The 60948-nt window shown below is 42.9% G+C and overlaps 1 protein-coding gene across 1 annotated transcript; it reads right to left on the minus strand.

Annotated features, from left to right (window-relative positions):
- Positions 1 to 11712: 11712 nt before the first annotated feature.
- Positions 11713 to 53014, minus strand: kansl1l (KAT8 regulatory NSL complex subunit 1-like; the record flags this gene model as incomplete). Its single annotated transcript, XM_084179660.1, is given in 14 exon segments — positions 11713 to 11976; positions 16203 to 16371; positions 16550 to 16723; positions 16919 to 17040; positions 17439 to 17539; positions 18863 to 18866; positions 18868 to 19034; positions 20275 to 20424; positions 22454 to 22604; positions 24536 to 24713; positions 28600 to 28721; positions 30290 to 30466; positions 36545 to 36686; positions 52002 to 53014. Coding segments are annotated over 14 exon segments (2934 nt in total).
- Positions 53015 to 60948: the final 7934 nt, after the last annotated feature.

The following is a 60948-nucleotide window of genomic DNA, read 5'->3' on the forward strand; positions in this document are numbered from 1 at the left end:
GGTTAAGTATCTTACATTTTACATTTTAGTCATTTAGCAGACGCTCTTATCCAGAGCGACTTACAGTTTTTTAGTGAGTGCATACATTTTCATACTGGCCCCCCGTGGGCCTACCTCCCACACTAAAGGTCAGCTTCCTTTGTAAAACCTAGTATGTATTGATCAGGGCATTAAATTATATCACTATCTGATTGTAGGTGATTTAAAGCTGTGCCAGTCCAGCCGTTCTGGGCACATAGCCCCTGGCTATCAAACTCACCTCTAACTAGGCAGCAGAACTACCTCTCTGATGTTGTTGACAGGTTTTATAAGGCCAAGCCTGCGTCCCTCATGGCACGTTATTCCCTAGTAAAGTCTTAGAAAAAAAAGTGCTGTCTAGAACCTAAAGTGGTTCTTCAGCTGTCCCCATAGGATAACCCTTTGAAGAACCCTTTTTGGTTCCAGGTAGAACCCTTTTGGGTTCCAGGTAGAATCCTTTTGGGTTCCATTTAAAACTCTTTGCACAGATGGTTCTACATAGAACCCAAAAGAGTTCAACCCGGAACCAAAAAGTGTTCTCCTATACTCCAGAGTCGATATTCATTATTCATGTAATAATAAGGAATTTACCTTGACCACGGCCCCAAATTGGGGAAAACAAACATTATTTCCCATTGACCCCCATTGTAAAAGAGCCAACTTCGTCATCAGTTTTTAATTATACAGAAATTACAACACATGCCGAAAAGCTGTAACCAGGTCAAAAATCCTGACCTCACGTATGGAAATGGAGCCTGCAAGAAAAGCCGTGGCTTCAGGCTATTCGGCGTGGGAGAGTGGGAAATGTGGGCACCCGGTGACCAAGTAGGCTACCCGTAGCTATGTTTGTGGAAAACATTTCATCACAGGTAAGACATTTAACTTGTTTAGTACAATCTGTTTGTAACGCCACTCACTATTTGAAGATGTGTAGTCCCTTTGTTTGTGTTGTTGGTCATGGCTAGATTAATGTTCCGGTCGGTAGCTAGCTAGCACTCACTCATTCACATGGCTGCTAGCACCGTCATGAAAAGGGGCATGAGGGAAGTCCTACATTATTACATTTTTCCAAAGGAGTGAGAACGCTTGGTAGCAGGCAATGTTGAAAAGTAATCTTTAGACATGTTGTACTTATATTAAATATAGTTTTGTAATTTACTAATTACGTTTGAAAAAGGTCAAGTTTTTGCTGTGAGCCAATGGGGTAACGTAGGTAACCACAGATTGTTTTCCCCACAGGTGGGCGGGGCCGCGACATTCTATCTAATACCAACTGGGACTATGAGATAGCTGAAGAACCCTTTTGGAACCCTTTTTAATAAGAGTGTATAGTGCACTACTTTGGACCAGGGTCCTGGTCCAAAGTAATGCACTAAATAGGGAATAGGGTGCCATTTGGGATGCATCCTAAATTGTTGTTGTGAGTCTCTCTAAAACACACTCTCTTGACAAACAAACAACAACCAACCGAGGTCTCCTTGCTTCAACAGCTGAGGAAAACAATGACAACATGGATCTCAATATCAAGGCAAACTGAAGGTCCCAGAGACTTTAGCTCTCAGCAGATGAGTCCTGTTCCAATAATTGATGCATAGAACCTCTTGGGGTGACCAAAACAACTGCTGCCTGCCTGCAGCCACAGAGTTAGGCAGTGTCCCAAATGGCATCCTATTCCTTATATAATGCGCTACCTATGGGCCCTGGTCAAAAGTAGTGCACTATATAGGGAATAGGGTACCATTTGGGACGGGCCCACTGAGTTAGTTGGCACTAGCAGGGTGGATGGGTGGATAGTGCCAGACTGGCAACTCGGCCCACAGGGCAGGACAGGGAGGGAGCTGTCTGGGCAGCTTAGCCTAATGAGTGTCAGCTGAGAAGGGCTGTGACTTCGGGTGGTGGTGGGGGTGGTCCAGACTGGTCACACTACACACACCCCTCCTACACCCAGGGAAGACACAACCCATCTCTTCAGACCGAGCAGAGCACTACTGGAGCTGTGAGTAAACCAGAACCTTGGAACCAAGAGCCCAGCGGAACTATAGACCTGTGGCTACTGAATGATGGTGCTACTAGTCTAGTGATGTGGTGGCCCTCCTTCTCCCTGCAGTAGGGCCTCTCCGTCCACTATTCTAGAGGTGAGTTTTAAGACTTACCTTCGCGAAATAAGGCCTGGAACACAGCCTAGAAGGCACACGCACGGGCCATCACACACATCAAGTTACGTCAGAATTTGGCCAGAGTAAGTTGGGAGTACTAGCCTTTGGTTGCTGCTCACACACACAGTGGGAGTGTGGATTATGGCTGGCTGCAGCAGCACTCGGACAGACAGACAGACCAGGTTATGTAAAACTGCTGCTGCCCCACTATCTGACATAACCTGCTAGCATTACCTCAACTCAAAACCCAGAACCACTGCTGCATCTCAAATGGCACCCTATTCGCTATTTAGTGCACTACTTATGACCAGGGCTAATAAGGAATAAACTGTAATTTGGGACGAACCCCTGGTCAAAAGTAATGCACTATATAGGAAATAGGCATTTGGCACACACCAAAATCTTGAGTGCGCTAGATAGCTAGCTAGTTAGCATTTATGTTAATGATCTCTATCTGTCACTAGAGATTAGGCATTACCTAACCTAACACCAGACTGGCTTTATCCCCTCAACTCAACACTGGCGTGTGTCTGTTTTCTATAAACAATGGACTACACAACGGTTTTCATTCAACTCCCTTGTCTTTTCCAGGCAACTCAGTGCTGAAGTGGTACTGAACGTTTTATCTCAGGAACACAGCAGACGAAAGGGTGATCAATATTTAAATAGAAAGACCTCTTCAATGTTAATGAAACAGAAGTCTATCTGTGGTCAACTGAAGCTCTCTCAGGGGCCTACTTTGTGTGTGTGTCTGACTGCTTGTTAATGCACAGCCCTTCTATATTGATTACTTACACACTGACTGATTCATTGATTCTAAAGTATATAGCAACCAAACACACTGCACAGTTAAAGACCACTATTCACTCTTCATTTATCTCTCTTGATAGGTCAACTTTTATATTTCTAATGGATTGATTTATATAAACTACTACCCTACTACATTTGTTTGTAGTCGATATGTGCATTTGCCATGGTAAATGTAAATTTACATACCTTCAATGATAGTGTTTTTTGAGCCGGTGTTACAGCAGAACTGTTTCATATGGAGAATGACTTGCATAGAAATGCTCATCTACACAATTCCTTTCCATTTCATTTGCATGGCCATTGTGTATTACTCTTTGAGTGTAGTGGACAACTCTAATACATACACATCTCTGTGTATAAACAACTTTTCATCCCTAAACCTAAATGCACACCAGCTCCTACAGTAAGGTTGTGGCACCCTATTCAATGCACTACTATTGACCAGGGCCCATAGGGAATAGGGTGCCATGTGGGACTCAGCCTAAGTGTGTAATCTAGTGGGGACCTTCAGTTTGTCCTCCTACTGAACACAGCACAAATGCACACACACACTAAGCCAGAAGTTACCTGCTTTTAACAGCCAGCCAATACAGAGAACAGGGAGGTATTTGTGTTGAGCCAATGCTACTGCACCTCCTAGCTAGCCCCGCCTCCCATATCAAGGCTCCCGTTTTCTCTGCTCCTAAAACTCTCACCAAAACACACACGCACACACACACACACACACACACACACACACACACACACACACACACACACACACACTGGGAGCAGTGGCTAGCTCCTCTGCAGCACTTGCTAGACATTTGAAAGAGCTGGAACTGGCATTCACCTGTGGACTTACATTGCAACCACATTGCACATAGCCTTTGCATATCATATTTGACTATGTAAACCAAATAACAGACATTACAGTAATATATCCAAAGCAGGTGCCTGGTGACCTGGTTCACTAAGTACATAGTCGTTAGGGGGTATGCACAGGTATGCACAGGTAGGCCCACACGCACGTAGGCACGCATGCACACACACTTGTTCTGGTGACGTGTCAGGACATTTTGGTCCTGATAAGGTAGGAAACATGTTCACACACACACACACACAAACAATTTATATAAACCAGAAGTGTGCAACTTGCTGCTTCAGTCACAGTTACATTTCTCCACATGTATCAAAGGATGAGTAAATACTTTGATGTCTTGCCATGGCCAGTAGAGAGATGTCCACACAGACCAGGGACAGACAGGCTCAGATCAGATAACAGATGTCTATCAGTCAGTAGAGAGGAATCCAGCAGGAAGACTATAACATCTAGAGTCTTCAAGAGTTCTCATGCCAGTGATAGGACCTCACAAGAAGAAAGCCTGACTGACCACCAACCATCACTCCCCAGAGATGAGACAGAAACTGAGAGAGACAGAGACGGAGAGAGAGAGAGGGAGAGGGAGAGGGAGCGAGAAGGCCCCTGAGAAACTCCATTCTCATCCTGAATGCATCAATATAGCTTTAATATCATGTATATTTGATTAGACTGGAGAGCATCTACACTCTTAGAAAAAAGGGTTCTTCTGTCCCCATAGGAGAACCCTTTTTGGTTCCAGGTAGAAACCTTTTTGTTTCCATGTAGAACCCTCTGTAGAAAGCATTCTACATGGAACCCAAAAGGGTTATTCAAATGGTTCTCCTTTGGGGACAGCCGAAGAACCCTTTAAGGTTCTAGATAGTACCTTTTTTTCTTAGAGTTTATGTTCCACTCAATATCTGTTTAACATTGGACTGAAGTCTCTCAATGTTTTACCTTCACTCTGATGCCTTGTTGTCATATACAGTACACAGTTTCCCCTAGGAGTTTTTTCAGCAGTGGTGGCAGAGTAAAAAATAAAGTTACATCAGTGGCGGTGCGCGGCTGCAAAATGCATATAGGGGAAACACTGCAGTACAGCCCTCTAAAATGGACGATGGCCGCTTCAGCATCTAAAGAGCCCCTCAGTATTAGTCAGCAGTGCTCAAATGCTCTCTCAATAAAAGCTTTTGAGCTGAATACAAAGGACACCACTCCCAGTAGCTGTGGCAGAGGCAGTGGAAGCACACTCATTACTAGCCTGGATGCCAGTCTGTTTCTGCTCTCTTGCCAACTCCTTGTTTCTCATTGTCACGCCTCAATTCCATGAGGAGTTCGCAAGAGAGCATAAACAGACTGGTATCCACGCTTACTCATTAGACCTCTGCACATAACTACTGTATTGTAAAGGCTAAGGGGAAAAAACTATTCATCATCATAAGTCACAATATTCATCCTCTCTCTGTTGTCAAGGGGGATTCATCCGAACAATGTTTTTCTACAAGTTATTGTGTGCAATCCTATTGTAACATAATGATAATAACATACATGAATTAAAAGGTGTCTTTGAGATTAGACTGATCCATAGTGAATACCTCCATCGAGAAAAATAACATGCATATCAAACACAAAGCTCCTACATATACAGTAGGGTAGGTTATTGTTGAATTGCCATGGGAATTAACCAAGACAATCTTATGACTCAGTATCTTGTGTGTGTGTGTGTGTGTGAGTTCTGAGAGTGAGAGAAAGACAAGCAGACAGACAAACAGAGAGAGGAGGGGGGCAGTGGGGCACCAATCTCGCCTAAGCCTTGAGAACCATCCCTTCTATTGCTTCCACAGTCATTCCATTAGGCTACACTGTGTTCGCACCGTCAATAATAATATATCATCTATAGCAGGGATGGGCAACTGGCAGCCTCATGCGGCCTGTGTACCCCCTTTTGAAGGCCCTCTGATCATTTTCTTTTTTTTATGTCACCTAACATTTTTTGGATTTCTAAATTAGTTTAGCAGCCAGCTATCTAAAGGTATCATGGGCGAATTACCGGTGGGCCCCCATTGATTTTGTTAGACAATCTCACTCCGATATCATTTAAAAACTGCAAACATTTCTCTCTGCCCCATGACAAAATGTGTAGAATGGCAGCAAACTTGCGTTAAAACGTTTATTTTTATTTTTGTTTTGTATTATTTGTTCTACACCTCATGGCAAAATGTGTAGAATTGCACGAAATTAACTCTAAAAGGTAAAAAAAAGATCTCTCTGCTGGGTGGTTCTAATGATGTGGGTGTGCGGCCCGTCATGAAGTTCACATTTTTTGTGGCCCCCACCCCCATTAAAGTTGCCCATCCCTGATCTATTGCCTACCTGCTAAGCTCTCCTATAGCTCTCTTAGTCTAAAACGATCCAACAACAACAATCATAGATATTGAAGATGATATCTGTCTAAATCAAACAAGAGTTGCTTTGTCTTAAATCATCATTGAACAATTGCAACAAGTAAAACAATCGCATAGTCTATCATTAAAAACATCTGCGGTACAGGGAGAGAAGGTTTTGATAGCTTACACAATCGGTCGTGAGTAAACCGGGACTGCCGATGTTTCAGCACCATACGTGCTGGACCTAATGAAAGCAGCGCGTCAAATTCACCGGCGTACAGACTGGCTGGGGGAGACTGACCGACCGTTCTCCCTGCGGCGCCGACTATGTGTTCAGCCATAATCATAAATATGCTATAACAGCATTCGAATTATATCAATAATGTTTTTATTTCATGTGGGCCACCAAGATACGATGATTGTTTCAATGGGCTATAGCCGCCAACAAACTACCAATAAACCATTCTAGGTGATCCATCATGGGCAAGTCCCATCTTCAAATTTAACCTTTTTAATCAAACAAAATAAAATGAGGTAGGTCGCATTTGAAGTGTCCACAAAATATGTATTGCTGCCCGGCACTCTTCAGCAGTTCCGACACAGTGGCAATGAACAATGCGTCCATTCACTGAATCGATTCAATTGGGTAGCTCACATTTTTTATATTCATGCACTGATGCACACAATTAGAAAACTTAATAAAACCAACATGGTGATATGAATGAATAAAATAGTGGAAGATACAGGCAAAAACTCCTGACCATGTTCCACTTACATTATGGTTTTCATCTATATATATATACACAAATATGTCATCATACCTGTTCGGTGCAGTGGCTTTGCAGTAGAACTCGTTCTCGGAGCACAGTGAGTGGCAATGGAATCCTGGGCCCACTTCACCCCTCCCGCTACTCCGTGACTACCGTAAGTATTTCAAGAGGGGCGCTACAAAATTCAATACAGTCTATACCGGTCTATTATATACACTGCAAGTCTGCCTAGTATAACTCATAGGCTATTCACGATGTAGCAAAATGTGTTACAGTGAACCATGGAGTAACATCGTAACATAACGTTTCCATTTCTAATAAAAGCAAATTAATGACTATGACACTTGGTTAGGCTGTATTAATGGATATAGGGTGACATTCAAAATAGCACTGAACACTAGCCTATCAGTTCTTTAGGTAGGCTACCATTTTGCACACAGCATATAGTCATCCAGTCCATGCCTACAATGCACTGAGGGCAGATAGACTTATGTGAAGGACAGTGAGCAGGATGACTGCTGGCACCCTATTCCCTTTATAGTGCACTGCTTTTGACCAGGACCCATACACAATGTTCCCTCTAATTTTTTTGTTCCCACTAATGGCCATCGGGCTAGTATTTAGTATTTTTTGTATTTTATTAGGATCCCCATTAGCGCTTGCTGAAGCAGCAGCTACTCTTCCTGGGGTCCACACAAAACATAAAACATGACAAGATACAGAACATCAATAGACAAGAACCGCTCAAGGCTGTACAGGAAATAGAGTGCCATTAGGGATGCAACTATGGTGTTAGTTATTATGACTCACTGAAACACATTGGAGCCGACAGGCTTTTCTCATCATGACAGATCAATACCCCAACCCTGTTACAGGTCAACCCTCATAAACAACAACATAGCCACACAGTGAAAGGGTAGTCAGGGTCACCTACTACTACATACAGTAGTTAGTAACCTGGGCTTCGTCCCAAATGGCACCCCATTTCCTATATAGTGCACTACTTTTGACCAGACACCTATAGTGCAAATAGGGTGCCACTTCGGATGCAGCCCTAGTCCACCAGGCTGGTTAGGTCATGTTATTGATGTTGTTTTCTCCTTGTCATACCCAGTAGGCCTATTGTGGCAACACTTTAAACCGTTCTACATCTTATAATAAACTGCAAAACAGATACTACTTCACAGTGACTAAACAGACCCTTTCCTTGGCCTTGCCTATTGCTGTTATGTGATGGGTGCATAGCCAAGGGAACTAGGGATGCTAAGGGTGCTGCAGCACCCCCTGAAAAATTAGAACAATAATTTAAAAAAAGATACACTACCAGTCAAAAGTTTGGACACACCTACTCATTCAAGGGTTTTTCTTTATTTTAAAAATTTTTTACATTGTAGAATAATAGTGAAGACATCAAAACTATGAAATAACAAATATGGAATCATGTAGTAACCAAAAAAGTGTTAAACAAATCAAAATATATTTTATATTTGAGATTCTTCAAATAGCCACCCTTTGCCTTGATGACAGCTTTGCACACTCTTGGCATTCTCTCAACCAGCTTCATGAGGTAGTCACCTGGAATGCATTTCAATTAACAGGTGTGCCTTCTTAAAAGTTAATTTGTGGAATTTATTTCCTTATTAATGCGTTTGAGCCAATCAGTTGTGTTGTGACAAGGTAGGGGTGGTATACAGAAGATAGCCCTATTTGGTAAAAGACCAAGTCCATATTATGGCAAGAACAGCTCAAACAAGCAAAGAGAAACGACAGTCCATCATTACTTTAAGACATGAAGGTCAGTCAATATGGAACATTTAAAGAACTTTGAAAGTTTCTTCAAGTGCAGTCGCAAAAACCATCAAGCCCTATGATGAAACTGGCTCTCATGAGGACCGCCACAGGAATGGAAGATCCAGAGTTACCTCTGCTGCAGAGGATAAGTTCATTAGAGTTACCAGCCTCAGAAATTGCAGCCCAAATAAATACTTCAGAGTTCAAGTCACAGACACATCTCAAAATCAACTGTTCAGAGGGGACAGTGTGAACCAGGCCTTCATTGTCAAATTGCTGCAAAGAAACAACTACTAAAGGACACCAATAAGAAGAAGAGACCTGCTTGGGCCAAGAAACACGAGCAATGGACATTAGACCAGTGGCAATGTGTCCTTTGGTCTGGAGTCCAAATTTGAGATTTTTGGTTCCAACCGCCGTGTCTTTGAGAGACGCGGTGTGGGTGAACGGATGATCTCTGCATGTGTAGTTCCACCGTAAAGCATGGAGGAGGTGGTGTTATGGTGTGGGGGTGCTTTGCTGGTGACACTGATTTATTTCGAATTCAAGGCACACTTAACCAGCATGGCCACCACAGCATTCTGCAGCGATACGCCATTCCATCTGGTTTGGGCTTAGTGGGACTATCATTTCTAACAGGACAATGACCCAACACACCTCCAGGCTGTGTAAGGGCTATTTCACCAAGAAGGAGAGTGATGGAGTGCTGCATCAGATGACCTGGCCTCCACAATCCCCCGACCTCAACCCAATTGAGATGGTTTGGGATGAGTCGGACGGCAGAGTGAAGGAAAAGCAGCCAACAAGTGCTCAAAATATGTGGGAACTCCTTCAAGACTGTTGGAAAAGCATTCCAGGTGAAGCTGGTGAGAGAATGACAAGAATGTGAAAAGCTGTCATCAAGGCAAAGGGTGGCTTTTTGAAAAATCTCAAATATAAAAACACTTTTTTGGTTACTACATGATTCCATGTGTTATTTCATAGTTTTGATGTCTTCACTATTATTCTACAATGTAGAAAATAGTACAAATAAAGAAAAGAGTAGGTGTGTCCAAACGTTTGACTGGTATTGTATATAAAAAAAGTAAAATAAACATATTGGAGAAAAAACATTCCAAAAATGTATATCACTGGGCCTTTACTACTCCTGTATTAGCAGACCAATATAGCCATCTGTAGCACAGGCAACACAAATAATCAAACAGCTCTTACACAAAACGTGCATTGTCATCATTTCCACAAATGCAGTGTTATTTCAACCTTATATGTACAAAATAATCATAAAAATGGAAAATCACATTTTTAACTGCACTGCCCCTTTAAGCACACTTCAAGGAAGGTATAAGGGCAATGGCTCCTCTCGATTTCAAGTCTGGTATAATGAAGGAGGGGAAAAGGAATCTCAGATACAACCCTCCCCTCTCCTCGTCCGTTGTTCTCCAATCCTGCCTCAGTTGGAGCTTATAACATTGAGCACTACTTGCCTGCAATTAGCCTTCCAAATGGCACCCTATTCCCTACATAGTGCACTACTTTTGACCAGCGCCATATGGGCCCTGGTCGAAAGTAGCGCTCTAGAGAATAGGGTGACATTTGGGACGCACCCCCTGATGATGCTACTGAAGGATAAAATGGTATAGTCACAAACTACTTTTAAGGCCTCTAGCTAAACAGTTTTGTGTCCCACTAAATTATTGTGTTTATCAAAGACAATAGTGCCACACTTTGTTGAGCATGGGTAAAACAGTCATTACACAGTAACTGTTTTGATGGCTCAATACAGTAAAAGACACCTTAACGAACCTCTGCCAGCACAGAAGTTCACCTGCTATGTAGAATCATCGGGACATGAACAGAAACTGGCGTCCGATGTTCTGTGGTCAGTTGCGATAAGACAACCCCCCGCTGCTTTTAACCGTTTTTCAGCAGTCTGTTTTGTCCTTAATAATGTGATAACAATAGCCAAACAACAGTGGCCTGAATGATTTTAATGTCATCAACAGAGATGACACCGCTGTCAAGCTGAGACAAGCAGTACACCAACAAAACAACTTAAACTGTTTGGTCTGTATAAAAATCGTATTTAAAAAATTATCTGCTAACCAAGAAATAAACTGGTGAAAATCTAAAAATATGTACGTACACATATATTTATATATATATATATTTTAAGACTGCATTTTCAGACACATCTTGAAACATAAAATAAATATCAGGCAACAACTATTTACATACTGTGGTACATTGTCAGCCAAGGTTACGATCGATTGTGCACTAGTACACAGATCTTCAATATGAATGCAGGTCAGGGTAACTTTTAAAAATGTTAAATGTGTATATGTTGAATATCCAACACAATCCCAACCAATACCTTAAAATACAGCATAGAAACTGAAAGCATTAAAACTAATCACAATGTTTTAAATAAAAAAAACACTCCTCCAAAACATTTGAACCCAAATAAAACATCACTGTGTTTAGGAAATATAGCGTGTAATTAAATATAATGTGTACGTTAAAATGAGGTACACATTATGTGTGACATCTACTCCAGGGAGTTCAGGCCTCCTCTTGTATCTTTGTCCCTTTGGGTCCCCTAAACTCCTGAAGCGATCTGGAGAGGAGAGACAACACAGGTACTTAAAACAGTGTGGAACACTCTTGCCATATTTAACCATTAATAAACCATTAATCAATGGATGAGTGGGTGCAGTTACAGGTAGTTGGTCTCATAAACTTCTATTGTTTCATAACAAATCCAGCCCAGCCATACATACAGTACAACAATACCGTAAAAAAAAAATATATATATATACTTGTATAAAGCACTAATTAAATATTTCAAATCTATATATTAATATTAACAATAAAAAGTGAAACATTATGAACTGTCTTGTATGTCAGTGGCTGTGTTGTACCTGTGCCATGGTAAAGCCAAGTCATTTCAGGTGACTGCTGTCTGCTGTTAGGGTGCTGTTCTCATAGTATCCAGCAGGTGGTGCCGTTGTACTGGACAGGGACAGGGCTGAAGACAGGGCTGAGGATGGGGGTGACTGGACAGAGCTGCTGCTGTCATCTGTGCTGCTAGTGGAATCTGCTTTCTCTCTCTCCTCCCAGCGAGGCTCCTCCTGCTCCTCTTCATGACACCTTAGAGCCTCATCCTCACACAGCGGGAACACACGACTGTCCCACGGGAGTCGAGGCTGCAGACAAAGGGAGGTAGGAGGAGGGAGTAATGACGGCTACATTAGATATGAGGATATTACATTTATCACTTTAATATGTGGGTAACGTTCAGCAAAAATGACATTGAGATAGTATAATACTCACTGCGCATCTTTATCTTCTCCTATGATAAAGGATTCAATTTAAAACGCTATTCAAAGAACAATAACGCAAGCTGAAGGACGTATGACAAGTACAGAAACAGCCATTAACAGGCTCCCAAGTGAGGTGTGGATGGTCCCTGTGACTTTCACACCCACATCCTGCGCCCCAGGGAGCCTGCAGCCTGTACACTGAATGTGCGACTAAAAGTGGGCACTCTCCCTATCTCCTGACAACCACCAAGCTGACAGACACCACTCCCAGTCTATCATGACCAGACTGACTTCATAAAGCTGCATTACATTTACATTAAAAGACGCTCTTATCCAGAGCGACTTACAAATTGGTGCATTCAACTTAGGATAGCCAGTGGCACCACGGAGGTCAAATAAATATACCTGTTCTGCCACCATAGAACCAGTTAAACAGTCTCTCTCTTTCTGTAGGAGTCATGCATTAGGAACAATATTCAAATAATTTTTCTGCCAATACTAAGATCTGAAACAAAGTCATTTGGTTAAATTCAGCATTTTTGAATGGTAAAAGTAAAGAGATGTAAATGTACCTGTTAGGGATATTAACGGTTAACCGTTGATCAGTTAGCTGCCAAAAATACATTTGACCGATCATGCTTATCGGTTTATAACAGGTTAATTAGCATAATTTAGTGGGTGTGTATTTTTGTTAGTCCGTCATGTATCTTGTTTATCACACACGTCCTGCATACAGAGCTTAGTTTAAGCAGAATATCACCTGTCGGGCAGCGAGGTTGGTTGATGCTTGAAGTGAAACCTGTAGGCTAATATAAGCCCAGCCATTGCACAACAATTCTTATTACAATTCCAGTGAAAACAGAGTTGGCTAGTCTATTGAACAGAGGAGGATCCCAGCTTTCTATTGATCCCATTTTAAAATCAGCATTTCTCTCCTGTTCTATTGGTTTCGATATCAACTTTATTTAGCTGTCCACAAGCTTAAAGCACAATCCTAGTCATAACACAATCCTAGTCAACACTCCTTGACACCTAGCATCATAACATGTTATGACACATACATAACCATGTCATAATGTTATAACAGCTGACATAACTTGTCATAATATGGTCATAACACTGTCATGACACATATATTTAGACATATACTGAACAGAAATATAAACGCAACATGTAAAGTGTTGGTCCCATGTTCCATGAGCTGAAATAAAAGATCCCAGAAATGTTCCATACACACAAAAAGCTTATTTCTCTCAAATTTTGTGCACATCCCTGTTAGTGAGTATTTCTCCTTTGCCAAGGTAATCCATCCACCTGACATGTGTGGCATATCAAAAAGCTGATTAAACAGCATGATCATTACACATGTGTACCTTGTGTTAGGGACAATAAAAGGCCACTCTAAAATGTGTATATGTACAGTGGCTTGCGGAAGTATTCACCCCCTTGGCATTTTTACTATTTATTGCCTTACAACACCATGCCACATATGTCTCAAGTTTTGAGGGAGCATGCAAATGGCATGCTGACTGCAGGAATGTCCACCAGAGAATTGATGTAGTTTTAGAGAATTTGGCAGTAGTCCAAACTGACTCACAACCGCAGACCACGTGTAACGGCGCCAGCCCAGGCCCTCCACATCAGGCTTCTTCACCTGCGGGATCGTCTGAGACCAGCCACCCAGACAGCTGATGAAACTGAGGGTTTGCACAACCGAAGAATTTCTGCACAAACTATCAGAAACCATCTCAGGGAAGCTTATCTGCGTGCTCGTCGTCCTCACCAGGGTCTTGACCTGACTGCAGTTCTGCGTTGTAACCGACTTCAGTGGGCAAATGCTCACCTTTGAAGTGTGCTCTTCACGGATGAATCCATGTTTCAACTGTACCGGGCAGATGGCAGACCGCGTGTATGGTGTCGTGTGGGCGAGTGGTTTGCTGATGTCAACATTGTGAACAGAATTCCCAATGGTGGCGGTGGGGTTATGGTATGGGCAGGCATATGCTACGGACAACGAACACAACTGCATTTTATCAATGGCAATTTGAATGCACAGAGATACCGTGATGAGATCCTCAAGGCCCATTGTTGTGCCATTCATCCGCCGCCATCGTTTCAGAATGATAATACACAGCCCCATGTTGCAAGGATCTTTACACAATTCCGGGAATCTGAAAATGTCCCAGTTCTTCCATGGCCTGAATACTCACCAGACATTGAGCATGTTTGGGATCTGTACATAATTCCTGGAAAGAGTCTAACAAATGTTTCATCTAAATTACACTATAGTGTCTGGAAATAAGATGACAATGCTAAGGTAGTCTAATGTTTAGTAAGAAACAACTTTGCCAGCATTATGATATCGTCAAATGAACTTTAGAACAGATGGCAATGTTGTCATTAGCTAGCAAAGTTAGTCATAAATAGCTAGCAACGCTAACGTTAGCGAGCTAAAATCTGGTGACCTCCCCTCAATCTTAGCTAACTAGCTAACGTTACACTGCATCTAAAGTCAATCTGGCAACATCAAAATGATGACAAAAGTTTTTCCTACTAATTATTTGCTTCTTTTTGAAATGCATTGTATTTCCAAGCCACTGTAATGCACTTTTGAAGAAATCTTCATCAGCGCTCATTGGCAATGCATTGAGAAGAATGCTCAGTTGGTCCTCAGTACAAAACAAACGTTCAAAACAATATGACGAAACATGCAACCCATGAATACACATGCATAGTATTTTCTCTAGGCTACGTTATTTTGCTGTTTGGAACTAATGTAACCGATTGTTAACTGGTTAATGGGGGTCAGTTAGTTCACCAAAATTTGCATCCATAGTGCCTGTGCTGCTGAGCTTTCTCCTGTTAAGACTTCAGTCCAATCAGAAACCACTCCAATCAGCCATGTCTAATCACCCACAGTGCATCTGTGTAGGCTCAAGAGCTCCTCAACCAGCCTACTACCCACAAACCCTCCTATTGCAGATATACACAGCCGATATCTGATAGGCTTTTTATTTCAGGGACGTTTCATGGTCACAACTAATGGGTGCTGTACTAAAGCCTCTTACATGATATGCCCAATATTCATATCTCACCTAATCAGAAACGGTTGTTCAGTCTCAGTGAGTCATGCTTGTAAGTAAAAGCTTTAACTAATTCAGCTTGATTATTAACATACTTGTGTATAACAGAAAATAGCATAGTTTATGCTAGCAACTCTGCATTAAAGTTAATAGGTTATTGATTGGAATGTTCCTACCAGCAGGGCAGGGTTTCTGTTAGCCGGTAATAGCTGGCCTTTGGCCCAAAAATAAATAGCAAAGCCAATAAATAAAATTGGCACTGGACAATTATCAGGGAGAAAAAAATACTAATCCCATTGCGAAATAATGCTTTTTAGCCTAAGGCACAATCCTAGTCATATTAGCAACCCATAGTTGTTGCATCCTTAAATTTCCCCTGTTTCTAATTGTAGGCCTATTATGAAGCTAACATTTGCGAGAAGACTAAGGCCTTGTGCGCATTGCTGCGCTTATAATGTGAATAAATAGGCCTAATAGTTTAGCAACATTTTAAGCTAAACGTTCTGATCCGTTGCATCACTCATTGCTTTTTTTTTCTGTAGGCTATTTCTTTCTCAACAAGCTGACCAATAGAAGAGGTCAACGTTTCTACTATGGGAGATAGTAGATTGACATAGGCTAGTGATGTTGCAGTTTGTTACTTTTTGGCTGAGGAAAAGTAAATGTGGACAAAGTGCACATCAGAATTCGATAAGAAGGACGCACTTCATTGCATCCTCTACTTGCATGTTCTGTTAAGATGAATTACCATAACCTAAAAGTGATTTCTGTCATTATGAGCACCGTGGGTGGACGCCCGAATCAGGTTATGCACCCAATGCATATGGGTCCAGTAAACTTCTCAAATGTCAGGTAAATTAAAATGTTGCTGGTGAAATTTCCAGCACCACATTTTCATAATGAAAACCCTGCAGCAGGGTTAAGAACTGGTAGTACCAAGACGTCATACTCAGAATGTAACAAAGAGGTGAACCAGGATCCAGACTTCAGGCTGGTAAGGACTAGACAGTGAATGTCCTTTCTTACCACCCACTCCTCTATGGCTCTGTCTGTGTCCGTGTCCAGATGACTGCAGCTCCAGTCCACGTGAGTGCTCATGTCACCTCTGGTGTCCCTTCTGGTGTCCCTTCTGGTGTCACCCCTGACAGCGCAGTCCCATTCAGAAACACCTGCTCCATCGTTCCTACTGCCAGACCTACAGAGACAGGTGATATTAAATAGAAACTACTGCATCGGAACAAGAGTATGCCGCACTTCATCCTCTAAGGAAAAAACAGACACTGTGTATTGTATTGAGATACATTGAGATTATAAGCTTTATTGCAGGTTCAATCAGGAGCAGAAAGTTGAAGTGTGAGGTGCCCAGTGCCCACCTGGTGGTGCGTCTGTAGCATCTGCTCTTATCCCAGGAGGTCCAGCAGAGTTTCTCTCTCTTTTCGCACCCCAGATGCCTCTGGGAAAAGGTCTCGTCACACAGCAGCTCCTCTTCCTCCTCCTCTTCCTGTCTCTCTCTCTCCTCCAGGGGTGCGTTATCAACCACTCTCCAGCTGTAGGGTCGGAGGGAGGAGCAGCTCAACGTGTAAGGTGAAGAACTAACACACAAATCAAAGGACATCAAAGAACAGACTATTTTCTGGAAAGGTTTGATCATTCAAACTCAAAATAGTGTTAAGCAAAAACAGGAGGCTGTAGTTTTTGTTGAGAAGTAACTCAAGCCAAAGAACAAGCACCAGAAGTCATACCTTGGTGTTATAATGTCTTTGTACTGGAGTTTCTCCACCTTGGTAGTGGCAGCCAGGGCCATGGGGATGACGATGTTGTCAATGTTGTAAACACTCTCTCCCTGACGTCTGCGGATTGGGCCCTGAGAACAAAATAACATAAACAAAACTGTCACATAGCTCTCTAATACATCAACAAGCACACCGTTCATTATAAACTTCTCAACTCAGAATGCAATGTATTACAAGTCAATTGACAAGTTGCTTACTACTCAAGCTATAAATCCAGGTAGCAAGGCAGTATTGGAGCTATAATGCACACAGGTAACCAGGCAGTATTGGAGCTATAATGCACACAGGTAACCAGGCAGTATTGGAGCTATAATGCACACAGGTAACCAGGCAGTATTGGAGCTATAATGCATACAGGTAACCAGGCAGTATTGGAGCTATAATGCACACAGGTAACCAGGCAGTATTGGAGCTATAATGCACACAGGTAACCAGGCAGTATTGGAGCTACAGTGTGTGTGTGTGCTACCTGTTTATGTGTGTGTGAGGTCTGGGGTGTAACGGCATCCTCCAGGCTCTCCTCTGGACTGTTCTCAGGGTCTGACAGCTGAGACAAGAGGTCCTCTTCATCTAGAGACCAACAACACATTACTGTTAACACCATGGGTCGCTCTGTAACAGGCTACATAGCATATGTGTAATGACTACATAACTACACTAGCAGGCTACATGCATGTAATAACCAGTTGGATATGATCAGGACAACATAGAAAATCAAGGAAATCATGACTTAGCTAGGGGATAGGTCAGTTTCTATTAGAATTTAATGGAGAATAAATGTCAGAGAAGCAGGAATTCCTGATTAATCAAGAAAAATCCTATCCCAGGGATCACCCCTTCAAATTAGTGGATTCAGCTATTTCAGCCACACCCGTTGCTGAGAGGTATATACAAATTGGGACCAAGCCATGCAATTTCCATAGACAAACATTGACAGTAGAATGGCCTTACTGAAGAGCTCAGTGACTTTCAACGTGGCACCGTCATAGGATGCCACATTTCCAACAAGTCAGTTTGTCAAATTTCTGCCCTGCTAGAACTTCCCCGGTCAACTGTAAGTGCTGTTATTGTGAAGTGGAAACATCAAGGAGCAACAACGGCTCAGCCACGAAGTGGTAGGCCACACAAGCTCACAGAACGGGACCGCTGAGCAGCCGCAGACAAGCCTAAGATCACCATGTGCAATGCCAAGCGTCGGCTGGAGTGGTGTAAAGCTCTCCACCATTGGACTCTGGAGCAATGGAAACACGTTCTCTGGAGTGATGAATCAGGCTTCACCATCTGGCAGTCCGATGGACGAATCTGGGTTTGGCGGATGCCATGAGAACGCTACCTGCCCCAATGCATAGTGCCAACTGTAAAGTTTGGTGGAGGAGGAATAATGGTCTGGGGCTGTTTTTCTTTGTTCAGGCTAGGCCCCTTAGTTCCAGTGAAGGGAAATCTTAACGCTACAGCATACAATGCAATTCTATAAGATTCTGTGCTTCCAACTTTGTGGCAACAGTTTGGGGAAGGCCCTTTCCTGTTTAAGCATGACAATGCCCCCGTGCACAAAGCGAGGTCCATACAGAAATGGTTTGTCAAGATCGGTGTGGAAGAACTTCACTGGCCTGCACAGAGCCCTGACCTCAACCCCATCAAACACCTTTGGGATGAGTTGGAACGCCGACTGCATGCCAGGTCTAATCGCCCAACATCAGTGCCCGACCTCACTAATGCTCTTGTGGTTGAATGGAAGCAAGTCCCCGCAGCAATGTTCCAACATCTAGTGGAAAGCCTTCCCAGAAGAGTGGAGGCTGTTATAGCAGCATGGGGGGGGGGGGGGGGGGGGCAACTCCATATTAATGCCCATGATTTTGGAATGAGATGTTCAACGAGCAGGTGTCCACATACTTTTGGTCATGTAGTGTACCTTCTATGGTCCTGTGGGTGTGTCTCTTCTTCCTCCCCCCGCGATAGGCCTTCCTGTGTGGGGTCTGAGCGGAACCCGCCCATCTGACAGGTGACACGCCCCTGGCCACTCCCCTCCGGTTCCTCCCATGCTGCATGTGGCTGTGGCTGCAACCTGGAATGACACAGCAGCCATGTTAACGCAACAGACTGGAATTCCCCTTGTCTGTGAAACCACCTTCCAAATCCCCCATAGGATTACAAGGCTTGGTTAGAGAGTAGCCTATAATAACATATCAGTCTAATGTTTAACTATTAATCCCATTAGGTTAGACATATGCCTTCTCAATGCTTTCCCACTTCAGTTCTACAAACAATCAAGGTCTTTGTCTTGGGCCTGTTTCATTGTTAGGATAACAGATATGTTGTTGTTTGGGGGCTGATAATGACATAGATGATATGGTAATCTGCAGTTTGAGCTGTAAGGTTGCAGGGCTGAACAGGACAAGTGGTGCTGAATCCTAAATAACGCCTCAAACTGCCACCGCCGTGCTGCCTGCCTGTCAGGGCCAGATAAGCAGGACAATACCTGCAGCTCTCTCATCTCCCCCCTCTTCCCTTCCTGTCTTTCACACATTGCCCTTCACCTCCCTCACACAACAACTCCCCCTCCTCTCACAACATCTCCCCCTCTCCCTCCCTCTCCCTCTCACAACATTTTCCCCCTCTCCCCCTCTCCCGCCCTCTCACAACAATTTCCCCCTCTCCCTCCCTCTCACAACATCTCACGCGAACAAGTAAGGGTGATCTACCACATAATAGCAAATGTCAGTAGAATATTCCTTGTGGTGTTTGTTTTTAGATCAATCATTGTCCGTGTGGGGTGATTCAGGCTGACAGGAAATCGAGTGGAGCAGTGTAGATTACGTCTCTAAGACTAAACCAGCATTCTCCTAATTAGCCATGTGCCAGTGCCCCAGCCCCTCAACCCCTCTCCTCAACCCCTCTAGCCAGCCCCTCTCTCCAGCCACAGCCTCAGAACCTCTCCCTTCAGCCCAGTGAGGATCATTGGGAATGTTTAGGATCGTTAACCCTCCTGCAGTCAATAGCCAACAGAGCGAGCGGCGAAGAGCAACAGGAGAGTAATGATTAGACTAGCTGACTCAGAGCTTACTGCTGTGAAAGTCCCCCGGTGAGATGCCAAAGAGAATTACTGCCAATGCCAAAACATCTAATCTACACTGGTAGCTCAGTAGGAGTCTTTACACCAGATATGAGCATAGCTGAGATCACTGTCAATCTATTACTTTAAAAGAGGAGGAATCCCTGCCAGGTTTCAGGGGACACTGTTGGTTTTAAGATGGGTCATACTGTTTTCTGAAACCATTAGTAATAGTCTATTAGATGCTACTCACTGAACCCTGATGGAGAAGTGTGTCCCCTGTCCCTATAGCTCTGGTGGTAGTAGACATGACTGGACTCTGTCTTGACCGGTAGTAGAGGTCGCTGGACCCAGTCCTCTCTGAGCAGGGCAGAGTTCTGGAGGTGGTGGGACAGAAGGCTATCTGTGGAGACGAGATACAGTCAGTCAGCAGGTTTGGTCTGGATTAGGTTTGAAGAGAAGAATAGAAGAAGAACATTCTAGAAGAATATGGATCGAACAATGAGCATGACTCTCTGAATCTCTCCATCTACCTTCCTACATACTAGAGCAGATGCGGCCCACAATGAATTTTTTATAATAATAATCGAAATCCCGATGTGGTCCTTGAGCCAAAAAGTTTGCCCACCCCTGTACAATTAAGCAATAAGGCACGTGGGGGTGTGTTATATGGCCAATAAACCATGGCTAAGGGCTGTTCTTAGGCACAACGCAACGGTGCCTTATTGCTATTATAAACTAGTTACCAATGTAATTAGTGCAGTAAAAATAAATGTTTTGTCATTCCCATGGTATACGGTCTGATATACCACGGCTGTCAGCCAATCAGCATTCAGGGCTCGAACCACCCAGGTTATAAGAGCCAATACACCATCTCCTAGCCAGATCCCCCAGTAATAACTTCATCCCAATACAGCTGTGTGGAGTACAGCTAACAGCTGCATTGTTGATTTGAGAGCCCTGTCAGGTCTTAATAACTCTACAGTCTACATTCCACAGACAACAGAGAGAGAGCTGTTCTGAGAGTGAGGGTGCGTGGGATGTAACCTCCACAGCACAATAGATAGAGTATGAAAATGTATGCACTCACTAACTGTAAGTCGCTCTGGATAAGAGCTTCTGCTAAATGACTAAAATGTAAATGATAGAGCTACAGGAAAACACAGACCAAGGAAGGTGATTTAAAGGGCTTGAGAAGGACAGGGTAACAGAATACGTTTTGCAGAATACACTGTACTGTATTCTATTTTCCGCATCTGTAAATGGACAATAATATGCGTATTGGTGTTCTACATGCAACGTCTTAAACTGCAATATGTAACTTTTTGGGCGACCCCACCAAATTCACATAGAAAGGTAAGTTATAGATCTGTAAGTCGCTCTGGATAAGAGCGTCTGCTAAATGACTAAAATGTAAATGTAAATGTAATCTGTCATTCTTAATTGAAAGCAAGTCTAAGAAGCAGTATATCTGTTCTGTGCGCTCTATTTCTATGGTTCCCGTTCTTAAGTTACGTTTTTGCCTCTTTTACTTTGGTTTTGTACACTAGCTTCAAACAGCTGAAAATACAATATTTTTGGTTATGGAAAATATATTTCGCAGCGGTTTAGACCAGTGTTTCCCAACCCTGGTCCTCGAGTACCCCCAACAGTACACATTTCCGTTGTAGCCCTGGACAAACACACCTCATTCAACTCATTGAGGGCGTGATGATTAGTTGACAAGTTGAATCAGGTGTGTTTGTCCAGGGTTACAATACAAATGTGTACTGTTGGGGGTACTGGAGGACCAGGGTTGGGAAACACTGGTTTATATGGTACAATGATTCTCTTCACTATACATGCTTGTTTTGTCACATAAACTGAAATTAGGCGAACTATTAGAATTTTAGCGACCAGGAAATGGCAGAGAGATTTCTGCATAGTGCAGCTTTAAATGCTTTGAATGAATCATCACCTTAGAAAGCCTGTCCATTTCGTTGTGCTTTGAAACAACATCCACAATGACCATTTTTTCCACTCAGTTTCCACCTGTTGAACTTCTTTCTTCAAATTGATCATCACAGTGAGGTCAACAAATGTAGCCTAATGGTGATTTTTAAAAGCATGGCACTGTTTTGATGATAAGTGTTTGATGTATTCTTTGAAAGCATTTGCATTGATGTCAGAGTGGTTAGAGGGACAATAGAGCCCTGAGTACCAGGCCCTTGGTGACCTGATGGTCGTTAGCGAGTTGGGTACTACCAACGCATGTCCAGAGTGCATAAGAGGAGAATACCGTGACGTGGAATTTGACTGCGGTCATGACTCATGACTGCCGGTGTGGCAGTAATACGGTCACCACAACAGCCCTAGGTACAGTCCAGTTAGCCTAACACAACAACACATACAGTATCATAATGTCTGTCCAGCACAGGGAGGGATGTACCTACCTGAGGGGAGAGAGAGAACAGGGTGTGTCCTAAAGCGACTGGTCCTGGAGGTCAGGGTGCTGCCGGAGGAACAAGCTGGGTCAGAACACAGGGCCAGGGGGTCACAGGAGACACAGGTGGGACAGAGGGAGGAGGAGAGGGAGGCTGGGTCCTACAGGAGAGAGGAGGGATGAATAAAAGCAGTAATTTACAGATAGTAGAATAACTTACTCCATACACCTCCAGGACCTGTGGATACCACTGATTTAATCCAGGAAACTATTATTAACGCAAACCACCTGTGGCTCTTGAAGATAGCAATACTCTCAGAGACAATGACCACCATATAAAGTAATTTACAAAAGAAGGACCAAGGTGAATGTGTTTACAGAAGGTTTAAACATAGTGTTGTGACTTAGCAGAACTGAGAAACCAGGGTTGGGCTAACACGTTGCCTTGCTGTGTTGTTGCTGTGTGAGTCACTGTGCCCTGGAGGAGCAGCCAGCTGCTCAGTTAAATCACGCTAATTAAACTAATTAAGTCTTTAACAGCTTTCTTCTCCTTCCTTTCCTCCATTAATATCTCAGTAAGCTTGGCACATTGTCTTACTCTGTAATAACACCAGTCAGAGAGGTACCCCTGCCTGGCTCCCTTTGTTTTTTTTGAGGCAGAGACTAGAGCAGGGATCATCAACTAGATTCAGCCGCGGGCCGATTTTTTCTTGAGCGGATGGTCAGGGGACCAGAACTTAATTTCTAATAATTTGTAGACTGCAAATTGACCACAAGAAGCCCAAACAGATATAATATTTGACTAAAACATAATCATTTCAAACCTTGTTTACACTTATGATCACGTGTCTCTCTATTATGCGTGGGAATACTTGGGAACAGATTTTCACAATTAAAATCCCTTGGAGCTGATTTCCTGGTGTTTTTACAGTCTTTTATGTCCAACAATAAGAAAATTGAAATAATAATTAGGCACGCAGGCCACCAATTGGGGAACCCTGGACTAGAGGATCAGCAGCAGGACTGAAGAGATGGATACACTTTGTGTGTCCCAAATGGCACCCTATTCCCTATATAGTGCACTACTTTTGACCAGAGCCCTATGGGCTATGTGTGTTGCAGGTTGATATTTAGAGCGCAGAACAGACCAGATGAATGCCAGTCTGTTTCTGCTCTCTTGCCAACTCCTTATGGAATTGGTCTGACAATGACAATGGAGTAGGCAAAACCACAAACAGATCTGGAACCAGGCTAGACCAGACCAAAGCAGTGGCAGGGAATGGCAGTCATGCAGGGTTTGACATTAAAATGCACTGCTCCACTCTGTCTTGTTCAACTGCTTCACAGAGCTCTTCACAGCATTATGATGAGACTATTATGTATCAGTCAGAGTGCTTGTGTCTAAATGACACTGTTAGGGACACATCCTGTAAATGACACAGCATAGGATCCCTTTCCAAAGACTACAGCTACAATTAACAGTCCACTTTAAATAAACCAGCAGTTCATAGATTAACAAACTTTTGTTCAAGTCTAATGGTACAGTAGAGTTATTGCATAGCAATTAGCAAAAATGACAGAAATATATTATTATGCTTTATTTAAAGTCCATGGAAATGATTGAGTTTCTGTGAGTAATTCTCAAATGTCAAGCTGAGTTCCGTATCATTAAAAACCAGAACAGCTTTCTTTACTTAGCTCTTTAATCCTAATTTCATTTAGGATACTTTATTTTTTTCAATCCTCTGACATTTCATTATTGGCAGCCAACACTATCCTCTAACCTCAGGTTTGGCCAAACACGTGGCATAAAGACATGCACTGTATTTCAATCTTGTGTGATGCCTTTAGCCAGGCAATAGCATCACACATTGAGGATGTGGTGGTTAGTGATTTGCCTCCTGAGTGAGAGGAGGTGAAGGTCAGGGGCCGTATGTATCAAGCATTTCAGAGTAGGAGTGCTAATCTACGATCAGGTCCCCCGTCCACAAAATCATATTCATCATGATCTTAAAGGCAAAACTGATCCTAGATCAGCCCTCCTACTCTGAGACGCTTTATGAATATGGGCCCAGAGGTGAAAGGTCCCTACCTGCTGTCTGTGGCTGGTGTTAATGAAGAGTCGAGGTTTGTGATAGGTGACCAAGGGTCGGGTGCGGGCTGAGACACAGGTAGCATCCACTTGGAGGAAGTGTTGTCTCCTGCGGTTCACTCTCCTCCTCTTGGGTCCCTTCTGGGAGAAGGGGTCATATCCTCCCAGGAGCAGACCACTGCATGGAGACAAGAGGAGACACTTAGTATATGTCCCAAATGACATGGCACTCTATTGCCTATATAGCGCACTACTTTTGACCAGAGCCCTGATCAAAAGTAGTTAACCATGTAAGGAATAGGGTGGCATTTGAGACACACCTTTAGTCATTGAACTCACACCATAGGGCGGCAGGTAGCTTAGTGGGTAAGAGCGTTGTGCCAGTAACCAAAAGGTAGCTGGTTCTAATCCCCGAGCCGACTAGGTGAAAAATCTGTCGATGTGCCCTTAAGCAAGGCACTTAACCCTAATTGCTCATGTAAGTCGCTCTGGATAAGAGCGTCTGCTAAATGACTAAAATGTAAAATGTAAATGTAAATTTTAGTCAGTCAACACACACATGCAGCAGTCCTATTTGTAGAGAGCCCTGAGCTGTATTGACAGATAACCTGAAACGACTCAAACAACAAGATCTAGCTCAGTGCTTCCAGATCTGATCTATATTTCCATGACAGCGTGGGAGTCAGTGAAAACTAGGAATTGAGGGTAGCGTCCTAAATGGCACCGTATTCCCTTTACAGTGCATTACTTTGGACCAGGGCCCATAAGGCTCTGTTCAAAATAGTGCACTATATAGGGAATAGGGTGCAATTTGGAATAAATCCATACTTAATTATTGAGAGTAAAAAGGGCAAGAGGAAGGAAGAACTTGAGCTTAATGTCATTGATCCAAATCATAGCCGGACACATGAAACCTTTCCACGGGTTGTTTTAAGGCTAGGGAGCATGTTGAAAATCATAGTGATGGATAGGAGATCTGAGGTCCTCTCTGGGCTGTAGAATAGGGCTTCGGCCACTACATTTGACCAGGACCCATAGCCCTATATAGTGCACTACTTTTGTCCAGATAATTACGGGCACTGGTCAAAAGTAGTGCACTATATAGGAAACAGGGTGCCATTTGGGACAGAGCCTAGACTAGCGGATACTGGCTTTAGAACGTCACTGGTTCAACACTCACTAGGGGCCTGTAATTTCCAGCCTTGGTGGGATATTTATGTTTCCCTTTGTTAGAGGAAATGAACTGATTTAGTTAGTTATCCTCCTAGATCACAGTAACCTCCCTGGCCTTCCTCGAACCTCACCCGACACCGCCTCCTGGTCCTCTCTGGAACGGGCTTGAAATATCTTGGGATTAAAACTAGACAAACAGTCTGCTCAAAATACTTTTCTCTGCTGTGCTGTGCTGCCTGGGACAGAAATACAAACAGCAGCTCTGTGAAGTCCTAGAGTATAGCACCCCTGAGGGTAGTTCGTACCACCCAAAGAACTCCACAACCCTAGCTTTTTAGAGGGAGTGGTTGTGCCTTATAACAGGGCTGTCTAGATGCCATTATGTCACATCATTAAAACAGTGTCTGCCTACAGAATCTAATCTCTGGCATCTAAGTAATCCATAGTATTTTTATTTCGTATGGAACCATTTGATGTGGCTTTTGATTGCAGGGTATCTGCAGGTTACATGAAGCTGAATTTAAGACTTTTTAAATACCTTTTTAATGCCACTTGGAATGCAATCTAATACAAATGTAGAGGTAAAAAGTCATATTTTTAGGGCTGGCTCTTTCACCAAAGCTATAGCCTACATGGCTCTTATTACCAGGTAGGTGTGCTAGTTTAGCAATAAGCCAGACGGATGTAGTAGCATACTGGCTACTGGCTAGGCTATAGACGGCTGAAGCATGCGGTCGCCCATCTGCATTTGTTAGGCTATCCCAAGTTCTCAGAATTTTGGCTTTGATATCAATACAAAAACATAAAACGCAACATGCAACAATTTCAATGATTTTACGGAGTTACAGTTCATATAGGGAAATCAGTCAATTGAAATAAATTCATTAGGCCCTAATCTATGAATTTCACATGACTGGGCAGGGGTGCACTTGGGAGGGCATAGGCCCAGCCAATAATAATTAGTTTTTCCCATCAAAAATGCTTTATTACAGACAGAAATGCTCCTCAGTTTCAACAGCTGTCCAGGTGGCTGGTCTCAGACGATCCCGCAGGTGAAGAAGGACGGATGTGGAGGTCCTGGGCTGGCGTGGTTACACGTGGTCTGCGGTTGTGAGGCCGGTTGGACGTACTGCCAAATTCTCTAAAACTACATAAATTCTCTGGTGGACATTCCTGCAGTCAGCATGCCAATTGCACGCTCCCTCAAAACTTGACACATCTGTAGCATTGTGTTGTGTGACAAAAATGCACATTTTAGAGTGGCCTTTTTTTGTCCCCCGCACAGGTGCACCTGTGTAATGATCATGCTGTTTAATCAGCTTCTTGATATGCCACACCTGTCAGCACTGCTCAAACACACCCAAGTCAGCTTAATAAGGTCCTGTTGATTTGTAGAATCTGGTGTGTTAGAGTGAGGCTGGAACAAAAGTCTACACACCCAGTAGCTCTCCTGGACGTACTATGCTATAACATTTGAACATTAGCCTAAAATCCAAAAGTCTAATAAAATAATTCAGTGAATCAAGTATCAAATGGCTATACTTCCAAGCAAGGTAGTTACGCGGGAGGGCTCTAGACTGACTTTTTCCAGTGCCAAGTAAGACATTACAAATTATTTACCACCTGAGGAAATGGGAACTCAAAACATATAAGCTAGATTGCTAAATCTTAATATGATATTGTTGCTTTAGCCATGCAATTGATAGAACGGTAAATGTCCTACAAAAACGTTCCATTGGTAGGCCTATATAGGCTACCACTGCAAATGGCAAACTCCGCTCCGTTGGCGCATCATCTCAATGACATACTGCATTTGTAAAGTGATGTTATTTCCTCTATATTGACAGTTGAGAAATAATTGTTCTACTCAGATAAAGCTGAGACTCAGTAGTTGTTTTAAAAAATGTGTCTTTCCCGCAATTATATTTCGAAATGTTGCTTAACGGTCAGTATGCTTGAGTTTATCAGAATGCTTCTCTCCCTTCACTCCATCTGTCAAGGGGGGAGCGGGAGTAAGAGCCAGCAGCAAAACAGGGACAGGGCAGATACTGTGCTTTCATTGCAGGAAGCAGGTTAATGCACATTACTGTTGACAAAATAATGGTTTTAGAACCCCAACAAATCAGCAGGAACGTTGTGTAGTCTAATCACTGACATTACCGACGCAAGCAAAAAGGGCAATGTCAGTCATTTTCGGTTTATCATCCCAGCTCTAGTTAGTGTTGTTGTCTATCAAATTGTATACGCTTCCTTGCTCTCTCCTCTTTCTCCTCTGGCAACAGTCCGACTGGCAATGGCACACGCACATGATGTACACACACAGACGCGCAGGTGTAGATAGCTCGATCTTCAGTATTATTTAATGTTACATTTTGTTTCTTTTTCCGTGGTGGCAACAATTAAGCAGTGGCACAATATAACGCAAACACTGTAGTCTTCACATTTAAGACCTTTGAAAACAGAATTTAAGACATTTTAAGAATTAAAGCCTTTAAATCAGATAAAATAATGTAATACTTTTTAAGGACCCGCGGACACTGTGATTGACAGCCCAATTGATTTTCACCTTGACATGGTATGCAACAGTGGCACAGGGAGCAGTTATTATAACAGAATAAATATTGCCATTGGCAAAGAGCAGCCTATTAATTACAGAAAACATTAGTGGGAATATCTGGTTATGACATGATTGTGGGTTAAGGTCACCATTACCCTTTTCACACTACTGGGCCAAACCGAGTCGAGCCAAACCAAGCTGTACTGTATTGTACTGGGCTGGCCTGGTTACGCATCTACCATAGATGTTGAACCCAGGAAGAGTAAGGTGATCCTATAAACTAAACCACGCAGGAGAGGACAATGTGGGCTGGCGAGGTGTATTGTGTGTGTACCTGCTGAAGGCTCTCTTGGTCTGTCCTTTCCACCTCCAGGAGTCTTTAGAGATGGGAGAGGAGGAGGGAGAGAGGTTCAGAGGAGGCATCAGGCTGTTGACGATCTGGCTCAGTTGGGCACTCTGAGAGGACAACACAACAACACATCATCCTCTATACAGTGCCATGAAAAAGTATTTGCCCCCTTTCTGATTTTCTCTATTTTTACAAATGTTTTATACTAAATGTCACGAGATCTTAAATAACTGGTTGTGCCACATTTAGCTGCAATGACTGCAACTAAATGCTTCCTGTAGTTGTTGGTCAGTCTCTCAAATCGCTGGGGAGGAATTTTGGCCCACTCTTGCATGCAGAACTGCTTTAACTCAGCAACATTTGTGGGTTTTCAAGCATGAACTGCAGCAAAGCATCCCCAAACCATCACACTACCACCACCACACTTGACCGTTGGTATGAGGTTCTTACTGTGGAATGCAGTGTTTGGTTTTCGCCAGACATAAAATGGGACCCATCTTGTCCAAAAAGTTGACTTAAGTTTGCCAAAAAGCATGTGGAAGCACCTGTATGATCATCAAGACTCTTGGAATGGTATCAAACATGAGTCACTTTACCCCTACCTACATGTACAAATTACCTCAACTAACCTGTACCCCCGCACACTGACTCGGTACCAGTACCCCCTGTATATAGCCTTCGTTACTGTTATTTTAATGTGTTACTTTTTATGTATTTTTTATTTTGTTCATATTAACTCTTTCTTGAACTGCATTGTTGGTTAAGGGCTTGTAAGTAAGCATTTCACAGTAAGGTCTACACCTGTTGTATTCGGCGCTTGTGACAAATAAAATCTGATTTGAATGTTCTATGGACAGATGAGTCAAAAGTATAACTTTTTGGATGACATGGGTCCCATTATTCCTGCCGAAAACCAAACACTGCATTCCACAGTAAGAACCTCATACCAACGGTCAAGCATTGTGGTGGTAATGTGATGGTTTGGGGATGCTTTGCTGCCTCAGGACCTGGACAACTTGCCTTATTAGAAGGAACAATGAATTCTGCTCTGGTCATGCAGCAAAACAATGACCCAAAACAAACAATCAAGTCTACATGAAAACGGCTAAAAAGCAACAAATTTGAAGTTTTGGAATGGCCTAGTCAAAGTCCAGACCTAATCCCAATTGAGATGTGGCAGGACTTGAAACGAGCAGTTCATGTTTGAAAACCCACAAATGTCGCTGAGTTAAAGCAGTTCTGCATGGAAGAGTGGGCCAAAATTCCTCCACAGCAACGTGAGAGACTGATCAACAACTACTGGAAGAGTTTGGTTGGAGTCATTGCAGCTAAAGGTGGTACAACCAGTTATTGAGTGTAAGAGGGCAATTACTTTTCACACAGGGGCATTGGGTGTTTCATAAATAAGTACGCAATTGTGTTATTCGTTCACTCAGGTTTCCTTAATCAAATATTAGGTTTTGGTTGAAGATCTGATAATTCAGTATAAAAAATATGCAAAAGTAGAGAAAATTAGAAAGGGGGAAAATACTTTCACAGCACTGTATATCTACTGAACTGAGGAGAAAAACACATCTCATCCTCTATATACAGTATCATCTGACAGAGGGCTCATTTGAAAAAGAGACCTAGGTCACAATGTTACTGTTGAAATAAATGACATTCGAAAATGTACCTGTCTCTGTATGTTCCTGAGGAGGCGAGTGGGGCTGCTGGGTTCGTTCTCCATGTCGGAGGGAGGGTCTCTAGCGCTCCCCTCCGCCCTGAACGACAGCCCTGCTGTCTCAGTTAGTAACGTCTGCTGGATCTGCCTGTCCGTCAATGGCTGCGACTCTGCCAAGACCACACCCCCCTGGGACCACACACAATCACACACTGCCATCAAATCCACAACAAGGGCATATTCACACACCAGAGGTGGCAGGTGAGGGGAGGACGGCTCATAATTATGGCTGCTTGGAATGGAGTAACCAGAATTGCATCAAAACACAAGGAAACCATGCGTTTGATACCATTCCAATCATTCTGTTCCAGCCATTACTATAAGCATGTAAAGTGCCACCAGCCAGCACTGATTCACAGCAAAGGTCTTGAGTGAGGTCATTGAGTTTAGAGTTTCCTGGAACCAGTAGGAGGATGAGGTGGCTCTCATGACTAGGGCTGTGGCAGTCAGGAAATGTTGTCACCCGGTGATTGTCAAGCAAAAAACTGCCAGTCTCACGCTAATTGACCGTTAATTAACATCCAACACATTAAACACATAGCATCTCCTGGCTTCCACACATAGCCTACAAGCCACTTATGCAGACTTTTGGAGCATCTACATAAAAAAATATATAGCCTACACCATCACAATAAATCCAGTATATATTTTAGACAGGTCAAAAGAAACATGATATGAAGAAAATGTAGTCTTTTCAGAAGAACAGAATAGCATACTGTGAGTTGTCCTTATGTTATGGCTATGCCATATGGCCGTGGGCTACACTAGTTCATTTATCAGACAAGATTTGTTTAGAATTCTGTGGCATTATTTTATAGTATGAAGAATACTATTGAACAAAGCTGAAAAAAACTGACAGGATATTTTCTCCAAACTATTTGAGGGAGTGCGCACATGCGGCTATTCTACGTTGCGTGATTAACAGAGACACAGGTACTCATACACTACCGGTCAAAGTTTTAGAACACCTACTCATTCAAGGGTTATTTATTTATTTTTAGATTGTAGAATAATAGTGAAGACATCAAAACTATGAAATAACACATATGGAATCATGTAGTAACCAAAAAAGTGTTAAACAAACCAAATAGCCACCCTATGCCTTGATGATAGCTTTGCACACTCTTGGCATTCTCTCAACCAGCTTCATGAGGCAGTCACCTGGAATGCATTTCAAATAACGTGTGCCATTTTTCAAGGTTAATTTGTGGAATTTCTTTCCTTCTTAATGCGTTTGAGCCAATCAGTTGTGTTGTGACAAGGTAGGGGTGGTAAACAGAAGATAGCTATATTTGGTAAAAGACCAAGTCCATATTATGGCAAGAACAGCTCAAATAAGCAAAGAGAAACGACAGTCCATCATTACTTTAAGACATGAAGGTCAGTTAATACAGAACATTTCAAGAACTTTGAACGTTTCTTCAACTGTAGTCGCAAAAACCATCAAGCGCTATGATGAAACTGGCTCACATGAGGACCGCCACAGGAATGGAAGACCCAGAGTTACCTCTGCTGCAGAGGATAAGTTCAATAGAGGTACCAGCCTCAGAAATTGCAGCCCAAATAAATGCTTCATGGTCGAATTTCTGCAAAGAAACCACTACTAAAGGACACCAATAAGAAGAAGAGACTTGCTTGGGCCAAGAAACACGAGCAATGGACATTTGACCGGTGGAAATGTGTCCTTTGGTCTGGAGTCCAAATTGGAGATTTTTGGTTCCAACCGCCGTATTTTTGTGAGACGCGGTGTGGGTGAACGGATGACCTCTGCATGTGTATTTCCCACCGTAAAGCATGGAGGAGGTGGTGTTATGGTGTGGGGGTGCTTTGCTGGTGACACTGTCTGTGATTGATTTAGAATTCAAGGCACACTTAACCAGCAGCGATAAACCATCCCATCTGGTATTGCGCTTAGTGAGACTATAATTTGTTTTTCAACAGGACAATGACCCAACACACCTCCAGGCTGTGTAAGGGCTATTTTACCAATAAGGACGGTGATGAGTGCTGCTTCAGATGACCTGGCCTCCACAATCCCCCGACCTCAAACAAATTGAGATGTTTTGGGATGAGTTGGACAGCAGAGTGAAAGAAAAGCAGCCAACAAGTGCTCCTTCAAGACTGTTGGAAAAGCATTCCAGGTGAAGCTGGTTCAGAGAATGCCAAGAGTGTGCAGAGCTGTCATCAAGGCAAAGGGTGGCTATTTGAAAAATCTCAAATATATTTTGATTTGTTTAACACTTTTTTGGTTACTACATGATTCCATATGTGTTATTTCATAGTTTGATGTCTTCACTATTATTCTATAATGTAGAAAATAGTAAAAATAACAAAAAACCTTTGAATAGGTAGGAGTTCTAAAACCTTTGACCGGTAGTGTATATGCTTAATTTAGAGTTATTTATGTAACTGTTGGGCTATATGTTTTGATTTTTAATACATTCTAAGGCTGCATGATGCGACTCTAATGATGATTTGAAAGAAGTCGCATGAAAGGCATGAGCTCTGCTTTGTTTTTTACGCAGGCTGTACACACTTCATCAGTCACTCATTCAAATTTGACAAGCACTTGATGAATGCCTCGAATTTCCCGGCGGCATCACCTTTGAGTGGCCATAATGCCCCCTAAAAAAATCCATGCCTTTGTGGCCAGCGGCCGCTGTGCCCTTGGGCTGAATATAATAAATATAATTCCCTTCTCCCGGCTTCATGCTCCAAAGCACCTCAGGCTACAAGTGAAGACCGACACATCGGGGTGCAATTGCGCACGTCCTTATCCAATTCCGACGGGCATATTGAAGATATTGGAAGAACTGTCCACATCTACTTTTCGTCAGCCAACAAGATGAGTAGGCCAAACAAACAGCAAAAGCACTAGCCTATGTCAATCTACTATACCCAATATAACAAAAGTTGACCTATTCTATGTGAGAAATAAATATTCCAAACATAGTCTGGGACGGTTGTGGGATGCGATAGATCCCAAATGAATACAACCACTAGCATCCCCCCAAAAAAATTACGCAATGAGGCTAACGCAACAGATCAGAACGTTTAGCTTAAAATGTTGATAAACTATTAGGCTATGTCTTCACATTATAAGCACAGCAATGCGCACACGGCTCTAGGCTATACGCGCAAATGTTCTATTTGCGGGAAAACAACATAATCAAAAGTCACCGCAAATGCGAATATGCATGTAATGCTTTTATTATAAAAAGGTGCATTTTTATGTTGAAAATGATCTTCCCCAAACTTGAAACTCAAGCACTGCTTATGTATGCCAGTTAGACTCTACACCCCTTGTAAAGCGGATTAATGTGCTTAAATTTTAAGAAGTTATTTGGCCACTTTAGTTGTGATACAAACCTAATCAAAACATATAGGCCTATGGGCTAGGCTACATGAGGTGTGCGACTATGATTAGAAAAAGTAGAGAGAGAAAAAGGCATTGTTTCTTGCCTTATGCTGGGCTTCATTCACAAGTGATCATATATAACTCACAAGTGATAGGCTAATAGTCACCCATCAGACTATTCTTGATTGAATCTTGCCTTTACATATACTAAATAATATATGTGTGAAATTTGTTTTGATTTAGAATGGACCATTATCATTCAACTGTCTCGAAACAGGGGCAGGGGAAAAAACACGTCATCTATGGACTTACAGTGCCTTCGGAAAGTATTCACACCCCTTGACATTTTCCACACTTTGTTAGGTTACAGCCTTATTCTAAAATTGATTCAATTGTTTTTTTTCCCCCTCATCAATATACATACAATACCCCATAATGACAAAGCAAAAACAGGTTTTTAAGTTTGCTTATTTATTAAATCTAAGAAACAGAAATATCACATTTACATAAGTATTCAGACCCTTTACTCAATACTTTGTTGAAGCACCTTTGGCAGAAATTACAGCCTCGAGTCTTCTTGGGTATGACGCTACAAGCTTGGCACGCCTGTATTTGGGGAGTTTCTCCCATTCCTCTCGGCAGATCCTCTCAAGCTCTGTCAGGTAGGATGGGGAGCGTTGCTGCACAGTTATTTTCAGGTCTCTCCAGAGATTTTCAATCGGGTTCAAGTACGGGCTCTGGAGGGGCCACTTGAGGACATTTAGAGACTTGTCCCAAAGCCACTCCTACGGTGTCTTGGCTGTGTGCTTAGGGTCGTTGTCCTGTTGGAAGGTGAACCTTCGCCCCAGTCTGAGGGCCTGAGCGTTCTGGAGAAGGTTTTCATCAAGGAACTCTCTGTACTTTGCTCTGTTCATCTTTGCTTCGATCCTGACTAGTCTCACAGTTGCTGCCACTGAAAAACAGTCCCACAACATGATGCTTTGGCATTCAGGCCAAAGAGTTCAATCTTGGTTTCATCAGACCAGATAATCTTGTTTCTCATGGTCTGAGAGTCTTTAGGTGCCTTTTGGCAAACTCCAAGCGGGCTGTCATGTGCCTTTTACTGAGGAGTGGCTTCCGTCTGGCCACTCTACCATAAAGGCCTAATTGGTGGAGTGCTGCAGAGATGGTTGTCCTTCTGGAAGGTTCTCCCATCTCCAAAGAGGATCTGTAGAGCTCTGTCAGAGTGACCATCGGGTTCTTGGTCACCTCCCTGACCAAGGCCCTTCTCCCCCGATTGCTCAGTTTGGCCGGGCGGTCTGCTCTAGGAAGAGTCTTGGTGGTTCCAAACTTCTTCCATTTAAGAATGATGGAGGCAACTGTGTTCTTGGGGACCTTCAATGCTGCAGAAATGTTTTGGTACCCTTCCCCAGATCTATGCCTTGACACAATCCTGTCTTGGAGCTCTACAGAACATTCCTTCAACCTCATGGCTTGGTTTTTGCTCTGACATGCACTGTCAACTGTGGGACCTTATATAGACAGGTGTGTGCCTTTCCAAATCATGTCCAATCAATTGAACTTACCACAGGTGGACTCCAATCAAGTTGTAGAAACAGCTGAAAGATGATAAATGTAAACAGGATGTACCTGAGCTCAATTTCGAGTCTCATAGCAAAGGGTCTGAGGACTTACGTAAATAAGGTATTTATGTTATTAATTTTTTATAAAATTTGCAAAGATTTTTTTTTAAAAACTTTTCGCTTTGTCATTATGGGGTATTGTGTGTCGATTGCTGAGGATTTTAAAAAATGTAATCCATTTTAGAATAAGGCTGTAACATAATAAAATGTGGAAAAAGTCAAGGGGTCTGAATACATTCCGAAGGCACTGTAAATAGCGAATGGAGGACGCTTTTTCCGTAGTTCATTTTCATGCCAGCCAGGTAGGCTATACTACTGTTGTAAAGAGAAGCAATGTGCTTAATATTAGGAAAGTTGAGAAATAAATATAGTAGTCCTAGCCTATTGAAAGCTGATGGGATCCTCCTCTTTTTAAGAGGCCATCATTCTGTTTTCTCGCGCAATTGAATAGCCTATATAAATGTTGTGCAACAAGAGTGTTTGATTAGATTTTCAATACATTTGCATTGATGTCAGTGATTAGAGGGACATTAGAGTGCTGAGTACCAGGCAGTTAGCAAGTTTGGTAGGCTACTAATGACCATCAGCAGCATCAGAGCTTGGAGAAGCCTAATTACAGTGACTAAATTTGACTGCCTTCATGACTCGTGACCGCCTGTGTAGCAGTAATACGGTCACCATAACAGCCCTACTCATGACTGCTGATGAGATCTGAGTGACAATGAGTAAACTAGATCTGGGAAATTAAAGAGAGATTAAAAACACCACAGGCACTTTACAGAGGGTAGAAGAACATGTCCACACTGTGATGTGACACACACACGCATGCACACCACATGCACTCACACACACACAGGCGTATCAAATTCTACAAGAGGCTGCCTAGAGCAGGGATGGGCAACTTTGATGGGGTTGGGGGACACACAAAATCTGAACTCATCATGAGGGGCCGCAGTTGCTCGCGGGTTATTTTACAGCTAATTTCCTGCAATTTTACACATTTTACTATAGGGTGGAGAGAAATGTTAACAGTTTTTAATATGATATCTGACTAACAAAATTAATCCAAACACACCACTTCAATTTACTAATCAAACCTTGGGGTGTGCATGCGGTATGTGTGACTAGGGACCAAGGCGTGTGACTAGGGGCCAAGGCGTGAGACTGGGGGCCAAGGCGTGTGACTGGGGGCCAGGCCTACAAGAGGCCTAGGGACCTGGGCCTTACCTTGGTGAAGGTGATCTGTTTGTGCAAGTCCCCCAGCTGTTGGATGAGTCCCTCAAGCTCTGCCACACGCAGCTGTAGCCAGGTCCACCTGCTGCCCACCTCCGCCCTCTCCTTCTGCCACCTCCACTCACACCCATGCCTACTGAGAGAGAAGCGAGAGAGAGTGAGAGAAGAGAGGCGTGAGAGAAGCGAGAGAGAGAGAGAAGCGCGAGCGAGAGAGGGAGAGAGAGCTCAAAGACATTGCTCTTGCATGTTTTTACAAAAAATATAGATTTAGAGTTAAATAAACTTAGATTTTTTGGCAGGGGCATATACAGGATGCTCCCCTCCACAACATAACCTTCATTCCAAACCAAAACTCCAAACCTACAACCTGATTCTGGACGGAATTACCTGGAAGGCTTTCTACTACCAAGGATTACTATTCCCAAGCTATACAGCAAATGCTCTGGCAAACAAATAGAAACCGGAAAACACCATCCAACCTGGAACTGAGTGAGTAATGTTTAGTCTGAAGCTATTTTTTACTTTCAGAAAACAAAGAAGAAAATACATTATAATGATATATTTGACTTTAACGCCAAGGTAGTGGGTTCAATCCCCGGGACCACCCATGCACAAAAAAAAAAAATGAATGCACGCATGACTGTAAGTCGCTTTGGATAAAAGCGTCTGCTAAATGGCATATTATTATTATATTATTATTATAAGGACTGAATGCTAAGGCTACCAAGCATGCTTGTACAAAGAGATACAACTTCAATTAGCATTGACGTGTGAAGTGAGCGGTGTCAAAGCCCTTGAGCCCAACAATGGCAGGAGAGTCGCACAGTCTACCCCAACAAAATGGAGAGGCCTTAGAAGCACCCTCCCGCTGTTCATAGGTCATTAAAATACAGTACCCTCTGTACGTAAAGAATGATAAGACACGAAAAGAGCACAAAATGAAGCTTCTTCTGGGAAATCAAGAGACACTTTTTGCTGACTTTTATAAAAATGGGAACATAAGCAACCTTATCTTCCACACAGACCATCCCCTTGCATGGCACAGTGCTATATTAACACACTACCCCTCTGTTAAGGGGGGGTTAGCGATGGGTGGAAACTCAGGATACTAGACAACGAGGACTCTGAGTCAGCTAATATAAATCTCTATAAATATGGAAAAGTATTGGTACTGGGCACACCCAAACAGTTCCAGCTGGACTTTCACCTAATCAAAGAAACAGCTCAGCTGGAAAAGCTCTCCCTTGAGAAAGATACCCCCACCCCTATTGGTTCAGACCAGACCTCTTCATTAAATAACCCCACAGACGAGCAACCACAAGCGTTAAGTCAACTTCCCAGCACAGAGTACTATTCCCTCATTGAAATGAAGGATAAATTCACCCAGCTGGAGATAAGGCAGGTGGAGCTGGAACAGCAGGTGATTAGACTCCAGTCAGCACAGACCCAGACAACAGTCCAGCACAACAACACCCCCTTAACTAGACCTGGAGAGAGACATATCTGCACTCTGGACTGTAGTGAAACAACATCAACAGGAGAAAGAGCAGGAGCAGGAGAAGAACAGAGCACTAGAGGAGAGGATCAGAGTGCTGGAGGAGAAGGTGAGAACGATGACGGGTGACAGAGAACAACCCATTAGAGACCTGGCCACCCCCGCAGAGAAGCCAGCAGAACAGCCCACCTGAGACCCTGGCCAAAGTCTCGACACCGCAGCAGAACGGTACACCCAAGACCCTGACCATAGCCTCGACATCACAGCCGGACAAACAAATGAAGAACCCCAAGCCCAGGGGATCCCAACCCCTCTGAGCACGCCCCCTGACAGCCACCCTGATAGCCCTCCTGATGACCCCCCCACAGCCACTGAGGACATACACAAGCCACAGATTGTACTCCTTATGGACTCAAATGGGAAATACAGTTAAAGTCGGAGGTTTACATACACTTAGGTCGGAGTCATTAAAACTCGTTTTTCAACCACTCCACAAATGTCTTGTTAACAAACTATAGTTTTGGCAAGTCGGTTAGGACATCTACTTTGTGCATGACAAGTAATTTTTCCAACAATTGTTTACAGACAGATTATTTCACTTATAATACACTGTATAACAAGTTGACTGTGCCTTTAAACAGATTGGAAAATTCCAGAAAATGATGTCATGGCTTTAGAAGCTTCTGATAGGCTAATTGACATCATTTGAGTCAATTGGAGGTGTACCTGTGGATGTATTTCAAGACCTACCTTCAAACTCAGTGCCTCTTTGCTTGACATCATGGGAAAATCAAAAATCAGCCAAGACCTCAGAAAAAAGATTGTAGACCTCCACAAGTCTGGTTCATCCTTGGGAGCAATTCCCAAACGCCTGAAGGTACCACGTTCATCTGTACAAACAATAGTACGCAAGTATAAACACCATGGGACCACGCAGCCGTCATACCGCTCAGGAAGGAGACGAGTTCTGTCTCCTAGAGATGAACGTACTTTGGTGCGAAAAGTGCAAATCAATCCCAAAACAACAACAAAAGGACCTTGTGAAGATGCTGGAGGAAACAGGTACAAAAGTATCTATATCCACAGTAAAATGAGTCCTATATCGACATAACCTGAAAGGCCGCTCAGCAAGGAAGAAGCCACTGCTCCAAAACCGCCATAAAAAAGCCAGACTACGGTTTCCAACTGCACATAGGGACAAAATTGTACTTTTTGGAGAAATGTCCTCTGGTCTGATGAAACATGGCCATTATTTGGCCATAATGACCATTGTTATGTTTGGAGGAAAAAGGGGGTGGCTTGCAAGCCGAAGAACACCACCCCAATCGTGAAGCATGGGGGTGGCAGCATCATGCTGTGGGAGTGCTTTGCTGCAGGAGGGACTGGTGCACTTCACAAAATAGATGGCATCATGAGGAAGGAAAATGATGTGGCTATATTGAAGCAACATCTTAAGACATCAGTCAGGAAGTTAAAGCGTTGTCGCAAATGGGTCTTCCAAATGGACAATGACCCCAAGCATACTTCCAAAGTTGTGGCAAAATGGCTTAAGGACAACAAAGTCAAGGTATTGGAGTGGCCATCACAAAGCCCTGACCTCAATCCTATAGAGGCCAACAAACCTGACTCAGTTACACCAGCTCTGTCAGGAGGAATGGGTCAAAATTCACTCAACTTATTGTGGGAAGCTTGTGAAAGGCTACCCGAAACGTTTGACCCAAGTTAAACAATTTAAAGGCAATGCTATCAAATACTAATTGTGTGTATGTAAACTTCTGACCCACTGGGAATGTGATGAAATAAATAAAATCTGAAATAAATAATTCTCTATATTATTCTGACATTTCACATTCTTAAAATAAAGTGGTGATCCTAACTGACCTAAGAGGGAATTTTTACTAGGATTAAACGTCAGGAATTGTGAAATACTGAGTTTAAATGTATTTGGCTATGGTGTATATAAACTTCCGACTTCAACTGTACATACAAGAAAATAAACTTTTTCCCAAACAGTGTCTAAACTCTGGTGTCCAAACACCCAGCGTGCCCTAGACCTTCTGTCTGAGGACCAACTAGGATCACATTTTTTTACATTTACATTTTAGTCATTTAGCAGACGCTCTTATCCAGAGCGACTTACAGTTAGTGAGTGCATACATTTTCATACTGGCCCCACGTGGGAAACAAACCCACAACCCTGGCGTTGCAAGCGCCATGCTCTACCAACTGAGCTACAGAGGACCAGCCACATAATAATACACACAGGCACAAACGACCTGAGAACACAGCCGGAAATGGTGGCCACAGCACTCAAGGGAGTGATAGAAAAAGCTTATTCTACTTTCCCCAAGGCACAAGTGGTTATCTCAACCCTGCTACCACGAACAGACTTCCACCCTGCTACCACACAGCAGGTAAACACAAGTATTTCCTGTGACTGTGCCTCAAAACCAAATGTCTACCTTGCCCACCACTCCACCCTGGACTTGAACAGCCTTTACGACCAGGTCCACCTATACAAGGCAGCAGTGCCCACCTTCGCCCGGACCCTAAAGGATATTGGATCAACAGACACCAAGCCCAGACCAGCGAGACACACTCCCAGACCTGCGGGGACCCCCCCCCCCCCGGACCTACACATAGAGGACCCCCACCGAGAGGACCTACCTCTAGACCACAGCACCACATCCACACCCCCACCCCAACCAATTAACACCCCCCCCCCCCCCAAGTCACCCATGCCCGCACCCCATTTAGGCCCCCTGAGATCAGACTTATGCCCCTCCTACCCACCCCATGCCCCCCACTCCCGCAAAGAGGGCCTCAACATGAAAGTCACACATATGCCCAGGCCGTGAGCAGGCAAACAGGCCCAACCCCCACTCTTACACTAGCCCAAGCCAATGGCATGTACCAGATGCTCAGCAGGCTCTGCTCACAATTACTGGCCTGAGGCCAAACCACACGAGCAACAACATTAGACACTTTATGGAACACAAAGCCTTCACTATTTCATCCTGGAATATCCAAGGTCTGACGTCATCTGCCTTTGGCCTAAAGAGCAGCAACCTTGACCTAAGAAATCGGAAATACAGACATTGTCATCATACAAGAAACATGGTATAGAGGAGACGGACCCACTGGTTGCCCTCTAGGTTACAGAGAGCTGGTAGTCCCATCCACCAAACTACCAGGTGTGAAACAGGGAAGGGACTCAGGGAGTATGCTAATTTGGTATAGAGCAGACCCTAACTCACTATTAAATTAATCAAAACAGGAACATTTTACATTTGGCTACAAATTCAAAAGGAAATGATCTCAACAGAGAAAAATGTCCTCCTGTGTGCTACCTATATCCCCCCACTAGAATCCCCATACTGTAATGAAGACAGCTTCTCCATCCTGGAGGGGGAAATCAATCATTTCCAGACCCAGGGACATGTATTAGTCTGTGGCGACATAATTGCCAGAACTGGACAAGAACCTGACACCCTCAGCACACAGGGGGACAAACACCTACCTGGAGGTGACAGCTTTCCTCCCCAATATGCCCCCCTAGGCACAACTACGACAACATAACCAACAAAAACGGGTCACAACTCCTGCAGCTCTGTCGCATGCTGGGTATGTACATAGTCAATGGTAGGCTTCGAGGGAACTCCTATGGTAGGTACACCTATAGCTCATCTCTTGGCAGTAGTACTGTAGACTTACTTTATCACTGACCTCAACCCAGTCTCTCAGAGCGTTCACAGTCAGCCCACTGACACCCCTATCAGACCACAGCAAAATCACAGTCTACTTGAACAGAGCAATAATCAATAATGAGGCATCAAAGCCAAAGGAACTGAATAATATTAAGAAATGCTATAGATGGAAGGAAAGTAGTGTCGAAACCTACCAAAAAACTATTAGGCAACAACATATTCAATCCCTTTTAGACAACTTCCTGGACAAAACATTCCACTGTAATAGTTGGTCCCCTGTAGCTCAGTTGGTAGAGCATGGCGCTTGCAACGCCAGGGTTGTGGGTTCGTTTCCCACGGGGGGCCAGTATGAAAAATGTATGCACTCACTAACTGGAAGTCGCTCTGGATAAGAACGTCTGCTAAATGACTAAAATGTAAATGTAATAGTGAAGGTGTAAACTTGGCAGTAGAAAACCTAAACAGTATATTTGACCTCTCAGCTTCCCTATCAAATCTAAAAATATCTAACAGAAAACCAAAGAAAAGTAACAACAATGACAAATGGTTTGATGAAGAATGCCGTGGGGTGAGACAAGATGCAGCTTAAGCCCCACACTCTTCAACATATATATCAACGAATTGGTGAGGGCACTAGAACAGTCTGCAGTACCCAGCCTCACCCTACTAGAATCTGAAGTCAAACGTCTACTGTTTGCTGATGATCTGGTGCTTCTGTCATTAACCAAGGAGGGCCTACAGCAGCATCTAGATCTTCTGTCAGACCTGGGCCCTGACAGTAAATCTCAGTAAGACAAAAATAATGGTGTTCCAAAAAAGGTCCAGTTGCCAGGACCACAAATACAAATTCCATCTAGACACCGTTGCCCTAGACCACACAAAAAACGATACATCCCTCAGCCTAAACATCAGCACCACAGGTAACTTCCACAAAGCTGTGAATGATCTGAGAGACAAGGTAAGAAGGGCCTTCTATGCCATCAAAAGGAACATAAAATTCGACGTACCAATTAGGATCTGGCTAAAAATACTTGAATCAGTTATAGAACCCATTGCCCTTTATGGTTGTGAGGTCTGGGGTCCGCTCACCAACCAAGAATTCACAAAATGGGACAAACACCAAATTGAGACTCTGCATGCAGAATTCGGCAAAAAAATCCTCTGTGTACAACGAAAAACACCAAATAATGCATGCAGAGCAGAATTAGGCCGATACCCTCTAATTATCAAAATCCAGAAAAGAGCTGTTAAATTATATAACCACTTAAAAGGAAGCGATTCCCAAAACTTCCATAACAAATCCATCACCTACAGAGAGATTAACTTGGAGAAGAGTCCCCTAAGTAAGCTTGTCCTGGGGCTCTATTCACAAACACAAACAGACCCCACACAGCCCCAGGACAACAACAACAACAACACAATTAGACCCAACCAAATCATGAGGAAAACAAAAATATAATTAATTACTTACATTTACATTTATATACTTGACACATTGGAAAGAATTAACAAAAAAACAGAGCAAACTAGAATGCTATTTGGCCCTAAACAGAGAGTACACAGTGGCAGAATACCTGACCACTGTGACTGACCCAAACTTAAGGAAAGCTTTGACTATGTACAGACTCAGTGAGCATAGCCTTGCTATTGAGAAAGGCAGCCGTAGGCAGACCTGGCTCTCAAGAGAAAACAGGCTATGTGCACACTGCCCACAAAATGAGGTGGAAACTGAGCTGCACTTCCTAACCTCCTGCCAAATGTATGACCATATTAGAGACATATTTCCCTCAGATCCACAAAGAATTTGAAAACAAACCCAATTTTGATAAACTCCCTTATCTACTGGGTGAAATACCACAGTGTGCCATCACAGAAGCAAGATTTGTGACCTGTTGCTACAAGAAAAGGGCAACCAGTGAAGAACAAACACCATTGTAAATAAAACCATATTTATGTTAGTTTATTTTCCTATTTGTACTTTGACTATTTGCACATTGTATATATACACATATGACATTTGAAATGTCTTCATTCTTTTGGAATTTCTGAGTGTAATGTTTACTGTTAATATTTATTGTTTATTTCACTTTTGTTTACTATCTACTTCACTTGCTTTGGCAATGTTAACATACGTTTTCCATGCCAATAAAGCTCTTAAATTGAATTGAAATTAAATTGAAATTGAATTGAGAGAGAGAGCGAGCGAGAGCGAGAGCAACAGTCAAAGGGGCAGTGAATATAAGACAGACGTGCTAATGCTGCCATTGTGTTTAGCCTAAGACCAGACACAAGCATATTCATTTCTGCAGGTTTTGTATGATTTTTTTATTAATTTTTTATCCAATGAAATACAAACTCTTCCTTGAAACAGGTTGAATGGTTGGAGTGTGTGTATGTTTACTGACCTTTAAAACATAGATAGCCCAGCAGAACAGTACAGAGGCTGAGGACATCTGGTTGATGTTTCCACAGCAACATCAACAAATACACTCCAGCCTACATTATTCACCATATTTAAGCACCAGATGAAAATGCAGCTTTTTTGCATATCAGCTTCTTCATATTACAGGGCAGATAGGCAAATAAGGGGGCATTATTCTTATGCTGGTGAAACTAGTAGGAAGTCTATCTAGGTCACAAATAAATAATCAGCAAGCTGTGTGTGTGTGTAGGTTTCCATGGAGCTCCTGACTGCGTTCCACTATTTCTCTGGTGTAGGCTAGCTAGCTGTCTCTGGCAGGCACTTCCACAGTACAGTTAGGTTTAGTTACCATGGCTCTGTGTAGCGGCCCTGGGAATGCCAGGAGCAAGCCACTTCAAACAGAGTGGACAACTGAAGGGAAAGGTTATCAGACCGGCTGGGTCAGCTTGAATGGTTGGGCATAGACCACCACACTAACAAACGCAGGCCCAATACTGTAACACAATACTGGTTTCATTTCACAACAAGGAAAGTGAAAATTACTTTTGACATCCCTTGAGTTGTAGGCTAGGTGGTGGAACGTGTCCACACTCTGTAGAAGTGTAAGCAAATGAGAGCAGTCACTCCAATCCCCAGCCAAGCAGTCTCTCCTCTCCTCGCAGACACAATAGCCGGCGCTGCCTCATTCTGCCTGCCTGCCCCGCGGGCCTGCGACCTGCAGAAACATTCCAGACATATTTATAGTGCAATGGAGCAGCGGGCTGGGGCCGAGGCAGGCAGCACACCCACATAGTGGAGTGGAGGAGAGGCGCTTTCCTCCTGAGGACTGGAGCAATTCTAAAGCCTACTCTTGCAGTTAAAAGTTTTCAGCCCTGATCCCGACTGAGCAAAAAGCAAGCCTGTACATGCATGAGCTGAGCCTCTGCTTTCTTAAACACTGTTATTGCTCTAGTTGTAGGTCAGGGCATAAAGTAAAGCCTACAGGGTGTGCCCCTCGTTTCACTTTCCAGGAATTAGCCTAGTCTGCCACGGTCACTCCCACGTCAAATTATGAACATACAGCGGACAAAAATGTAACTGAAAGTGGACAAATATTAAGAGTTGTAACCACACGGTTTTCACATTTTCCAAAATGGCCCATCCACTCCGAGACATATTCCCGGGGGAGGAGGTGTAAGCCATAAACTCTCCCCCATGGAGGAGCTAATGGAAGGAAGGCCACAGAGACAGACCATTCTACCCCATAGAAATGGAATGAATAGAACAGACTTGGAACCATTCTAGTTCAGTGTTCTACCCAGCAGGAGACAGGGGCTCAAACAAAGACAAGACTGTTACCGCCAGAATGACGACAGACCCAAACCCCCCCTCCACTTTGCCAAACAAATCATAAACACCCCTTGCACTCCTCCTCCCCCAGTTCCTGTTCCCAAAGCTCATAAACCTGTACCCCTTTGTCAATCGCCCCTGTTTATTAGACAGGGAATCAAAGACATCCCCTCCGCAACCCCCTCCCGTCCCTTCCGCCCAACGCAAACCCTGTCGCCTTCCTACATCACTACATTCCAGACAGGGTGAACAGGTTACCTGACTACCTGACTTTACTTAATGCTAAGAAATGCAAAGAAACCTGGCAGTGTTTCTATCTCAGAGAAGTGTTACTAGCATCCTACTGGGCATTAATGTAACAGATGTAACAGACACCAGGCCGGCAGGGAGACAAACAGACCGACAAGAACAATTAGAACATCCCCTCATCTCTTCTGGGTCAATGGAGCAAGAAAGCACAGAATTTTGGGAGTGAGAGCAGTAGAGGGCCAGGAGGGTGTGGAGGAATCTGCTGCAGACTAAAGACCAGATAGGTCCTCACACTCACAGCCAGGCAAACGCAAACAAAGAAACGTCACACTCTCCAGTCTCCACAGCTGTATGAAGGGAAAGGGCACCAAGTTTACCCAGGGTTTATTGGGTCCAAATGAAACATTAGGCTATGAGGAGGAGCCCAACACTGGAAGGGTGAAACCGCTAAAGTAAGGCGGCAGGTAGCTTAGTGGTTAAGAGCGTTGTGCCAGTAACCGAAAGGTCGCTGGTTCTAATCCCCGAGCCGACTAGGTGAAAAATCTGTCGATGTGCCCTTGAGCAAGGCGCTTAACCCTAATTGCTCCTGTAAGTCGCTCTGGATAAGAGCGTCTGCTAAATGACTAATTATTTATTATTACTTCCACAGGGAGGGAGCGCTGCCTTTCCACAGCTGTCATCCTACTCTCTCCCTCTTTCCTTCCCGCTCTCTTAACCCCTCTCCCTCCCTCTCAAGGCTTGTTTGTTAGGGAATCTGCAGTGTACCCTCCCTGCCTCTGGCAAGGTGCCGGAGACCAACTACAGGTGTAGGATCTTAATTTGAAGCAGTTTGCTACAGCAGGAAAATAATACTGCAGCAACAGGAAATGTGAATTATTATGTGTATTATAATTAATGGCCATTTTTGTAGTGGTTGATACATTTTTCATAAGGGAAAATCAAGACTGAAATCTCAAAGTAGAAATTACAAACTTTAGAACCCTTTTTAAACCTCAACTACACTACAAGTTTTACATTCCATGCATTGCAGGAAAGTTCTCCTGCAACAGGGGGATCAAATTGCGATTCTGCATATGTATGCAGTCAGGTCAGGATTAAATCTACAATCACCTCCCTGTTCATCTCCAACGGCTGTTATGGGCTCCTTGCCCCGGAAACACTCAGCTAAAGCCACTCTCATAGGACTCTGGCTGGGTTAGGTGAACGGGGAAGTAGGTTATGTGTGTCAAATGAAGTCAAGTGAAAAGTAATTTTAACTTGTTTAGTCTATGTTTTTCCTTTTACAATTCACTCACTGTCACACATAGAAAACATATTGGAATGTGTTTCTCATAACCTACCTCTCCGCCTAACCCTGTTCTTTTAGCGGTAATAACCCACTGTGGTATCCAGGAAAACACCACAGCTCTTTAAAATATATGCCTTTTTTAAACGAGAAACAGACCCAAGGTCAAAGCTACAGGTGTTCAGCTAATAGCTTTTAACAAAATCTAATCCAGTGACACAGTTTTATCTCTGAAAATGCTCTGTTCCTGTTGCATACAGCTAGTAGGGCCCTGTGAAATCTGCATTGCGCAGACGGAATCCAGACTTTAAAACGGAATTCAACAATATATATATTTTAATGAATTTAGTAGGAAATCAACTTAATGTATTGAACTTATTATACTGAAGAAAAATATAAAAACGCAACATGCAACAATTTCAAAGATTTTACTGAGTTACAGTTCAATTGAAATAAATAAATAAAGTCCTAATCTATGGATTTCACATGACTGGGAATAGAGATATGCATCTGTTGGTCAGATACCTTAAAAGAAAGGTAGGGGCATGGATCAGAAAACCAGTCAGTATCTGGTGTGACCACCACCTGCCTCATCCAGCGCGACATCTCCTTCGCATAGAGTTGATCAGGCTGTTGATTGTGGCCTGTGGAATGTTGTCCCACGCTTCTTCAATGGCTGTGCGAAGTTGCTGGATATTGGAGGGAACTGGAACACGCGTCGTACATGTCGATCCAGAGCATCCCAAACGTGCTCAATGTTGTTTTTAATCGCACTGCTTTGCTTTATCTTGGCCAGGTCGCAGTTGTAAATGAGAACTTGTTCTCAACTGGCTTACCTGGTTAAATAAAGGTGAAATAAATAAAATAAAATACAATATTTGTGTGACATGTCTGGTGAGTATGCAGGCCAGGGAAGAACTGGGACATTATCAGCTTCCCAGAATTGTGTACATAAACATGAGGTGATGGCGGCAAATGAATGGCACGACAATGGGCCTCAGGATCTTGTCCCGGTATCTCTGTGCATTCAAATTGCCATCGATAAAATGCAATTCTGTTTGTTTTCCGTAGCTTATGCCTGACCATACCATAACCCCAGCGCCACCATGGGGCACTCTGTTCACAACGTTGACATCAGCAAACCATTCGCCCACACAACGCCGTACACGTGGTCCGCGGTTGTGAGGCCAGTTGGACATACTGCCAAATTCTCTAAAATGACGTTGGAGGTGGCTAATGGTAGAGAAATTAATATTAAATTATCTGGCAACAGAGTGACAAAATTGCACATTTTAGAGTGGCCTTTTATTGTCCACAGCACAAGGTGCACCTGTGTAATGGTCATGCTGTTTAATCAGCTTCTTGATATGCCACACCTGTCAGGTGGATGGATTAGAAATGCTCACTAACAGGGATATAAACAAATTTGAGCGCAAAGGGCCTCCTGAGTGGTGCAGCGGTCTAAGGCACGGCATCGCAGTGCAAGCTGCGTTACTACAGATCCTGGTTCCATACCGGGCTGTGTCGCAGACAGCCTCTCCCGAGTCCGTACAGGAGTTGCAGCGATGGGACAAGACTGTAACTACCAATTGGATATGACGAAATTGGGCAGTAAAGGGGGTAAAAGAAAAGATGTACTAAACAATAATAATACATACACATTTAATTTGAGCGCAATAACGTTTGTGTGTATGGAACATTTCTGGGATCTTTTATTTCAGCTCATAAAACATGGGACCAATATTTTACATGTTGCATTTATATTTTTGTTGCCAAAGCTACACCCCAAAATCTAAATTTCTTAGATCTTTCCCAGACCTCTAAAGTGGTCTACTAATGTGGTTTAAGCATTGTTGTGGACTTAGAACAGGGATGGGCAACTGGCAGCCCATTTTGTAGACCTAAAGATCAATAAAATAAAAAATACTAATAAAAAACAGTCAGGGTCTCAACTTACTGATGAGAGTTAGAACAGTTGAATACACAAGGTGCAATTTCGAAATTTGGTTGTGCATTAGCGTTTTTTCCCGTTATGTCAATCACTGACTAGTATTGTCACGATACCTGAATATTTACTTTGATACCGATTACAGGTTTAGTATCACGATACTCGATACAATCACGATACTCGATATCAAAACGATACCAAATAAAAAAAGAAGGCATACAGTATAAGCCAAAGTCACAGAATGGCACTTGATCCAGACGGATAAACTCAGCAACTACGCTGTTCAATCGTTGGGCATCTTTTGAGTTTATCATTATATTATAATGTTCTACGTCAAACATTTTCAGAGACAGCAATGTATGCATTAAATAATCTATTAGACTTTGTTTTTAACAATCTAACTACATAACAACATAATGGTAATACTTTTTTTGAATGGTAAATCTCTATTGATAAACTGGGTAAATCAAGATGTAGCCTAGGCCTATCCACAATGCAGGTGAATGCATAGCCTATTCAATAGGAGTGTGTGCATGTATTGAGCTATTGAGCTTGTTTTGGCTGATTTCGAGGGGCTACAGATTAATCACTGTTTCCCTTCGATTTGGGACTTATTTTATTGTACTGATCAACAACATTTGCATAGAAGTAGCTTACTTTAACCAATACTGACATCATTCAGGAGGCAAGAAGGGGGCGGCCCGTCGGAGCCCTATTCCCACACAGAGTCAGTGTTGCCAACTTATTGACTTTGTCGCTAGATTTAGCAAGTTTTCAGACCTCTCCAGTTACTTTTATTGGTGAACGAGTATAGCGACAAATTTAACTACTTTTTGAGGCTTTCCCAGTGACTTTTGATTGATTTAGCAAGTACGACACGTGTCCTAGCTAACTAGCTAGCTTGCTAGTCAGAGACACGTGTGCTAGCTAGCTTGCTAGTTAGCTAACTGGCACACGGTGTCGCCCCCGCCTGCTGTGTACTGGAGTCCTCCATAGGACTAGCTAGCTAGCACAGTGTCCTTCACTCCCGCCTACCGAACACCTGCCCTCGCCATCGTTAGCGGAACAGTGGAAAAACAGTGCCCGACAGTCGGGGGCGAAAGACACTGTCTACCATTGTCGCCATCGCCTCTTCTTCTGTGGGGTTTATCGCCGGTTGGCATCCAACATTATGGTACCTACTGTACTGGAGCGCCCCCACATCCCGCCTGTCCTAGCTTAAGAAATTGAGCAATAGTAGTACACTATATATACAAAAGTATGTGGACACCCCTTCAAATTAGTGGATTGCCCGTTCTGACAGGTGTATAAAATCGAGCACACAGCCATTTACTCTCCACAGACAAACATTGGTATAGTAGAATGCCCTTACTGATGAGCTTAGTGACTTTCAACGTGGCACCTTCATATAATGCCACCTTTCCAACAAGTCAGTTTGTCAAATTTCTGCTCTGCTAGAGCTGCGCTGGTCAACTAAGTGCTGTTATTGTGAAGTGGAATCATCTAGGACAACAACGGCTCAGCCGTGAAGTGGTAGACCAAACAAGTTCACAGAACGGGACCGCCGAGTGCAGAAGCGCGTAACAATCGTCTGTCCTCCATTGCAACACTCACTACCGAGTTCAAACTGCCTCTGGAAGCAACTTCAGCACAATAACTGTTCGTCGGTAGCTTCATGAAATTGTTTTCAATGGCCGAGCAGCCGCACTCAAGCCTAAGATCACCATGTGCAATGCCAAGCGTTGGCTGGAGTGGTGTAAAGCTCGCCACCATTGGACTCTGGAGCAGTGGAAACGCGTTCTCTGGAGTGATGAATCACGCTTCACTATCTGGCAGTCCAACGGACGAATCTGGGTTTGGTGGACACCAGGAAAATGCTACCTGCCCCAATGCATAGTGCCAACTGTAAAGTTTGGTGGAGGAGGAATAATGGTCTGAGGCTGTTGTTCATGGTTCGGGCTAGGCTCCTTAGTTCCAGTGAAGGGAAATCTTAACGCTACAGCATACAATGACATTCTAGACGATTCTGTGCTTCCAACTTTGTGGCAACAGTTTGGGGAAGGCCCTTTCCTGTTTCAGCATGACAATGCCCCCGTGCACAAAGCGAGGTCCATACAGAAATGTTTTGTCAAGATCGGTGTCGAAGAACTTGACTGGCCTGCACAGAGCCCTGACCTCAACCCCATCGAACACCTTTGGGATGAGTTGGAACGCTGACTGTGAGCCAGGCCTAATCGCCCAACAACAGTGCCCGACCTCACTAATGCTCTTGTGGCAGAATGAAAGCAAGTCCCCGCAGCAATGTTCCAACATCTAGTGGAAAGCCTTCCCAGAAGAGTGGAGGCTGTTATAGCAGCAAAGGGGGGACTAACCTCACATTAATGCCCATTTTGGAATGAGATGTTCGACGAGCAGGTGTAGTGTATGTTAACATAACATAAGTAAGGGCAAAATGTGTAGAATTGCATTAAACTTGCTTTAAAACTGCAACATTTCTCTACGCCCCATGGCAAAATGTGTAGAATTGCAGGAAATTAACTTTAAACTAACATTTAAAGACGGGGCCAGCAAAATGTTTTGCCCGTGAGGTGGGGGCCCACCAACCAAATCTCGCTTAGGGCCCCCAAAAGGCTAGGGTCGGCCCTGGCTACTGGTATAATATTATATTAGTTAAGACAGTTTGTAGTTTAACTGCACAAATAGATTGATTGCACAAATCAGTGGACTGCATGTGTGGGTATGGATGTGGGTACGCAGACCAGTGAGCCACTGCAGCCCCGCATGAGGAGTTCAGATTTTTTGTGGACACCACCCCCATCAAAGTTGCCCATCCCTGACTTAGAACATCGAATGCTGTTGACTTTTTATTTATTTTTTATGTTTATTTTTTGAGCAAAAACCTGATAAACCTGAAAAAACCAAACGGAGAAAACGAAATTTGGGGAAAAAACTAACGGAATCAGGCAAAAAATAAAACACATTTTATAGGTTAAGTTAAGCCTATGGCTCTACTCACACTGGTCGAGACCTGGTCCCCCATTTCTGCTCAGGCTCCAACTCTTCATCTGAGCTGCTCTCTGTGACATCAGAGTCCACAGCCTCCTGCACCATGCGCAGCACAGCCTGGGCATAGCTGGCAAACTCCTGGATGTCTTTAGAAGGGGATGGGACTGAGGAGGTTTGCAGTAGGGCAGGCCCCTGGGTCCTGTGGCTCTGTGTACCTGTCGGTCTCTGCCCCATGGCTGGATCAAAGGGTTTGGTGTCAGCTGGGGGTGAGGGGGGACCCAGGGTTTCCCTGCCCTGCCTCTCTTTTAGACCCTCCAGCTGGAGGCTGCAGTGACGATAGATGTGGTCCCCTAGCAGAGCCTGGAGCCTCCTCTGGATCCGCCCAGCCTGTCCTAACAGGGCTGCTTGATGGGAGAGGTGCCACCGGGTCTGCTCGCTCACTGCCTCCTCCACCATTGCAGTCACAGGCTGCTCCTGGCCCTGGCTCCTATTCCCCCTGGCCCATGGCTGGGCTAGAGCTGTGTCTGTGCTGATGGAGCCCCCCTCCCCCTGTCTCGCTATGGCGGGTGTGGGGACAGCAGGGTTGTCCTGGGACATGCGATCCCCCTGGCAGTGTTTTGTAGTGGACTGGGGGATATCATAGCCATCTGGTCCATGGCCACTGTGCTGACACTGCTGCTGCTGAACCACACCTTGGCTATTGTGTTCAGTGACGGGAACAAAATACATGTCTTGTGCACCTGGACAGGCCGCCAGGGAGTTCTTCAGGTTTTTGTTGAGGAACAGGAGGTTGCACAGGGAACCAGGGCTGGAGAGAAGCACCGTGTTGTACTGTCCAGCCGAGGCCTGTAGCAGAGGGGACAGGAGCGACTCTGAAAACTCAAGGGGACTCGTGCCAGAGCAAAAGGTGTCCAGAAAGGGCAGAGAGGAGAGGTTGAGCCACACCCTCTGAGCATAGCTGTCCTCCATCAGTTTCAACTTAGGATCACACTCGATGTTGAGCATTGCCCCATTTGCATCCATGTTGCTGGAGGCGAGAGTGGTCGCCAGGTGGATTCCGTGGGCGTCTTTGGAGAGCTTGGTTAGGGCTGGGGCCATTCCCTCTGGCCAATGATATCACAGCTCTTCTCCGTCACACCAGAGGATGTCAGATCTGCCTCAGACTTTCCCTAGACCAAATAATAAAACACTGTCAGCACTTCATCCCCCAAACTGAAAATAAACTGGATATACTAAAAACAGCAAATTATGGGTAGGAAAACATCCAGGTAGTTGGATATATTAGCTTAGCTATAGAGAGAACGATGAAGACAGAAAGAAAGAAAACCACTAGTAGTTGGCACTGCCACTATTAGCTAGCTACTGTACTGTTAGTTTACTTCATGGATGGCAGTGGCTCAAACAAGTCAATGAACTGACGAGGTGGAAACCGATGACATTTACAAATGTCTTACTGCAGAGAGACATCCAACCTAATCGATTTATTTAGCTAAGTTACATAAATATCTAGTACCAAACAACAAGACCGTTGGCTAGCGTAAATCAAATCAGCTTCATAGCTTTCTGGAACACACAAATGGGCACGGAACGTGAAATTGGAAAGAACTTATCGACCATCTTCTTACTACGTTACTCACCTTGAATGAAACTCGACATGATCCACGAAAAAATGATTCTTGAAGCCTTGATTTATGTTGTGACATGCTAAGCTTTTCCCTCATTTGACATATAAACCAGTACTCATTAACGTCTGGCTAGATAGTTTAGCAGAATATCTTTCGTTTGACAGTCTCTTCTCCGCGGTCGTATTTCCAATCCAACTGCCATGGTACCGCAGCTGCTCTGTGTTTGATGTTGAGGAGCTGCCTGAGTGAGTGAGGGTTGGGGGGCGTGGATTCCTCCATGGGGGCAAGTCTATGCAAATATCATGCTATCCAGGACCAATAATATTCAGTCGCATGAGAGCCTTTAACTATTTTTACTTTCTAGTTTTATCCAATGAGCTATAAATAAATAATTGTATCACAATTTCGGTTCAAATCCTTGATTCTTTCACATCCCAGCCGTGTGGTACCCAAACTGTGGGTCGGGACCCACTTGTGGGTCGTGGCCAACATTGTAGTCTACTGGTAAAAGAAAATGGTGGATAAACTCTGATCGACGGTGAAAAAGTAACACTCCCTATACTTTGAATGCATTTTTCAGGAAAAGGTGGGTAGACTGTCAAGCAAAAAAAAAAGGGGGTAAACTGGTTTTCTAGCGTTTACCCTCCACTACACCACTGATCGCAGTGGCAGGGGTCCAGGAGGAATGGAAAAACGCTTTCAGTGTAAACTTAAACAACTAAAGCCATATAGAAAGTATGTAAAAAATATAATGGGCCTGAATATTTTTTTATAATAGCCTATAATAAATTGAGAACTTACAATCAACAAAAGAAAAGCTAGACAATCATACCACCATTGATTTTGTTATGTTTGAGCATAAGAACACAGCATTAGTCATGTCAAAATGGATAGAATTGCAGGAAATGTACAGTACCAGTCCAAAGATTGGACACACCTACTCATTCAAGGGTTTTTCTTTATTTGTACTATTTTCTACATTGTAGAATAATAGTGAAGACATCAAAACTATGAAATAACACATATGGAATCATGTAGTAACTAAAAAAGTGTTAAACAAATCAAAATATATTTTATATTTTAGATTCTTCAAAGTAGCCACCCTTTGCCTTGGTGACAGCATTGCACACTCTTGGCATTCTCTCAACCAGCTTCACCTGGAATGCTTTTCCAACAGTCTTGAAGGACTTCCCACATGTGCTGAGCACTTGTTGGCTGCTTTTCCTTCACTCTGTGGTCCAACTCATCCCAAACCACCTCAATTGGGTTGAGGTCGGGTGATTGTGGAGGCCAGGTCATCTGATGCAGCACTCCATCACTCTCCTTGGTCAAATAGCCCTTTACAGCCTAGAGGTGTGTTTTGGGTCATTGTCCTGTTGAAAAACAAATGATAGTCCCACACTAAGCGCAAACCAGATGGGATGGCGTATCGCTGCAGAATGCTGTGGTAGCCATGCTGGTTAAGTGTGCCTTTAATTCTAAATAAATCACAGACAGTGTCACCAGCAAAGCACCCCCACACCATAACACCTCCTCCTCCATGCTTCACGGTGGGAACCACACATGCGGAGATCATCCGTTCACCTACTCTGCGTCTCACAAAGACACGGCGGTTGGAACCAAAAATCTCAAATTTGGACTCATCAGACAAAAGGACAGATTTCCACCAGTCTAATGTCCATTGCTCGTGTTTCTTGGCCCAAGAAAGTCTCTTCTTCTTATTGGTGTCCTTTAGTAGTGGTTTCTTTGCAGCAATTCGACCATGAAGGCCTGATTCACGCAGTCTCTTCTGAACAGTTGATGTTGAGATGTGTCTGCAATTTCTGAGGCTGGTAACTCTAATGAACTTATCCTCTGCAGCAGAGGTAACTCTGGGTCTTCCTTTCCTGTGGCGGTCCTCATGAGAGCCAGTTTCATCATAGCTCTTGATGGTTTTTGTGACTGCACTTGAAGAAACTTTCAAAGTTCTTGAAATGTTCCGTATTGACCGACCTTCATGTCTTAAAGTAATTATGGACTGCCGTTTCTCTTTGCTTATTTGAGCTGTTCTTGAATAATATGGGCTTGGTCTTTTACGAAATAGGGCTATCTTTTGTACCCCCTACCTTGTCACTACACAACTGATTGGCTCAAATGCATTAAGAAGGAAAGAAATTCAGCAAATTAACTTTTAAGGAAGCACACCTGTTAATTGAAATACATTCCAGGTGACTACCTCATGAAGCTGGTTGAGAGAATGCCAAGAGTGTGCAAAGCTGTCAACAAGGCAAAAGGTGGCTATTTGAAGAATCTCAAATATAAAATATATCTTGATTTGCTTAACACTTTTCTGGTTACTACATGAGACCATATGTGTTATTTCATCGTTTTGATGTCTTCACTATTATTCTACAATGTAGAAAATAGTAAAAATTAAGAAAAACTCTTGAATGAGTAGGTGTTCTAAAACTTTGGACCGGTAGTGTAAGTGATTTGTGCCGTTTAACACAGAAGCAAATAGACCAACTGTATAGTTCTCCATGTCACTAAGATATATTGGTTGTCTGAAGTCTCCATCAGCCAACAATGAAAAGACTGGCAACATAGCCTACTCTGTTCTATATTATTTATTTTTTGAGCACACAAAGAAAAGTCACACATAAAAATGAAAAAAATGTTAAGATACATTTGTTACAAATGAACCATGCAGTAAATGTCACATATTCGACACGTCTTTTTTAAACAATTTAAATCAGTTACAAATTCACCAAAAAAACAATTTCACACAATAAAAAAATTTTTTTTAACAAGTACATTTTGTTACAAACTAATGTCGTATCGAGTAAATGCTGGCAATTATTGCTGATAAACAAAGGAGTCCGCTCATACTGAACCTTGAGCATAAGTTTATTCATATCACAAGCTTTCAGCATAAGTTACAGGTGTCATGAAACCCCCGGAGAGCAGTGTCCTCGAATTGTAATGGCTGCTCTGACTTCTTCTTCGTCTAGCTCATACTTATAAACAGTGCCAAAATATGGGTTGCTCCCTCTTTCGTCCAATCACCAGTCTCCCCTGGGGCGTCACCCCACAAACGGCTACTTTTGAACTAAGATAAACATTATTTTCTTTGTTCCTCTAAAATAGTCATAATCGTCATACACGACACTAACCAAAAGCACAAATTCACACACTAAAAGTCACACATTTCATGCAAGTTTTTTTAACAAGTTCAAATTAATAATATTTTCAATTCCACGTTTGCTTTCAAAAGCAGCTCAAACATAGAACATGTAAGAATGAACTTTATAACCATTGAATTATACCATTCATTATAGGGAAATAATCCATGTTCTAGAATTCCCTTCTTGCCAATCAGAATCAAGTATTCAACAATGCCATGGTATAAATGGTACTGAGTGTACAAAACATTAGGAACACCTGCTCTTTCAATGACATAGACTGACCAGGTGATTCCAGGTGAAAGCTATGATCCCTTATTGATTTCACTTAAATCCACTTCAATCAGTGTAGATGAAGGGGATTAGACAGGTTATTAAAGAAGGATTTTTAAACCTTGAGACAACTGAGACATGGATTATGTATGTGTGCCAGAGGGTGAATGGGCAAGACAAAAGAAGTTAAGTGCTTTTTAACGGGGTATGGTAGTAGGTGCCAGGTGCACCGGTTTTAGTGTGTCAAGAACTGAAACGCTGCTGGGTTTTTCATGCTCAACAGTTTCCCATGTGTATCAAGAATGGTACACCACTCACTTGACACTTGACACAAAATGTGGGAAGCATTGGAGTCAACATGGGCCAGCATCCCTGTGGAACCCTTTCGACACCTTGTAGAGTCCATGCCCCGACAAATTGAGGCTGTTCTGAGGGCAAAGGGGGGTGCAACTCAATATTAGGAAGGTGTTCCTAATGTTTTGTACACTCAGTGTATAGGTCAATTTACAGCAAGGAAATGCATTGTTATCTTCATATTTGCTAAACAGATTATATTTGTTGAAGTGAAATCTATGTTCATATCACAGTCCATGGAAGAAGGACAAAGATGAAAAACCAAATAAATATCACAGGTCTGAGGTAAGAAAACATGTTCAAAGGTACATAACCTGTTTGCATCTCAGATATAGATGGAAATCACAATGCAGAAACATGAACCAAAAACGGTAAAAATTTAATACTAAATAAAAACATATATAAATAGATAAATTGCTTAATAGAATGACATTTGTAAAAGAGAAAGGGTAATTATCACATTAAAGCCTACTCAATGGACCAGTTTCACAGACCCAGATTAAATGGGCGATTCAGATTGTTCTGGCAATTATCATATAGAAACTTAATTGGGAGGAAGAATGTTTGACATGCTTTTTACATTTGTATCAGAAACCATTTTTGAGAAAATCATGATGAAAGTGACCATTTTAGGCCCTTTTTAGACCAAATGTGCCTCTTGTAAGATGCGATGATCCATGAACCGCACATGATACAGACAATGTATGGGTGTCATTATACTCCTCATAGTGTGCTCTAAAATATGGAGTATGTCTAGATTATGAAATAAAATAGAATACATTAATTTATTCAACATTTAAAGATTTTAATATGAATATCTCAAAAGTACTTTTTGATTTAACTTATTTTTCAACATATTGTTTGGAAAAATATACTCTACAAACACGTCACATATCCAGAGTGGATGCGCTGCTACTTTTGAAGATATGATGCATTTTATACATAGAAATTGACATTATATGTTATTAACCAATCACATTTAGCAAATCACCAGCAGAGGGAGTTCCCTTTGAATCAAGTTTTCCATTAAATGTATTGGTGGTGCTAATAAAATGTATCATAACTTAAAAAGTAGCAGAGCACCCACTCTGTAAATTGGATGTACTTGTACAGTATATTGTTCCAAACAATGTCTTAAAATGAACCAAATATATAAATTAATGTGAAAAATTGTATTTCAGAATCTAAACATACTCCACATTTTAGAGCACACTATAAGGAGTATATTATTGACACCAAGATGGTGTCTGTGTCATGTATGGTTCAGGGATTATAGGGTTTTACAGGGGGCATGTATAGGTCTAAACAGGGTATACTGGCCACTTGGCCACCAAATGGCCACTTTCATTGTGATTTTAAACAAAATGTTTTGTGATACAAATGTGTATCAAACATCCTTCTATGTGAGAATTGGCAGAACAATCTGACACCAAAATTATTTTTGGGCCTTCCTGGCGTGGAATCGCCCAAATCCAGGTGCAGATTTTACACTGGTTTATAAACCAAGAACTAAACATTTAATTTCATGGACATGCAAAATCCCAGATTTAATCTTTAGCCTATGGTCTATGATTCAATATTTCCAGATGAAGATTATTAACCATAATCGAGGAATAATTGAGGCAATGTCTATGAAGTCAAGGTGTCATTATCGGCGAAGGTTTCCAGCTGAAGAAATCAGTGAAGATCCACAGAGCACAAAGGAAGTGATGGTGACCCTCATCTGACTCTGCAGTCGGGGAGAGGAAAAGCGGCTGCCGCTCTCTTTCATGACAAAGATCATTTTCACATAAAGACATGCCTCCTTGTGTAACACAGTCCATTTGAGCCAGAAGCAGTGTCATGCGTTGAGGTGTGCTGTTAGTTCCAGAGGCATTGATGAGAAAAACTACTGAAATATTAACAGCAGCATCAAACAAAAATAACTGGCTTTCGACAAACAAGCCACAGTAGATGATGACTTTGATGTTCCTCTTCACCCAGATGAAGAGTGCTCGCTGGGCTGGGACAATCTGGGATTAGTAGAAAAAAATCAGCTTCCAGGTGCTAAAATGCTGAACACCCCACCAGAGCCAGGGATTTCAGGGATGTCTCGCTCAGGCAACAAGAAAACAAAATAAATGTAGTGTAACATATTTACATCGTAGATACAGAAATGAATGAGCTTTAACAAATTAAAATAGAAACAATGTTAATGAAGAACTTTACATAAGCTTCATAAAGCACTATTAAAATTAGGTTATATGACATCATTGGTCTGTCCTCTTTGCATTCACATCGCTATGTTTAGAAAGGAACCAAGATATTTTTCCAACATTCACTCAATACACTCTGGGTTTTTACAAAATGCAGGACAAGCCATTCCATCAGAATGTGCTATCGGACAGCTAGATACCTACTTACACTTTGGAAGCTAATAGATTGCATTTAGTTAAAAGATGAAACAATAATTGTAATCAGAAGGTACTATTAACATGTCAATATTATTAGTAACAGAATAAAAAGCAGAAGAATAACTGCAGATTAAATATTGCTGGAATTGAAAATTGTACACCCAATGTAGGCTACAGCCCCTTTAACAGCTAGAATTGATTTTGTGTGATTCTCACCAAATAAATTGTCTTCTCACACTATTCAAACCCCAATATCGAATAAACTGTTAATGAAACTCTCTTAGCCTATAGATCACATATTGCAAACAAATAATCTGAACTAATAATGCACACATATTTTGGAATTTCTGTGCATCCTAAACAATAGCAAATCAATATCCAAAAACAGCACACGTACAACATCATCTCTCTTTTGTGGCACCGACGTGAGGTTTTATGGCAAGTGACACAGTGTTGTAGTAGTCTAGTGTGTGCTGCGGGAATGGGAATAATGACAAACGAACCTGTGGAGCTTCTTCTGCTTCTTCTTCTTCTTCTTCTTCTTCTTTGGTTGTTAAATGGCGGTTGGCAATCATAAGGTGCATTACCGCCACCAATTGGACTGGAGTGTAAATCCATTACAGTTTGTAAAACAAACAAACAAACGTCACCCTTCTGACTAACCCTACACTCGTTAAAAACCCACTACCCCATTCCACTACTTTGACCCAATCTGCTTTTACACCATGCCAATGGTCCGGGAGGATGGGACACCACCACTTAACTCTTCTTATTAGGAAAACCATTAGCCGACGCCAATGGTGATTATAACCATTTCTATAACCCATTTCTTTAAATGCTAAGAAGCCAACAACTATGAAGCATACATCACTCATTAGCCTATCCCTCTGTGCTAGCACAGATCTACTACTCACACAGATCCTCTCAGGATCCCTCAACCTTGGCCCATCCTTCTCTAGTTTCTTCACTGCCTCAGCATATGACACCCTCTGAACTACTCTAACCATTGCCAACCTGCCTCTCTCGCACCGGGCAATTCCGATCCCAAGCAACATGGACACTGTACAGTTGACAAACACAACTTTTTCCACCAAAACTACACATTCCTATATCCCTGGGGAGCTTTATGTTCACATAAAAAAAAGGTAACC

Source organism: Coregonus lavaretus, assembly GCF_964263955.1.
Source record: "Coregonus lavaretus genome assembly, chromosome: 16".
Classification (NCBI taxonomy): domain Eukaryota; kingdom Metazoa; phylum Chordata; class Actinopteri; order Salmoniformes; family Salmonidae; genus Coregonus; species Coregonus lavaretus.